This window comes from Zingiber officinale, chromosome 6A (genome assembly GCF_018446385.1).
Source record: "Zingiber officinale cultivar Zhangliang chromosome 6A, Zo_v1.1, whole genome shotgun sequence".
In the NCBI taxonomy this organism is placed as follows: Eukaryota; Viridiplantae; Streptophyta; class Magnoliopsida; order Zingiberales; family Zingiberaceae; genus Zingiber; species Zingiber officinale.
Window position 1 is genome coordinate 108,222,504 of NC_055997.1, and position 72,089 is coordinate 108,294,592.

A 72,089-nucleotide genomic window follows, 5' to 3' on the forward strand; every position below is an offset into this window, starting at 1 on the left:
AACAGAAGACGAGTCGGAAGATGAAGACGGGTCTAAACCCGAAACAAGCCACGAGTCCGTACTCGTTTCCGAAGGCCCAAATGAGGTATATTTTAATTTAAATAATTTTTTTTTTAGAATTATTTCCTGTTTAAATAGTAAATTAATTAAAATAGAAAATGAAAACAAATCACTTCTTGAGGAAAATCAAGACCTCAAGGAACAAATTAAAAATTCGAATCCAACTCAAGATCTAACACTTGAGGAGGAGAATTTATCATTAAAAAATGAAATAAACAATTTAAAGGAGATGTTAAAAAAATTCACAACAAGATCAAAAAATCTAGACTTAATCCTAAATAATCAAAAGGCATGCTATAATAAAACCAGACTAGGATATAAGTCGAATTCAAATAAAACCTTCAAATCATTAATAACCTAATACAAATCAACCAATCTAGCTTGGGTTCCGAAAGCGTGCTTAACCACGCAAATAGGACTTAATCAATATTATATACCTAAAGAAAAAAATACATTATATAGAATCGAATAAACCAAACCAAAATCCAAAATACAAACCTAAATTAAATTCAAAATCTAAACACCTTAATCAACAAAATAATCACCAAGTTAACTATAACTATAAAAGGAATCGACACAAACCTAAAACCAAAATTTAAATTAATGGCCAATAATTCAGGGGGAGGCTCCAGAATAACTGGCACCTCCAAAAGTTACTAACCCGGTAGGGTAATTAGGATTAGTTAAAAAGAGACTAAGTTTAACTTGAATCAATGATACTGGTGAAATTTTTGGATGATAGTACGTTAGGAAAACTTGGGCATCGCATGTCTAGAAAGATATGGTTTCGATCTGGTGCATTTGGCCAAGTGGAACTGACCGAAGCTACCCTTAAATAGATCCTAATCAGTTAGACCAAGATTTAGTACTAAGCTCCGTGGATAGGACTATTCGGAAAACCTCGAAAGGTTGGTTACTTCTAATGACGTCCATGTGACTCACCAAGCTTAGAAGTTTATCCGAAGAATGCATGTTTGTAGAGACCAAAACTAAACCTGAATCTAACACAAGTTAAACCAAAACTCCATAATTAAAAATCCAATTTCATCTCGCAAAATCATAGGATTCCCTAATTGATAATATAGATCGGGTGAGATGATTAAGGCATAAATTTTAATTTTAAACTTAAAAATTAATTTCAAAATTTTAATTTTTAACTTAAAAATTATTTTCAAAATTTTAATTTTAAACTTAAATTAATTTCAAAACTTTAATTTTAAAATTAAAAATTAATTTCAAAATTTTAATTTTTCTTAAACTTAAAAATTATTTTCAAAATTTTAATTTTAAACTTAATTTCAAAATTTTAATTTTAAACTTAAAAATTAATTTCAAAATTTTAATTTTAAACTTAAAATTAATTTCAAAATTTTAATTTTAAACTTAAAAATTAATTTCAAAATTTTAATTTTTTTTAACTTAAAAATTATTTTCAAAATTTTAATTTTAAAATTATTTTCAAAATTTTAATTTTAAACTTAAAAATTAATTTCAAAATTTTAATTTTAAACTTAAAAATTAATTTCAAAATTTTAATTTTAAACTTAAAATTAATTTCAAAACTTTAATTTTAAACTTAAAAATTAATTTCAAAATTTTAATTTTTCTTAAACTTAAAAATTATTTTCAAATTTTAATTTTAAACTTAATTTCAAAATTTTAATTTTAAACTTAAAAATTAATTTCAAAATTTTAATTTTAAACTTAAAAATTAATTTCAAAAATTTAATTTTTTTTAACTTAAAAATTAATTTCAAAATTTTATTTTTTTTTAACTTAAAAATTATTTTCAAAATTTTAATTTTAAAATTATTTTCAAAATTTTAATTTTAAACTTAAAAATTAATTTCAAAATTTTAATTTTAAACTTAAAAATTAATTTCAAAATTTTAATTTTTTTAACTTAAAAATTATTTTCAAAATTTTAATTTTAAACTTAATTTCAAAATTTTAATTTTAAACTTAAAATTAATTTCAAAATTTTAATTTTAAACTTAAAATTAATTTCAAAATTTTAATTTTAAACTTAAAAATTAATTTCAAAAATTTAATTTTTTTTAACTTAAAAATTATTTTCAAAATTTTAATTTTAAACTTAATTTCAAAATTTTAATTTTTTAAACTTAAAAATTATTTTCAAAATTTTAATTTTAAACTTAATTTCAAAATTTATTAGAATTTGTTAGAATTTGTCCTCTCATTTTTTCTTAGAATATTTTCTTATATATACAGTAGGAAACGAACAAATACTGGTGCTGGACCCTCTAATGCTAGCTTTGACCCTAGGTTTCCCACAGATGAACTAAGGATTAAGTTTGAGTCAACCATTTATAAGGCCATTAGAACTACCTGCATAGATAGATCGTTCTTTCTAGGGTCATGTCCCTCCGTTTTAGAGGTTATAGACCACTATAACTTAAGGAACCTTGTCGAATGTACCAGTCCAATAAACATAAGTCTGTGTGCCGAATTTTGCAATAACCTAGTGAAAGTAGACGATCTCACCTATACCACTAGGGCAGCGGGCACTGATATAACATTTTCCCCTACGACTATCCGAGAGTTTTTAGAGTTGTGTCCATCTACTTGTTCCTTTTTGTGCTATCCTTCCAGGGATCTACCATTCGGAGATCCCTACTCACATATTACTCTCGATACGATTTATTCATATTTTTTTTGGGGAGAGCGAGATCCCACTGTGACACAGTTTAGGCATCCCTGCTTAGTTTTAAAATGCTTTTTAAAACTAACTTATGTCTGAACATTAGTTTACAAAAAGTTTTATTTAACTAAGTGTTTGAAAAACTTGGAAGTTTAATCCCACCTAATTTTTAAACCTGATTTAAAAAATTGACTATTGCAAATTTAAACTTATTCAGCTTTGTAACATATGCTTGAAAATTAAACTTTCTAAATTTAGCTTTTATCAAATTAGCCTTAAAAATTTATTTTGGCAAATTTAATCTTACTTGTTTAATTTTTGCTTTGTTTTGAAAAATTGAAGTTGAAGATTTACTTTTTTTTGAAAAGTAAATGTTACTTAAAATTGAAAAGAAAATTTGAAAAACCTGATTTAAAAATTTTACACGCTTGAAAAGTTAAACTTGATTAACTTTAAATTTATACTTGTCTCCCCCAAGTCAACTTGATTTTTTTACTTGGATTTAAAAATTATACTTTTATCTTTGAATTTTGAACCAAACTCAGATAATTTTTCAAGATTAGCTGTGCTTATTTTTTTTACAGTAACTCTACACTATGACTGCTTACCCTTGTTTTTTTTATGAATGCCAAAGGGGGAGGGTTAGGTGGTTAAGTTAGATAAACCAAAATTGAAAACACTAAAACTAACTTTAAAACCGATGTACCTATTTTTTGCGTTCTTTCACTAACTTAATCAGGTTGTCATTCCATCAAAAAGGGAGAGATTGTTGGTGCGGGTAGCACTAACGGTCTAACCTAGGTTTTGATGAATGACAAATAGGTTAAGTTAATTTTGTTGTTGTCTGACACTTTGATCGAGTGTGCAGGGGAAGTCCAGACAGTCGACGGCTGACCGGATGTCCGCGAAGTCCAAGGGTCGACGGGCTGACCGGATAGTCGAGAAGTCCAAGCGGTCGACGGGCTGACCGACGCTGCGAGAAGTCCAGCTAGGTCGATGGGTGACTAGATAGTCAGAAGTCCAGACGGTCGACGAGTCGACCCGACCGGACGTCTGGCGTGTAAGTGAGGTAAGTCACCGAGGGGAGTGATCAGGGACGCTGCTCCGGAAGGAACATTAGGCCGATCCGGCTTAGATCCATTTCGGATATCTAAGTCGAGATCGTGCCTAGATTCCGATCTCGGAAGACGGAATCTAAGTCATATTTTTACTGTTAATTCTATTTCATAAATTGTGCTAACAATCTGTGTTGCAGAATACATATGTGCCTCGGACTAACTCTGTTTTGCAGGAAAGGAAGTTTCTGGAAACAGGAGGTCCGGGCGCCCGGAAGGGATCCGGGCGCCCGGAGGTGAATTTTATCCAGGCCGAGTCGTCGCCACGTGGAGTTCGCTGATTAGACCTGCCACGTAGCACCAGGGCGCCCGGAAGGGATCCAGGCGCCCGGAGCAGCATATAAAAGAAGCCCCAGGGATGGAGCTTCTTCAATAATCAATCTGAGAACTCTTCTACTGCTGGTCCTGCTGCTCTACGTTCCTGCGACGCCAACAAAGCTCCGACAAAGTGCTCCTTCGGTTTTTAGTTAATTTCTTTGTCGATATTACTTTGTTTCATTAGCATTTCCTGTATTCATTTTGTAATTATATTCGAATTGCTAGTGATTGCCCAACGAAAGTGGTCAAGGACCACGGGCCTTCGAATAGGAGTCGTCACAGGCTCCGAACGAAGTAAAAACAACTGTGTTCATTTACTTTTCCGCTGCGTAGTTTTACTCGACTTTTCGAATCGATATTCACCCTCCCCCTCTATCGAACGATCACGGTCCTACAATTATATTTGATATGCATTGTGAGTGTGCAGGATACAGATACAACAAGGAGAATCCAAGTGTGATCTTGGAAAAGGAGGAAAGTCCAAGGGTGAGTCTTGGTGGTGTAAGTCCAAGCATGTAGTCTTGGCAACGTAAGGCCAAGCGTGACTCAACAATGGATGAAGTCCAGGAGGCGTAGCCTCGTAGCAAAAGAAGACCTGACAACAATGGCAAGGTCAATAGAAGCTCCAGAAGATAAGGTGTGAAGAATGGGGAGGCATCCGAGGGGCACGAGGTTGTTGGAGGAGGCTAAAAGGCTACGTCTAGGTTGTGCGGGCAAGAACGAGTGCACGCGAGACCGTGCGCAGGGATAATATTCCAAGTTACTGCAAAGTTAATGTAGCGTTACTGTAAACATCAGTTGACTGATATCGAGTTGTTGGCCTGTAACGATCGAAATCCATGAAAGTCAGTCAACTGGTAAGTATGACAGTCGACTAGTGGCGGAAACATTGCTTGGATGTTTCCATCCGAGCTCTATTTAATGGAGCTCAAGATGCTTGTGCTAGGTGACAAAATTAGTGGTGGTTAACCTTAATTATAGTCTCCAAGTGCTCAAGTGATCTGGTGTGGTCTTGTGCGAGTTGTGGTGAGGTTTCTCCACCCACAAGGAGCTACACGAGCTAGCCGGAAGTTCTCCAAAAAATTATCCACTGACAGATTGGGATCGTCCACCTTGCGGACAACCGTGAAGTAGGAGTAAGTGATCTTCGAACCACGTTACATAAACGTATTAGAGATTTGATTATCTTGGTTATTGCCTCTAGCTTTAGCTTTCTATTTGTTTGTTTTGTTTTGTATTTTCGCTATGCACTAACAAGCGTAAGAAGCGACGATTTAGGTGACGAACTATTCACCCCCCTCTAGCGGCGTCAAGGTCCCAACACAATAGACTTTGATCTAGCCGTATACTTTGTGGATCTAGTGGTTGGGCTAGCCACCACAATATTTCTGTTGTTTCTAGCAATTGATGAATTATGCTGTCATTTTTTTACAACCCAAGTAGTCGTCCATACATCCCAAATCTCCATTGATACATGGGAGGGTCTTGTTCCATTCTTTCTCCATTTGTGTAACAAGTCTTTGTATAGTTTGACATAATAAATGTTACAAGTTTCTTTAAATTGTGCCTCGTGTCCTAACTCTCAAATATAATATTTTTGCAACAATATCAAGAAAATTACTAGAAATATATTATATTATACAATATCAATAATATTTAAATTACTAATACCAAAAATTTCCTATAATAAAAGTCTTTAGTATTTTAGTCTATATGCCTCCATGTAGTATCAAAGTGCATTGACACTCTAAATTTCTTACTGATATATGCAGTAATACTATGATTGTCGGGAGTAAAACTGTATAAAAAAACTTTCATATTAAAAAAATCACCGAATGAATTTGAATTACTTACGACATCAATACTTACCAATCCTCAAAAGAGTCTGGTCACACTACAGTATCCAATATCACTAAATTTGTAAAATAACATTATAACACATACGCATGCTAAATAATATTCAAATTAGAATAATAATGTTGATCATGTCCGAAAACTGAATCAACGGACGCTGGGCACGTGGCGCTCTCCGAGTCGCTAACGTGGATCTCCGACCGGTCTTACGGTCCTCTGGCGAACCTGCAAGGAAGTCGGGCCGGGAAGGGGTTCCCGACAACGATCCTCCGACGCTCAAGTCAGGCAAAGCTCAACAAGAAAGTGACTCCAAGAATCGTAGAACGCGTACCTCCGGCGAAGGATGAGGGCCTTTATATAGGGCTCTGGAGAAGCGGGTGCACCCATACCGCGGTGTACACGTGTCTTCAGCCCATACCCCCGTAAGGGCCTGTCAGTGAGCTTACCTGACCTCATACTGCTACAGTCCAAGCACGTCTTTGAAGGGACAGCGGAACCCCCTGTCGTAAGATTTGGAGTATGGCCTAAACGTAGAACATGCCCGCTGTCAGAAAAAGATGTCCCTTGTCCTTTACCCCTTGCTCCCGGCCGGGCGTCCGGCCGGCCAGCCTCTGCCTCACGTCCGGCCGGACACCTATAGTGGTCTACTTGGGAGATTCTCGGTAATGTGCTTTGTGGAGACTGTTAGCAGTATGCTACCTCATGTCTTCGGCCGAGCATGCCCTCTGCTCGGCCCTGCGATCCTGTACCATGAGCGCCGGGGCCCAACTTCCCGCTGGGGCGCCTTTTGCCATCAGTTAGACATCGGTCGGCCGGCCGGGCGTTCGACCCACCCGTCTCCGGTCGGCCACCTGGCCCTTTGACTTCCACGTGGCGTTGACTCCCCAGAACGGGGGTCCCCTGTTCTTACCGCCGGATCACTTGCCTCTTCTTCAAGTCTAGTCGAAGGAGGCGATTAGTCCGACTGACTGGATTGTGAGTCTAGCCAGGCGGTGCCTTCGTGCCATTATCCTCCGCTCGGCCTACCACAGGGATGGGCTTAAGGTTAGTTAACAGCCACATTCCTCGGGCCTCCTCGAAATCTGCGCCAATCTTTGACATTAAGGCTGAGCATGCACTCATTAAATGCTTCGAATGGCTGAATGCCACGTGGCGCACTGTCATCATCGTGCGGCGGCGGTGACATGGTGCTTTGATGGGATCGAAGCGGTTCGAAATGGACGGTGCGATGCCCGCTTTGATTTCCGTGACCTGGATCCAACGGTGGAAGCCGCCCGGCCTCCACCCTAGAAAATCATCGTTTTCTCCTCCACCGCCTCACTCCTTCTTTCGCGTGCTCCTGATTATCCCTTGCGTTCTAGAGCTCCGGCGATCGTGTTCTCCTGCTTCCGTCAATCCCCGGTGTTCTTCCTTCGATCCTCCTTTTTCTCGTAAGGTTCTCCCCTCTTCCTTCTTGTTTCCGGTGCTTTCTTTACATTTCTTTCCCCAGTTTCCGCTCCCAGGGTACTCCTTTCGCTTGCTGTCGTCTTTCTTCTGCCTTTTTGCCTTTTCGATTTCTTCCGCTCGGACCATGGCTAGTTCTTCTCATCCTGAAGACTAGTCGCTCGGCCCATGGTACACTACCATGCAGTCACGATTCGACCAGCGTGATTTTGATATTCTGACCGATAATTTTGAAATCCCCAATGATTTTGAACTTCTTTTGGCCGGTCCCTCCGCTCGGCCACACAGGCCGCCGCGCGGAGCTTTCTGTGTCTTCCGCGACCAGTTTACTGCCGATCTGCGGTTCCCTGTACATCCTTTCATTATAGATGTTTGTAACTTTTTTGGTGTTTCGCTCGGCAGTCTAGTACCCAACACCTTTTGCCTTCTCTGTGGTGTTGTTGTTTTGTTCAAGATCCACAACATCCCCCTCCGACCGGAGGTCTTTAATTATTTCTATTACTCCAAGCAGTCCGAGCCGGGCACCTTCATGTTCCAAGCTCGGCCCGGCCTAGTCTTCTTTAACAAACTGCCTTCTTCCAATAAACATTGGAAGGAGTATTTTTTCTATATTCGTATGCCCGATCAGGCCAATTTCCGGACCAAGTGGCAGGTCGACCTACCCCCCACTCCTGAGCTGAAGAAATTCAAGACCCGACCGGACTACCTCCATGCTGCAAACATGCTAGCCGGTCTACGGCTCGACATCAATAAGCTTCTTCACGAAGGAGTGATGTACATCTTCGGTCTGAGTCCCATACGGACTCCTCTTCCGACCGGTTTCGGTAAGAATTTTACTTGGGCGTTTGCTTTGATTGCTAACTGATTTTTCTCCTTTCCTTTGCAGCGGACATCGTCATGTAGTCGGTAATGGTCGGCATTCTGAAGAGAAAGGCGGCGGCGCTCGAAGCCGCGGCAGCAAAGGAGATGGAGGCGCTCGGCATCCAGCCGGTCGGCTCGCACGAAGAAGAGAGCGGGACACATGCCGGGGAGTCGGCCGCTGAGGCTTCTCTCCCAGAGCCAGCGGCTGGGGCAACCGTCAGCCAAGAGCCCTCCGCTCGAGGTGACGGCTCAGCTCCAAGAGAAGATCAGCCTCACCCGAAAAGGCGCCGAGTGGAGACTCCCGTCCGCTCAGCCACGTCTGCTGTTCAACCCTCCGCCCGAGCCACTACAAGTGCTCGCGGAAAGGCTCCGGAGATCGAAGCCATTTTGTCCAATCGGACTCCTTCGGAATGGGACGACCCGGAGGTCCCTATTGAAGCCATTCCAGTCAGCACCCTTCCGCCCTCTCAACCAGTCAGGTGTTCAACCATCCATTCTCAGTTTTCGACGCCGACCTCTGATCCTCTTCCGGATTCCGGTCGGACGACCCCAGGTCATGGCCGCACAATACGAGTCATCTGCTGCCAGAGGCCGACCAACCGACAGCGCCCGAGCATACCATCACTTTGAAGGGCCCACTAGCTGAGATGTGGGCCGACGCTCGGGCACGCGTCGCGCTTATCCCCCTTCGAAATTTGGCCAATAGCCATATGCAGCAGGCCACGGGGGTAAGTTTATTTTCTCCGAGTTTTGTATGCATTCCTTCCGATCGGCCAATAACAACTTCTTATTTCTTTTGTCAGAGGTGGGTGGAGGAGATTGCTGTCTCCAACCGCCTGACCTTGGTAGATGAAGAACTAAGGCAACTGAAGGCGGCCTTCGGTCCGTCCGGCTCTAAAGGCCCCTCCTATTCTGAGCTGCAAAAGGAGCTGAAGAAAGCTCAAGATTTGCTGGCGGCCGAGCAGAAAAAGACGGCCGATCAGGCCCATGCCTTGGCCGAGTCCGAGCGACAAGTCAAGTCGCTCGACACAAAAATAACCTTGGCCACCACTCGAAAAAACACGGCCATTTCCGACTTGGAGAAGAAGAACGTAGAGGCTCGGGGCCTGGAGCTGAAGATAAAGGAGCTGATGGAGCAGCTTGATAGAGAGAAGGCGGGCCGCTCGGCCGACGCGGATAAGCTTCAAAATCTGAAGGATTCCCTTACCGCCTCCCAGGTGGCCCTCAAAGAATATCAAGAGGCCGAGCCGAGTCGGGTCGCTGCCCTAAGACAGAGCTACATCCGCTCGCCTGAATTCTCGGAGAAAATCTGCGAGCAGATGTACACAACCTTTGACTTGGCTATGACCGCCACCACCACGTATCTGAAGTCTAAGGGTCTTCTTCCGGAGTTCACTACTATTCCGGCCGGCGATCAAGTGGCGCTCCTGGACAACATCCCCAAGGACCTTTATGATTACATTGAGTAGGCGTCTTTATATGTAGTTTGGCCGCTAGGCCAAAAAATGATCTTTTTTTGTACTTAGGCCGCTTGGCCTAAAGTTTTAATTTTAATGCAATATTTTTCTTTCGCGTACTTTTTCCTTTTGCTAGTTAATGTGTGTTGTCCGCTCGCCTATTATCACATCTCTGGTATTCGAAATGTGTTTTAAGTATTTGGCGTTGCCCTCCCGCTCGGCTAAATATGTAATATTTCGAATACGCAACATTCCGCCTTGATAGCAGAGATCGCTCGCTAGACACCGATGAAGTACCTTTGGGTACTGGGCCGAGCGGAACGTAGAGACGCTCGAACGATATTGACGGCGAGTTTCTTGGACAATTGCATCCTTTTTATTGGCTTCATCTGCTCGGCTGATTTATAGACGCCGACTCGTCTTTCGATATTTAACGTCGGAGCTCGACGGTCTTCCGCTCGGATGATTTATAGACGCCGGCTCGTCTCTCGATATTTAACGTCGGAGCTCGACGGCCTTAAGGCTAATTTGAACACCGCCGTTCGGCGAAGCTATTTGTCCTCCTTTTTATCATTTTTGCTGCCTGCATTACGAGTACATAGGCGACCAAAATATACACAAAAGCGAGTTACGTCAGTGCACCTTTCACCCAGCTCGATAAGGTTCGAGATGATTTATGCTCCACGCTCGATATTTAACGTCGGAGCTCGACGGCCTTAAGGCTAATTTGAACACCGCCGTTCGGCGAAGCTATTTGTCCTCCTTTTTATCATTTTTGCTGCCTGCATTACGAGTACATAGGCGACCAAAATATACACAAAAGCGAGTTACATCAGTGCACCTTTCACCCAGCTCGATAAGGTTGGAGATGATTCGCGCTCCACGGTCGATCCAGTTGTCGCACGTCTTCATCCTCCAAATAATAAGCGCCCGAGCGGAGCTTTTTAATGATTTTGAAGGGGCCTGCCTAAGGAGCCTCCAGTTTGCCGACGTCGCCGACCGGCTTTACTTTCTTCCAGACCAGGTCACCTACCTGGAATGATCTGGGGATTACGCGCCGATTGTAGTTTTGCTTCATCCGTTGCCGGTACGCCATCAGCCGGACGGACGCCTTGGCTCGGTCCTCGTCGAGCAAATCCAGCTCCATGTTCCTCCGCTCGGCGTTGCCATCATCATAATTCTGGATCCGGACGGACTTGACGCCGACTTCGACAGGAATCACCGCTTCGCCGCCGTACACCAGATGGAAAGGCGTGACACCCGTTCCTTCTTTTGGGGTCGTGCGGATGGCCCATAAGACGCCAGGCACTTCATCCACCCAACTTCCTCCCAAGTGGTCGAGCCGAGTGCGCAGAATATGAAGAATTTCCCGATTGGCTACTTCGGCTTGACCATTTCTTTGGGGGTACGCCACGGACGTGAAGTGTTGTTCGATGCCATAGCTTTTGCACCAATCTTCAAGCAACTTTCCTGTGAATTGTCGCCCGTTGTCGGAAACAAGTCGGCGGGGGATGCCGAACCGACAGATGATATGTTGCCAGATAAATTTCTTGACTATCTGCTCGGTGATCTTGGCTAGCGGCTCGGCCTCCACCCACTTGGAAAAATAATCAACCGCCACCAATAAAAATTTCCTCTGTCCGGTCGCCATAGGAAACGGACCCACAATATCCATTCCCCATTGGTCGAACGGACAAGACACAGTAGCTGCCTTCATTTCTTTTGCCGGTCGGTGAGAGAAATTATGATACCTTTGGCAAGAAAGGCATGTCACGACGGTCCGAGCGGCGTCTGCTTGTAAAGTTGGCCAGAAGTATCCGGCCAGCAGGATTTTCTTAGCCAGCGATCGTCCGCCCGGATGCCCACCGCAGGATCCTTGATGCACTTCTTGGAGGATGTACGCCGCGTCTTCCGAGCTCATGCATTTCAGCAGTGGGCGAGAGAAAGCCTTCTTGTATAGTTGGTCTCCAATGAGCATGAACCGATCGGCTCTCCTCCTTACTAGCTGGACTTCATCCCGATCGGACGGTGTAGCACCCGAGCGGAGGAACTCCATGATGGGTGTTCGCCAGTCGCTCAGAAACGAGAGGCCCTCTATCCGGTCGACGTGAGCCACCAGCGAAACTTGTTCAATTGGCTGCTGGATGGCGACCGACGTTATTGAGCTTGCGAGTTTGACTAACTCATCGGCCGCTTAGTTCTCCGCTCGGGGTATCTTCTGGATAATAACCTCTCTGAAGTCGGCCTTGAGTTTCTCGAAGGCTTGAGCGTAAAGCTTGAGCCGAGCGTTGTTGATTTCAAAGGAGCCTGAGAGTTGTTGAGCGGCCAATTGGGAGTCTGAATGTAGCGTCACCCGTCCGGCCCCTACATGTCGGGCAGCCTGTAATCCGGCTATAAGGGCTTCATACTCTGCTTCATTATTCGTAGCTCTATAATCAAGTCGGACGGATAGATGCATCTTTTCTTCTTGGGGAGAAAGCAACAATACACCAATACCGCTCCCGAGTCGAGTGGCGGATCCGTCCACAAATATCTTCCATATGGCTTCGGGTTCTGGCCTTTGTACTTTGGTGACAAAATCCACCAAGGACTGCGCCTTTATCGCCGAACGGGGCTGGTATTGAATATCAAATTCGCTCAACTCCGTTGTCCATTTTATGAGCCACCCGGACGCTTCTGGATTCAACAGCACTCTTCCCAGTGGGCTGTTCGTCCGGACGATGATAGTATGAGCTAAGAAATAGGGACGGAGGCGCCGAGCGGCGAGGACCAAAGCGAAGGCCAACTTTTTGAGCCCAATGTAGCGAGATTTAGCATCTTTTAAAATATGGCTCAGAAAATATACAGGCTCTTCTCCGCTCACCCTTACTAGTGCCGAGCCGACGGCTTGCTCGGTTGAAGATAAATAGATACAAAGTGGCTCACCCGCAGCTGGCTTGGCTAGTACCGGAAGAGAATTCAAATACGTCTTCAGATCTTCGAACGCCCGATCACATTCTTCGTCCCAGTGAAACTTGGTGGCTTTGCGCAAGATTTTGAAAAAAGGCAGGCTTCGATCGGTAGTCTTGGAGATGAATCTGGACAGGACACTTATTCGACCGGTCAAGCGTTGCAGTTCCCTCAGATTTCTTGGAGGCGACATATCTTGTAAGGCTTTCACTTTGCTGGGATTTGCTTCAATGCCTCGCTCGGTCACTATGTAACCCAAGAAACGCCCTCCCTTTGCTCCGAATAGGCACTTCTGAGGGTTTAACTTAACGCCATATTTCCGCAGCGTTCGGAAAGTTTCCTCCATATCTTTAAACAGGTCGGCCGCTCGGAGGGATTTGATAAGAATGTTATCCACATATACTTTGAGGTTTCGCCCGATCTGCTCCTTGAACACTTTGTTCATCAAGCGCTGATAAGTGGCTCCTGCATTCTTCAGTCCGAACAACATCACATTATAGCAATAGGTGCCGTCGGCTGTGACGAAACTAACTTTTTCTTGATCTTCCCGGGCGAGCGACACTTGATGATATCCTTGATAAGCGTCGAGCATGCATATCAACTCGCATCCGGCCGTAGAATCCACCAGCTGATCGATTCGGGGCAGAGGATAAAAATTTTTGGGCACGCCTTGTTAAGGTCCCAGAAATCGATGCACACTCTCCATTTATTGTCTGGCTTGGAGACTAGTACCACGTTCGCCAGCCAGCTAGGGAATTGGACCTCGCGTATGTGGTCGGCCTCCAAGAGTTTCTCGACTTCCGACCGGATGATTGCATTCTGTTCGGCGCTGAAGTCCCACTTTCTCTGCTTCACCGGCCGAGCGTCCGGTCGAACGTGGAGCTCATGCTGCGCTATACTCGATGAAATTCCGGGCAGCTCATGCGTCGACCAGACGAAGACGTCACGATTTCTCTGGAGGCATTTGATCACCTCCTCTTTCTGGTTGTCCTCCAAATCGGATGCAATGAATGTCGTGGCTTCCGATCGGGTCGGGTGAATCTGCACTTTCTCTTTTTCTTCATAAACCAAAAAGGGAGGCTTTTCAGTTATAGCGTTCACCTCGATTCGTGGCGTCTTCCGAGCGGAGTTGGCTTCTGCTCGGACCATCTCCATGTAGCATCGCCGAGCTGCTAGTTGATCTCCCCGCACTTCTCCCACCTTGTCCTCGACGGGGAACTTGATCTTCTGGTGGAAGGTGGAGACGGCCGCTCGGAATTCACTGAGAGCCGGTCGTCCCAATATGACATTGTACGCCGACGGAGAGTCCACTATGACGAAGTTTGCAGTACGCGTCCTTCTGAGCGGCTCCTCTCCTAGCGATATGGCCAGCCGGATCTGTTCGACCGGCTGAACTTCATTGCCCATAAACTCGTAAAGGGGGGTTGTCATGGGCAGCAGCTCGGCTCGGTCAATTTGTAATTGATCGAAGGCCTTTTTGAACATGATGTTGACCGAGCTTCCTGTGTCAATAAAAACGTGATGTATTGTGTAATTGGCTTTACCGCTTTGATGAGAAGAGCGTCGTCGTGGGGGACTTCAACTCCTTCCAAGTCCCTGGGCCCGAAACTGATTTCGGGTCCGCTCGCCCATTCTTGGCTGCAGCCGACTGCATGGATCTAGAGCTGCCGGACACTCGCCTTCCTTGCTCGGTTAGAGTCGCCTCCGGTCGGCCCGCCAGCAATAATGTTGATCTCGCCTCGGGAAGTATTACTTCTATTTTCTTCTTCCCGAGCGGACGGTTGGGGTCGTTCCCTAGACATCCGGAGATTCTCTCGCCTCGAAGAGCGATGTCGCTCGGGAGTCTGTTGTTGTCGCCTGTCAGCTATCATCCGATCGGCTTCACGAGGCCTTTGTCGCCTGTCGGCTGATGGTGATCGACGACCGCCTCTACTGGGAACGGGGTGGGCGATTAGAGGAAGACTCCGGCAATCCCTGGTGTTATGTGTGTCCGTCCGGTGGAAGGAGCAGAACATTGGGGTCCATTTCTTCTTTGGCTTGGGCCGCGCGGCGGCTACCTCTTGCACGTGGGACCTAGTATGGGGGGAGCGGATTGCTTCGGCCCTCGGTCCTCTGGGTGGCTGATGAGCGGCTTGCGGCCTCCGCTCGGCATGAGGAGCCCCCTCGGTTGGAGTTTCTTTTTTCCAGGCCGCTTGGGCTTCCTCTACGTTGATGTATTCGTTGGCCCGGTGCAGCATGTGGTCGTAGTCTCCGGGCGGCTTCCGAATGAGTGACCGGAAGAAATCCCCATCCACGAGGCCTTGTGTGAAGACATTCATCATGGTCTCCGAGGTGGCCGTTGGAATATCCATAGCCACCCTGTTGAACCGCTGGATGTAGGCTCGGAGCGATTCGCGGGCTTCCTGTTTGATGGCAAACAAACTAACACTGGTTTTTTGATAGCGTCGACTGCTTGCGAAGTGATGGAGGAAGGCCGTTCGGAAGTCTTTGAAGCTTGTGATAGATCCGTCTGGCAACCTCCGAAACCACCGTTGAGCCGATCCAGAGAGGGTGGTGAGGAAAACCAGACACTTCACCCCATCTGTGTATTGATGCAGGGTTGCAGTGTTATCAAACTTACCCAAATGATCATCCGGGTCGGTGGTTCCATTGTATTCATCGATCGTTGGAGGCACATAGTGCTTGGGCAGAGGGTCTCGTAGAATAGCCTCTGAAAATTAGCGGTTGATCCGCTCGGGCGATGCGTCCGCTCGGGGGGCTTTTCCTTTTCTGTTGTCTCGTCTTGGCATTTCATCCGAAGAAGATCCCCGATCTCGATTAGTTGCTGCAGCTTCAGGAGTGCGGAATAGGGCCCGATGGAATGCAACGGTGGCTGGGGGTGCTTCCACTCGGCCACCAGATGCTGATGTTGCTTGCTGCTCAGGCCGCTCGGATGGTGCCTTCTGTTTTTGTTCCACAAACTTGGCGGCCCTCAACTCGATCAGAGCGTCGAGTTCCTCCGTGGAAAGCGTCACCGTGTGCTGTCGTCCAGCTTCGTCCATTGCTTCCGTTCTGATGCAGGAGCATTCCCACAGACGGCGCCAAATTGATCCTGTCCGAAAGCTGAATCAACGGACGCTGGGCACGTGGCACTCTCCGAGTCGCTGATGTGGATCTCCGACCGGTCTTACGGTCCTCCGGCGAACCTGCAAGGAAGTCGGGCCGGGAAGGGGTTCCCGGCGACGACCCTCCGACGCTCAAGTCAGGCAAAGCTAACAAGAAAGTGGCTCCAAGAATCGTAGAACGCGTACCTCCGGTGAAGGATGAGGGCCTTTATATAGGGCTCTGGAGAAGCGGGTGCACCCATACCGCGGTGTACACGTGTCTTCAGCCCATACCCCCGTAAGGGCTTGTCAGTGAGCTTACCTGACCCCATACTGCTACAGTCCAAGCACGTCTTTGATGGGACAGCGGAACCCCCTGTCGTAAGATTTGGAGTATGGCCTAAACGTAGAACATGCCCGTTGTCAGAAAAAGATGTCCCTTGTCCTTTACCCCTTGCTCCCGGCCGGGTGTCCGGCCGGCCAGCCTCTGCCTCACGTCTGACCGGACACCTATAGTGGTCTACTTGGGAGATTCTCGGTAATGTGCTTTGTGGAGACTGTTAGCAGTATGATATCTCATGTCTTCGGCCGAGCGTGCCCTCTGCTCGGCCCTGCGACCCTGTACCATGAGCGCCGGGGCCCAGCTTCCTGCTGGGGCGCCTTTTGCCATCAGTTAGACACCGGTCGGCCAGCCGGGCGTTCGACCCACCCGTCTCCGGTTGACCACCTGGCCCTTTGACTTCCACATGACGTTGACTCCCCAGAACAAGGGTCCCCTGTTCTTATCGCCGGATCAAATGTATTAAATGATATAACTAAAGTAATTTACATGTAAAAAATAATCACTTCAGAATAAATGAATTATCAACAATAATTCTTAAACTCAACTAACATCATTATAATATATATTATTAGGTCAATTTGAATCATTAATAATAACAGTTTAAAAGTTTTTATGGCTAAACAATAGTACATCAAGTTTCTCATTACTGGATATTTTTCTATCATCTATTTCCTTGTCAATAACATTTACATCTACAAATAATTGAGATTTCGTGTATCAATTTAATGTATCTCTACTTTCTTATTTTGAAATGTATCATGATTTTTGCTCAAACACACAAGACTCTCAATGACAATACCAGCTATAGTAATTTAGAACAAATTTATTTTTATCTAGATGTACTTTCACGGTATTCTCATTGCGAAAAGTTATATTTATGCATTTGCAATGATTACATAGATAATGTAACTCGTCACCATTCATATACTCCAAATGACACACTTAATTAAACTCCACCAACTCTTCACCTTCATCAAAATATTTTTTTGATAAATCTACTTTTTAACATATTGTATATCCAAACTTTATTTATATACATTGTTATTTAATGAAAAATAAATTTACAACAATATTAAACATATAAAATCAAGCATGCAGATAGTTTAAATTTAATATTAAAAACTTAAGCTTAATACTATCAATAGCACTTAAATTAAGTATTAAGTTTGAACAACAAAATAAGTACAGTGACACTGAACGAGAAAGATCAGAACTCTCCTACCATCGCTAAACACGTGTAGATCAGAAAATATAGTATACCGGATGATCTTGTCGGTGTGATGGGTCGATGAAAACTGAGGACGTGACGCTCTCTGTTGTCTCCGGATAATCTCCGCAATGACGTGGACCTCCGGTGGACCTACAACAAAGCCGGTCCAGGAAGGGGTTCCCGGTGACGACCCTTCACGCTCAAGTCAGGCAACGACGAGATGAAGCAGAGGTAAAATAGTGAGACTGTGGCTACAGTAGATGAGACCAAAACATACCTCCGTCGAAATCCGGAGGTCTTTATATAGGACCCCGGAGAGGCGCATGCATACTTCCCGAGGCGTGCACGCTCCTCAAAGCATATCTCAGAATAGTTGTGTCAGAAAAACATGTCTGACGCTATACCGTAACTGTTCAAGCATATCTCTGTCATGACAGCAGAAACTTCCACGGTACGATCCTCGGTACAGTTCGGCCGTCGACCATGCTGATTGTCGGCGGCAGGTGTCTTGAGAATGATATCACTAGCTGCCCATTTTGTCCTATTCTAAGTCTTTTGTCTCTTACTGGGCCGGATGGGATGCCTGCTCAGACTCCAAGGCGCTCGGGTGCGCACGCGCATCAGTCCGGGCGAGAAGGCCGCTCGGTCAAATACTCGGACGGGCGTGCGATCTGGTTGACCTATGGTTCTGCCGAGCAGATAGGCCGCTCGGCACGACGGTTCCGCTATAAGGGAGCTTGTGAGCATCAGAAGCTCGACCCGAGGTCGAGCTATCTACACGCCGACCCGGGATTTACTCCGACCGGTCGGCCAGGTGGCTTCCCTCCGCTTAGCCGGGACCTTGACTCCCCGTGTCGTTGACCCCTTCCTATGTGGGCCCCCGATTCTTACCACCGGATCACGTGCCTTCCCTTCAAGTCTAGTCGAAGGGGGCTGCCAGTCCGACTGACTGGACCACTGACCTGGTGACACCACGGTCGCTCTGCCCCTGGCGTGAATATTTATCCGATCGAGCATTGTGCAATGAATGATGTCGCTCGGCATATCACCTGCCGACACTTGGCGGATATTGGTCTTACAGTCGTCTGTCTTGCCGACCCAGCGTCAGTCGACGCTGACGTCCTCTAGATTTCCTCGAGATTCACGTAAATCCTGGCCATTAAGGCTGAGCACGCGCTCGCGCCTGCGTAATGGATGTCATTAAATGCGCCTTACAAGGTGACGCCACGTGGCCAGGAAACCGTCATCGCCTGCTCGAGCTGTTAGGCTCGAGGTGACCCCTAGTGCTTTGAATTCAACGGTCGGATGCGCTCCTCGGATCTCGTGCCCTGGATCGGATGGTTCCGACCGTTCGAGCCCAACCTTTATAAGGCCGCCTCCTCTCCTTCCGCCGCTTCCACTTTATCGCACCCGTGTTTTCAAAGGCTCCTACTCTGTTCTCCGGTGAACCGGTTCTCCGCCTTCTGGCCATTTGCTCTCTTCTCTGACCATCTTCTTTTTCTATGAGAACTCTCTACCCGTTCCTTTTTCGTTCCCTTCACGCTTTTCTTCGCATTCCGTTGGTGTCTGTGCTTCGTGGGCACTGTTCTGTTCACCTCCTCCGTTGCCTTTTCTATTTTTCCTTTGCTTTGCATTTCGACGGTAATGCCCAGTTCCTCTGCCCCCTCTCCCGACCTTTGGTATCAAACCATGGAAAGTCAGTTTGATTCGGGGGATGCCTTTAGACTGATTAATACATATGACATCCCTGCTGACCATAAACTCATTTTGGCTGAGTCATCCGACCGACCACATGACCCGCCGGCCGGGACTGTCATCTTCTTTCGTGACCAATTTATGGGTGACCTTAGGTTTCCGATCCACCCATTCATCTTAGAAGTTTGTAATTATTTTCACATTTCGCTCAGCCAGCTCGTACCCAACTCTTTTAGGCTGTTGTGCGGGATAGTGGTGCTCTTTCGGACGCACGACATCCCACTCAAGCCTCAAATCTTTCACTATTTTTACTACCCCAAGCAGTTCGAGATCGGCACCTTCCTATTTCAATCGCGGATCGGCTTGGTATTCTTCGACAAAATGCCTACCTCCAACAAGCACTAGAAAGATCATTTCTTCTTTTTGAATTTTCCCGAGCCGCCCCCCTTTCGAACCCAATGGCAAACTTCGTTGCCGACTCCCCCCGACCATAAAAGGTACCAGACCGAACCTGCCTTTCTACACGTGGCTAATCTACTGGCCATGCTGAAGCTGGACATCCATAAGCTGTTGCCCAAGGGGATGATGTATCTATTCGGGTTAAGTCTGATCCAAACGCAACTTCCGAGCGGCCCTGGTAAGAAATAACCTTCTCTCCTTTTCTTTGAGTCTAACTAATTTTTTTTCCTTTCTCGCAGCCGAGACCATGATGAAAGTGGTGGTGTTCGGCAAGCTGAAACGCAAGGACGCCGAGATAGAGGCGGCTGCTGCGCAGGAAGCGGAGAAACTAGGCCTCACCCCAATCGGCTCTCACGAAGGTGAGAGTGAAGAGGTACAGATGGCGGGCGAGGCGTCTGTCGCTCGGACGGTCACCACCGATGCAGCTGAGGAGGCCGCTCCACCGAGTGCACAACCGGCCACTCGGCCCAAGGAAGCTAGATCTGATGACGATGAACTTCCGTTGGTCAGGCATAAAACGCCGCCGAACGGGAACTCCCACCTGCTCGACCACCTCTACCGTTCACGTGTCCGAACAGATGGACGATCCTCCAGCTTCTGCGTCTGTGGAAGCGCTGTCGTCCGACAGGACCCTATCTCAAGGAGACTAGCCTTCCGACCCCGTAGCGGCTCAGCCCCTTACCTCGCTTCCTCCAGGCCGCCGGATAATCAAGCGATCTCTTATTCGCTCTGAGCCGACCGACCAATCTTCTGCCCCATCTGCGTCCGCTCAGTCTACTCTGGGTCGGCACAGGACGATCAAGGCTTTGCTCCACCTACCGACAGAGGAATATTTGCAGAAGGCTGACCAGCCGTCGAGCCCCGAACACTTGATAACAATTCGGGGGGCCCTCGCAAAAGTCTGGGAGGACGCCCGAGCGCGCGTGGGCGTGATGCCACTTGGGCTGCTCGGCAACAACTATCTGCAACAAACTACTGGGGTAACTCTTACAGGCCTTTTCTTCTTATCCCCCGATCGGTATTGACTACTCTTTACGTTTTTAACCGAATCACAGCATTAGGTCGAAAGTATAGCGGTCTGCCACCGCTTAGCTTTCCTCGAGGAGGAATTCAAAAAGCTCAAGGTCTCTGGTGGGACTCCTCTTCAGGGTCGTTCTTACGCCGAGCTGAAGGCCGATCTGGAGAAGACCAACAAACTGCTGGAGGCCGAGCGACACAGATCATCGGGCTTGCAGACCATGGTGGATCGGCTTGAGATCCAAGTCAAAACATATGACAAGAAGATCACATTGGCCACCAACATGAAGAATCATGCCATCACCGATCTGGAGGCAAAGAATGCTGAAGCCTGGGCGCTGGAGGTGAAAGTGAACGAGTTGACCGACCTGCTGACCACTGAGAAGGACGGGCGCTCGATGGAGGTGGCCACCCTTCAGAGTGATCTGAAGACTCTTCAAGACGCCTTAGAGGCCTCCCGAGCTGCCTTCAAAGAATATCAAGATTCCGAACCGAGCCGAGTTACTATCATGCAGCAGAACTATATCCGCTCGGAGAAATTTGTGGAGAAAACCTGTGATCGGCTCGTCCAAGCATTTGAGTTGACCATTACTGCCACGACCGACTACCTGAAGACCAAGGGCCGACTTCCTGAGGACTTCAGTATTCCCGTCTGGGATCACGCTGATCTTCTAACCACGATTTCGGACGAGATTTTTAATTACCTAGAGTGAAGTCATGGCTTATGTACTGGCCGTTCGGCCTATCTTATCTTGTATGTTTGCCTTTTTCAGTTTAATGAACTTTCTTTAGTGTTCCACTGCTGTGTGTATTTGTGCGGGTTATCCGCTTCTTTGATCTTCACAGAATTCGTGGGAGCGTCTTTTGATTTCCATACTGTCGCTCGACAGTCGAGTACAAGACCACGTGAGTCTTGTTAAGCTTAAGCGGTGCCTTGGCCAAATCATTACAAAGGCTGATCGGCGGTATGCCGGCTTTTCAATAGCCGCCAGTTTAACTCTGGATTTAACGTCGCCGCTCGACGGTCTTCGGGCCGAGGGGTTTATAGTCGCCGGTCCGACTTTGGGATTTAACGTCGCCGCTCGACGGTCTTCGGGCCGGGGGGTTTATAGTCGCCGGTCTGACTCTGGGATTTAACGTCGCCGCTCGACGGTCTTCGAGCCGGGGGGTTTATAGTCGCCGATCCAACTCGGGGATTTAACGTCGCCGTTCGACGGTCTTCGGGCCGAGGGGTTTATAGTCCTCGGTCCAACTCAGGGATTTAACGTCGCCGCTCGTCCGACTTGGGGATTTAACGTCGCCGCTCGATTGTCTTCGGGTCGGGGGGTTTATAGTCGCCGGTCCGACTCGGGGATTTAACGTCGCCGCTCGACAATCTTCGGGCCGGGGGGTTTATAGTCGCCGATTCGACTCGGGGATTTAACGTTGCCGCTCGACTGACTCTTCTTCTCAGTATCTAGGCTTCCTCCCGATCCGGAGGTGTAGTTCCAGAGTGTAAAAATTCCGTTATGCGTGTTCTCCAATCGCTCGAGAACGTGAGGCCCTCCATTCTGTCGATGTGTGCCACCAAAGATACATGCTCGATCGGTTGCTAGATGACGACCGGTGATATTGAACTCGCGAGTTTAGCTAATTCGTCTGCCGCCTGGTTCTCCGCTTGGGTAATCTTCTATACGACAACTTCCTCGAAATTGGTTTTGAGCTTCTCGAAGGCGTCCGTATAGAGCTTGAGCCGTGCGTTGTTTATTTCGAAAGCTCCTGAAAGCTGCTGGGCGGTGAGCTGAGAGTCCGAGTAGAGGGCCACCCGACCGCCCCCTGATAACCATGATTTTGCTACATTATTTTAATTCATAATGCATGTTTTTATTGGACTATTCATAGCATAATCTCACATTTAGATTGCATTTCATAATTTGCATGTGATCTTGGACTTAATTGTAATTAGCCTATTTTTATGGTATTTTGGTGCTAATATTTGTTTATTATTTTGTAGGCATCAAAAGGGTCATGGACCCGATCAGATTGGACCATACTTGGGCTCAAATCAAGGGCTAATCAAGTCGATCAAGCCTCGGAGCATTATAGGCCGTTCATCCAAGATTGAGCAGATCTGAGCCATCCGTTGAAGATCCGGCTCATCCAATCTAATGAGGAGTACATCTGGACCATAGATGAAGATCAGTACCTTTTGATCCAGATTTGGGATGTTTTCCACCGTTGATCAAGCGCCGAGAATCCTCAGCCGTCCGATCAGAACTGGAGTGATTTAAAACCCGCGTGAGAAGCTACAGTGCCTGAGCTCGGTTCCTCGCGATTTCTCTACTGTAGCGTCGTCTTCTTCGCGCGACGGCCGCAGCTCCCCATCCTCTTCCAGATCTACTTCTCAGTGAGTCTCATTGGCGTTGGAGCTTCCATCCGTTGGCTTCCAAGTCCTGATCCTCTGTACGCGCCGGCGATTTCCTCTCCGGAGCTTAGATCTGTTCGTGAGTTTCCTCTGTTTCAGCCATCATCAGAGGAGTTCCTTGGTGACAGTGGCTCGCCCTCCATCAGAGAGCATCGATCCAGAGAATTTCGATTCCAGATCTGCAGAATTTCAAGCTTGGCAGTGTTAATCTTTAACAGCTTTTCCGGGAAGGATTTCTTTGGTGCTGGATGAGATTGTACTGAGTTAGTGGTCGAAAGCTCCTTCTTCATGTAGATTTCTTGTGTGACGGCAAGAAAAGACTCATTAGAAGAGTAGATTTAATTAGAAGATGGCTTAGAATTTAATTCTGCAATTTATTATTTCTGCATTTTTGTTTCTTCAGATTTTGTGTTCGGATTCCTTGTTTCTTTTCTATTTCATTCTGTTAGAATTTATTTCCTGCAATTTTGTTCCTATTTCTTTACTTGAAACCCCTGATTTCGTTGTACTTTTGCAATTCCAATCTTGTTTGAGCTACATAAGTAGTTGTAATTCTTATCTCTATTTCGAATTTTGATAATTTAGTTTCTTGTTCAGTAGATGCATGGTATCATTTCATTATTCTAGGTTAGACACCCACATGTTTACATTTAGTTCTCACAGTTAATTGACCTTATTTACGAGAGAATTTCATGTGAATCAATTCTAAAACACACACATTTATTAGTTGCCTTGGAAAAATACGACTTGGGACTCCTTACTACAATGCTTGCCTTTAGCTTAAATGGATCCCAATCTTTATTAATTTGGAGTGCCTCGTGACATGCAAAAAGGTTCACACCACCCCCCACATGTCAAGCAGCCTGCAGACCGGCTATGAGGGTCTCATATTCAGCTTCATTATTTGTTGCTCGGTAATCCAGCCGGACAGACAGATGCATCCGCTCTTCTTGAGGAGAAAGTAGTAAGATACCGATTCCACTTTCGAGTCGAGTGGACGATCCATCTACAAATATTTTTCATAAGGCTGCTGGCTCGGGGTTCCGCACTTCAGTTATGAAATCTATCAAGGACTGCGCCTTAATCGTCGTTCGAGGCTGGTACTGGATGTCGAATTCACTGAGCTCGGTTGTCCATTTGATAAGCCGTCCGGACGCCTCTGGGTTGAGGAGGACTCTCCCTAGAGGACTGTTCATCATAACGATTATCGTGTGTGCCAAGAAGTAAGGCCGGAGCCTCCGAGCAGCGATGACTAACGTGAAAACAAGCTTCTCGAGACCAGTGTAGCGGGATTCGGCACCCTTCAGAATGTGACTCAGAAAATACACCGGCTGTTCTTCGCCGTCCGACCGTACCAACGCCGAGCCAACAGCATGCTCGGTCGATGATAAATAGACGCGGAGCAGCTCGTCGATAATAGGCTTGGCTAATACAGGCAGAGAGTTCAGATAAACCTTCAAAGCTTTGAACGCCCGGTCACATTCTTCATCCCACTGGAATTTAGTAGCTCGGCGCAGAATCTTGAAGAAAGGCAAGGCTCAGTCGGTCGTCTGGGAGATGAATCGCGATAATACTGTTATCCGACCGGTGAGACGCTGAACTTTCTTAAGATTTCTGGGCGGCGACATATCCTGCAATGCCTTCACCTTGCTAGGGTTCGCCTCAATGCCATGCTCGGTGACGATGTATCCCAGGAAGCGTCCGCCTTTGGCTTCGAACAAACACTTCTGGGGGTTCAGCTTGACTCCGTACATTCTCAGCGTCCGGAAGGTTTCTTCTATATCTGCACACAGATCGACCGCTCGAAGTGATTTAATGAGTATGCCATCTACATATACCTCTAAGTTCTGCCCGGTCTGCTTCCGGAACACCTTGTTCATGAGCCGTTGGTACGTCGCTCCGACATTCTTTAGTTCGAATGGCATCACGCTATGGCAGTAGGTGCCATCCGCCGTAATGAACCCGACTTTCTCTTGGTCTTCCCAGGCGAGCGACACTTGGTGGTAACCCTGATAAGCATCCAACATGCATATCAGTTCGCACCCGACGGTTGAGTCCACCATTTGATCAATCCGGGGTAGCGGGTAAAAATCCTTCGGACACGCCTTGTTCAGATCACGAAAGTCGATACAGACTCTCCATTTGTTGCCGGGCTTGGAGACTAGCACCACATTTGCGAGCCAGCTTGGGAACTGTACCTCGCGTATATGGCCGGCCTCCAGGAGCTTCTCGACTTCCGCCCGTATGATGACGTTCAGCTCGACACTATAGTCCCGTTTTCTTTGCTTGACGGGGCGAGCGTCCGGCCGGACATGTAGCTCGTGTTGCGCGACGCTCGGCGAGATTCCCGGCAGCTCGTGCGTCGACCACGCGAAGACGTCATAGTTTTGTTGGAGACATCTAGTCATCTTCTCCTTCTGGCTTGCCTCCAGGTCGGAGGCTATGAACATCGTGGCCTCCGATCGAGTAGGGTGGATCTGTACCTCCTTCTTTTCTTCATAAACAAAAGTAGGCGGCTTTTCGGTTATAGCGTTTACCTCGTTACGGGGGGGCCTTCCGAGCGGACCTCGACTCGGCTCGCACCATCTCCACATACCAACGCTGTGCTGCCAACTGATCGCCTCTAAGTTCTCCCACTTGGTTTTTTACGGGGAACTTAATCTTCTGATGGAAAGTTGAGATGACAACCCAGAACTCATTGAGCGCCGGTCGGCCCAAAATAATGTTGTACGTCGAGGGAGCGTCCACAATGATGAAGTTAGCGGTTCGCGTCCTCCTGAGTGCGTGGCTCTTCCCCGAGCGAAATGGCCAACTTCGTCTGATCGACTGGTTGAACCTCGTTATCGGTGAATCCAAACAAGGGCGTGGTCATTGGTAGCAGCTCCGCCCTGTCGATCTGGAGCTGGTCGAACGCCTTCTTGAAGATGATGTTGATCGAACTCCCTGTGTCAATAAAGATGCGATAAATAGTGTAGTTTGCTATTACCGCTCGGACGATGAGGGCGTCATTGTGCGGCACTTCGACTCCCTCAAGGTCGCCAGGACCAAAGCTGATCACCGGCCCATTCGCCTTCTCTTGGCTGTATCCCACAGCATGAATTTCCAGTCGTCGGGCGTACGACTTGCGGACTCGGTTGGAGTCACCACTTGTTGGTCCACCAGCGATGATATTGATTTCCCCCCGAGCGGTATTACTTCTATTTTCTTCCTCCCGAGCAGATGGTCTGGCTCGCTCATGGGAGACTCGAGGGTTGGCCCTTGGCTGGTGATGGTGGTGCTGCTCGGGTGAACGCCTAACTATTCGCCGCTTGAGTGATCCTCTCGGCGGTTGCTGGTTGGTGTGTATTCTCCGTTCGGTTTGGGTTGGGGGTTCGCTTGGCGCTTCCTTCTTTCGGGTCGCTTGCGCTTCCTCCATGTTAATATACTCACTTGTTTTTTTCAGCATGTGGTCGTAGTCGCGGGGCGGCTTCCTGATGAGCGAGCGAAAGAAGTCCCCGTCGACTAAGCCTTGTGTAAAAGCATACATCATTATCTCAGACGAGACCGTGGGGATGTCTATAGCTGCTTGGTTGAAGCGTTGGATGTAGGCTCGGAGAGTTTCTCTTGGCCCTTGCTTCATGGAAAAGAGGCTGACGCTGGTCTTCTGATAGCGTCGGCTGCTGGCAAAGTGATGGAGGAATGTCGTTCGGAAGTCTCTGAAGCTCTGAATGGATCCGTCCGATAACCTCCGGAACCAGCGTCGTGCCGAACCGGACAATGTAGTAAGGAAGACTCTGCATTTGACTCCGTCGGTGTATTGATGAAGAGTAGCAGCATTATCGAACTTACCGAGATGATCGTTCGGATCGGTTGTACCGTTATACTCTCCGATCGATATGGGAGCGTAATGCTTTGGGAGAGGGTCTTGTTAGATCGCCTCGAAGAACTGGCGATTGACCCACTCGGGGGATGACCCCGCACACAACGCCTTCCCCTTCCTGGCATCTCGCACGGGCGCTTCGTCGGATGATCCCTGGTTGACTAGGGCCAGCTCCGACGGAGTCTGGAACAGTGCCCGATGGAACGAAAAAGGGGCGGCTGGCGTGTCTCTTGGTGTGCCGGTCTGCCCCTTGTTCTACGCCCATGTAGAGTATTGTTCCGGCCGGTCCTCCATTGTCGCTCGACCCTCAGAAACCAAGGCGGCCTACTGAGCTACCCGCTCGGCCTGGGCCTTCTGTTGCTGCTCGACCATCTTTGCAGCCTGCGCTTGGATGAGTGCGTCGAGCTCCTCGGGAGAGAGCGTTACCATGAGTTGGCGTCTAGCTTCTTCCATCTTCTCTGCTCGGATTCAGGTGCGTTCCCACAGACGGCGCCAATTTGATCCTGTCCGTGCGCTTAGTCGATGAAAGCTGGGGACGTGACGCTCTCTGCTACCTCCGGGTGATCTCCGCAATGACATGGACCTTCGGTGAATCTGCAACAAAGCCGGGCCGGGAAGGGGTTCCCGGCGACGACCCTCCGACGCTCAAGTCAGGCAATGACGAGATGAAGTAGAGGTAAAATAGTGAGACTATGGCTACAGTAGATGAGACCAAAACATACCTCCGTCGAAGTCCGGAGGTCTTTATATAGGACCCCGGAGAGGCGCGTGCACACTTCTCGAGACGTGCACGCTCCTCAAAGCATACCTCAGAATGGTTGTGTCAGAAAAGCGTGTCTGACGCCATACCTCAACTGTTCGAGCATATCTCTTCCATGACAGCGGAAACTTCCACCGTACGATCCTCGGTACAATTCGGCCGCCGACCATGCTGATTGTCAGCAGCAGGTGTCTCGAGAATGATATCACTAGCTGTCCTTTTTGTCCTCTTCTAAGTCTTTTGTCTCTTACTGAGCCGGACGGGATGCCCGCTCGGCCTCCAGGGTGCTCGGGTGCGCACGCGCATCGGTCCGGGCGAGAAGGTCGCTCGGTCAAATACTCGGACGGGCGTGCGATCTGGTTGACCTATGGTTCTGCCGAGCGGATAGGCCGCTCGGCACGACAGTTCCGCTATAAGGGAGCTTGTGAGCGTCGGAAGCTCGACCCGAGGTCGAGCTATCTACACATCGGCCCGGGATATACTCCGACCGATCGGCCAGGTGGCTTCCCTCCGCTCAGCCGGGACCTTGACTCCCCCGTGTCGTTGACCCCTCCCTATGTGGGCCCCCGATTCTTACCACTGGATCACCAGAAGATAACAAAATATAATAAAATTTTTGATAATTTTAAATACGAATCAAATATTTTTCAAGCTCATTCGAAAAGCTCATGAACTGGCTATTCGTTTGCACCCCTAATCAATGTGATATCAATATATATTTTCTAGTATTACACCCTTAAACCACTGTTTAGTACCGCATACAATATATAACATATATAGATTGATATTCCTTATAATTCAGTGATATATAATATAGTTTGATACAACTTAGCATTGATCATTATCACATCTAACGTAGATTGGACAACGATCATTGCATGATGTTTGATGATACCAAAATACACAACTCCTTAGGTAGGGAACTTTAGTGACTTCAGGTCTAAGGACTATTGATACCAATAGTCACATGAGAATGTTTATGACACTCATATAACGATCCATGAAACATTTCATGGCGGGTCAATTTAACACATATTCTCTAATATATACCTATGTGTCAACCTGATATCTCATATCCATGACTTGTGAGATTAAGTCATCTGTTGACCTACATGCTAGTCTTAACACATTAATATTGTCCTTGTATATTAATGTTTGACTAGGAATAATTTAGAGTAGCGTTCTTTACAATATATCACTATCAATTCAACCAATTTATATATTGTAGATTAGAACCTTCTACTCCAGGATATTATTATACTTATTCATTCGGCATTGAACTGAATTAAATATAATAACCATAACCTTTGGCTTCTAATGAAATAACGAAATATGATACAAAATGTCCTAAGTCAATCAACTCTTGATTGCCTCTTAGGGCTTACACTAACAATCTCCTTATGCCACTAGTGTCAATCACTGAAATATCTAATATCCATTGACCTAGTGTGACCATCATGCTTCCTCGGTGCCAAAGTCTTGGTCAAAGGATCCATAATGTTAGCATTTTTGGTTCTCTGCATATCCTAATATCTCATATATCGATGATCCCTCGAATGAGATGGATTCGTTGTAGTATCCAATACCCAAGACCATCATTTAAGTAAAATACATGCCCTAATTACGATCTAGAATCGACCTTGTCAATTTAGAAGTTTGCACCACCGTAACCCTTTATAGCAAGAGCTGTAACCCTTTATAGCAAGAGTTGTAACCCTTTACAGCAACAGTTGTAACCCTTTACAGCAAGCTCTTCATCGCCTCCAAAGATCAAGAAATAATCTTGAGTTCTTCTCAAGTACTTTAGAATATTCTTGACTACTGTCCAGTGACCTTTACTTGGATCTGACTGGTATCTGGTTGTCATGCTTAAAGCATATGAGACATCTGAGTGAGTACAAAACATGACGTACATGATAGACCCTATACTAGATGCATAAGGAATCTGATCCATGCGGTCCCTTTCTTCCTTAGAAGAAGGGCATTGAGTCTTCGAAAGATTCACACCATGTGACATCGACATGAATCCCTTCTTGGAATTCTGCATGATAAAATGTTTAAGCACCTTGTCAATATATGTACTCTGGCTTAGTCCAAGCCATCTCCTGGATTTATCTCTATAGATCTTGATGCCTAAAATATAGGCTGCTTCACCTAAGTCCTTCATTGAGAAATAATTTCCAAGCCAAGTCTTCACTGACTGAAGAGTAGGAATATCGTTTTCAATGAGAAGTATGTCATCTACATACAATATGAGAAAGATGACTGTGCTCCCACTAACCCACTTGTAGACATAAGGTTCATCTTCATTCTTGATGAAATCAAACGCTTTGATTGCATCATTGAATTAGGGATTCCAGCTTCTAGAAGCTTGCTTTAATCCATAAATGGATTGTTGCAACTTACACACCTTTCCAGCATGCTCTAGATAGACAAAACCCTCAGGTTGTGTCATATACACATCCTTGAGTAGATTTCTATTGTGAAATATAGTTTTGACATCTATCTGTCAGATCTCATAATTATAGTAAGATACAATTGTAAGTATGATCCGAATAGACTTGAGTATCGTAATTGGTGAAAAGGTTTCATCATAGTTTATACTATGAATTTGCTTGAATTCTTTAGCTACCAATCTACCTTTATAGGTATGCATTTGTTCATTCATGTCAATCTTCACCTTGAAGATCCACTTACACCCAATGGGTTTGATCCTTTCAGGTGGATCAACCAAAGTCCATACTTGGTTAGTGTACATGGATTTTATTTCGGATCTCACGACCTCTAGCCATTTCTCAGAATCTGGGCCTTGTACAGCTTCCTGATAAGATGTGAGCTCGTTGAAACCAACTAGCACTACATCACCATTGTCAGACAAGAGAAAAGAATATCTCTCAGATTGATGATGGATCCTATCAGATATGCGTAGAGCTTGTGTTACTTGAACAGGTTATTGTTCCACAACTTCTTGTGGTGTAACAGAATCCTGATCCACAACATCTTGTAGTACTTGTTCAATTTCCATCAAGGTGTCAGTGCTAGTTTGTGTATCTTGAATTTCTTCAAGATCGACTTCACTTCCACTAGTTTTTATAGAAATAAATTCCCTTTCTAGAAATACACCAGTTCTGGCAACAAATACCTTGCCTCGTGTGAAATTATAGAAGTAATATCCCTTTATTTTCTTGGGATATCAAATAAAGTAGCATTTGTCTGATTTGGGTCCTAGTTTATCTGAGACTTGTCGTCACACGTAAGCCTCACATTCCCAAATCTTCATGAAAGACATCTTGGGACTCTTCCCAGTCCATATCGTATATGGTATCTTTATGACAACCTTAGATGGAACACGGTTAAGTGTGAAAGTGGTCATCTATAGAGCATGTCCCTAGAAGAAAGCAGGAAAATTTGTTTGACTCATCATCGATCGTACCATATCTAATAAAGTACGATTTCACCTTTCTGATACACCATTCCATTGTGATGTTCAAGGTGGAGTGAGTTGAGATATGATCCCACACTCAATGAGATGGTCATGAAACTCTTGGCTAAGGTATTTCCCACCTCGATCTGATCAAAGCATCTCAATACTCTTACTAAGTTGGTTCTGTACTTCATTCTTAAATTCTTTGAACTTTTCAAAGAATTCTGACTTGTGTCTCATCAAATACACATAGTCGTACCTACTAAGATCATTAGTAAAAGTAATGAAGTAATGTTAGCCTCCTCTAGCTGCTATTCTGAAAGGGCTACATACATCAGTATGTATGAGTCATAACAGATTATTAGCCCTTTCGCTGTGTCCACTAAATAGAGTCTTAGTCATCTTGCCTTGAAGACAAGATTCGCATACCTCATATGATTCAAAATCAAATGAGTCCAAAAGTCCATCCTTATGGAGTTGAGATATGCGACTCTCATTTATGTGATCCAAGCAACAAGATCAGAGATATGTTTGGTTTAAATCATTAGATTTAAACTGTTTGATATTTATGTTATAAATTGAGTTTCTAAGTCTAGAACATAGAGGTCATTCATAAGCGGTGCACTACAATAGAATATATCATTGAAATAAACGAAACAATATTTGCCCTTTATTACAAATGTAAAACCTTTCTTGTCTAAAGAAGAAACAAAGATAATGTTCTTGGTCAAGGTAGACACATAACAACACTCTTCAAGTTCTAAAACAGGCCTAGTGGGCAAAGATAAGGAATATGTTTCTACAGCGACAGCCGCAACTCTTGCACCATTACCTACTCGTAGGTTCACTTCGCCCTTTGTTAATGATCTACTATTTCTCAACCCCTTCACATTAGTACAAATGTGAGATGCACACTAGGTATCTAATACCCGTGAAAAAGAAATAGAGAAATTGACTTCTATAACATATATACCTGAGACAGAAGTCTCACTTCTCTTCCTTTTCAGTTCCTCTAGGTACACCTTGCAGTTCCTCTTCCAGTGTCCGGTCTTACCGCAGTGGAAGCAGGTTCCTTCCTTAGCATCTCCACCTTTGGGTTTCAGTGCATGAGTCTTGCCCATTCCTTAGGTTTGGGTCTTACCCTTACCTTTAGGCTTCCACTTGCCTTTGCCCTTAGACACCATCAAAATTGTACTAGGCTTTGTCTTCTGAAGGTTGAGTTCAGCAGTTCTCAACATACTCAATATCTCAGGCAGCGGTTTGTCAATTTCATTCATGTTGTAGCTCATGAAAAATTGACTATAGCTATTGGGCAATGATTGCAAGATAAGATTAGTGGCCAATTCTTAGCCTAGTGGAAATCACAATCACTGTAGGTTTTCTACATACCTAGTCATTTTGAGTACATATGGCCCTACGAGACTTCCTTCTTGTATTATGCATTGAAATAACGCTTTAGAGATCTCAAATCTCTCATGCCTTGCTTGTCTTTGATATAGTTGTCTAAGGTGCTTAACCATATCATAAGCATTCATGTTCTCATGTTGCTTCTGAAGCTCAGAGTTCATAGTGGCGAGCATAAGGCATGACACATCTAATGCATCATCTTGATGCTTCTTATAAGCATCCTTAGCAGCTCTAGTGCCAGTAGTGGGGTGCTTCAGGAATGGGTTGCTCTATGACGTACAATTTTCTTTCTTTCTTGAGAACTATTCTCATGTTTCTATACTAGTCTAGGAAATTAGCTCCATTGAGCTTGTCCTTATCAAGGGCAGATTGTAGAGATAGTGCCTTCTACGTACTAGACGACATGGTGATCTACAACAATAAAATACAGAAATAGGTATCATATTAAGATCATTTAATTAGACCTTTAATTAAATGATTCTTCCATTGAATTCTAAAGCTTGGTAGGAGCAAGTCACTACTAGCTCTAAACTCAAAAGCAAAGACATTCAAGTGGGACAAGATCCACATTATACCTTATTTTGAGTTAGTTTTGGCTAATCGCCTAAAACTTGTATACATTAGGTAGACAACGTGTACCAATTGGACAATATCCATATTATACCTTATCTTGATTTAGCTTTGACTAATTGCCCAAGACTTAGTATAACTTAGGTAGACAACATTTACCAATTACATCCTATGTAACTCTTGTATCTTTAGGTGAACAAGACTATTTGTTCGTTTGCCTATCTTATGAAATCTACATTATAACTCATCTTGAGTTAGTTTTGGCTAATCGCCCAAGACTAGTATAATTTGAATTTCATCATATGGGATATGCCTCTAAGTTCTTAACTTAGTTAAGTCACACCCAAAGTCCAATTGTCGGACATCACAATTGTCCTGTCGCACTCTACCAAGATAAAACGAGTCACTTTGTTTTGACAAACCTGACTACAAATGATCGAGGTAGTAGTGAGCACCAAACTTTGGTAGACATATGAAAAGGACCTAATTACGATAGCTACACATGCATCACATACATTCATGGCATATCATGGCATACATCAACATATATGCTAATTTAAACGTGATATGGTTATGACTCCATCACTACGATCTTCTCAAGTCAATGAGAAGATCGAAAGGTCAACCTAGGTCCAAGCATCTTCTCCAAGTACTTCCTTGGTCGTCGTGTGTTGTTGTCCTTCTCCCTTTTTTCACCGTCGTCTAGTAGACTAATTTTTCTCTAATTTGTACATTACAAAATCTAAAGAAACTCGAGTTACATTCGAGTGTAGTATAAATTACAACAAGAATAAAAGGATGAAGGCACGACACACAGGGCGTATTATGAATTATAACATACACACATCCAATCACATTGAGGTTAAAGGTCATAACCATGCACCATGCCATATAACATTCACAATATTTTATGACATAAAATTTACTATGATTTTAACAACTAATTATGAGTCACAACACCACGGCGGTCCCGCTACCATACCCGAGACCCTACTACCCACATAACCTTTGGCCAAAATCTTGTTGTTCACAACAGTTTTGGCTAAAACATAGTTTGGCCGAAACCTTGTTTGGCCCAAACCTTGTTGTTCACAACATCTTTGGCCGAAACTTAGTTTGGCTGAAACTCTCTTTGGCCAAACCTTATTTGGCCGAGACCCATAATCATGTAGATCATAGTAGACATCTCATGTAAGTTCTATATCACATATAAAATTCTAACAACTTAGTATATGCCTTCGCAAATGGCTCTGATATCACTGTAGGGATCTAGCATGCTAAACACACTTAAGTGCGGCGGAAAATTAACTAGATCCTCTCCATAAGATCCATGCGAAGGAGAAAAATAATCATATACTAAGTTTTATATGAGAGGTATACCTTTGTTGCATGCTCTTCGCAATACCGACAGCAACTTTTTCTTTGGATGCAGATCTCAGCGCGATCAAGCGTCCGTGCCTTTACGGTATTCATACGAACACATCCTTCGTTCGTCACACGAACGAAGCCTTCGGAGAAGAACCACCTTCATGGTGCTAGCATTCATAGAGGTTCGACCAAGAGTAAATTCGTCCAAGGAGAAAGAAGGAGGAAGAAGAGAGAAGATCAAGAGTCACCCTTTCATCTCTTTTTCATCTAAATCTCATCTTATAAAAAATTCATTCCAAAAAACTTATATATATTCATCCCAAGAATACCAAGAGTCTTTTGTCTCTTTGTATTCCTCTTAATGGATTTGATTATTATATTGGATTAACCATTAATCTAATAACCCAATAAGTCTAACACATTGAGTCTAACCCATTAATCCAATGTGTCTAATTCAGATTGGACTCAATTCAATGAGTGGGTTCATTTGAGTCTAACTCAATGAGTAACCCTAAAAGTTTAATCATCTCATAATTGACTCTTAGGTCTAATTACTAACAATTATAAAATTCTAAAAGGTATTTCTTTAGATTAATCCTTCAACTCAAAAGTTTCTTAATTTATTATCACTAAATAAGTCATTAAGTAAATTATTTAGTTTGATTCCTACTATTTCAATTCGTCATGTTCTACAGAATCAGATAAAGATGTAATTGTTTGAAGCATAAGAGGCAAGTCAGAATTGAGAAGGCCAGCCTTCAAAAGGAGAACTTGAAGAGCATGTTGTGGTGGTACTCCTCGCCGGCCGGCACCACCTGCGACGGGAAGTTGGGGTGGTTGACGGCGTCAGGGAACCCCTGCGTCTCCAGGCACAGCGCTGCGTGCTTCTCGTACACTGCCCCGCCCTTCCCCCTCACCCCCGCCAAGAAGTTCCCCGTGTAGAACTGAACCCCCGGCTGATCGGCCCACACCTCCATCCTCCGGCCCGTCTCCCCCTCGCCCACCACCGCCACCCTCCTCCAGCCCTTGTCATCCGTCCCATCTACCACGTAGTTGATGTCGTATCCTCCGGGAACACGGTCGATCCGGGAACCCACCGTCTCCGGCTCCAAGAAGTCGTACGGCGTGCCACGCACAGGCGTTAGGCGGCCGGTGGGAATGAGATAGGCATCCACGGGGGTGATCCGGGAGGCGAAGATTTGGACGGTGTGGGAGAGGATGGTGCCGCGGTTGTGGCCGCGTAGGTTCCAGTACGAGTGCTGCGCCAAGTTCACCGGAGTGGCCTCCGTTAGAGACTTGCCATGCATCGTCACGCTGAGGTGGTAGTCGCCGGAGATGCTGTACGTCACATAAACGTCGAGGTCGCCCGGAAACCCTGCAATATTGTTATTGCTACTATTAATAATACTACTTATAATTATTTTCTAAAAACACAAAAAAAAAAACTTATAATATATATATATATATATATATATATATATATATATATATATATATATATATATTGCTAAACCAGTCTTATAAGATTTTTTTTTTCTTTCTAAATCATAATATTAATAAACAATTTTCTAGCAAACATAACTTTCTGAAATGTTAAATTTAGTAGTAGATTTACCTTGTTCTATGTTAAAACTATGGTAGTATAATGTGATGGAGGGGAAGTCTCCCCCTACTATCTCCTTCACTGTCCATATAACATGACTGAATCCTCTGTGTCCACCTGAACATTAAATAAATAAAATTTATCTTTTCCACAGACAATATTAACTATAAAAACAATAAAAATATTTTTTTTTAAAAAAGTTGTATACCATGAAGTGTGTTATTTCCACTGTTTCTAAATAATCTGTACACTGTTCCATTAAGAACAAACCGGCCACCAGCAATCCTGTTTGCAACTCTTCCAACTAAAGCTCCAAAATAAGCTGAATTATTCTGAAGAACAAAAAACAGAAGAAAAGAAGAAGAGATTTTAACCATTTGAATTCAAAAGAAGTGCATTTATGAATTCCTTCCTTCATTCATCAAGGAATTCTTAATTGTTTCCAATGATCAAGGAACCATGTAATTCGGCTGTAAAATACATTAAAAAATATGTTCGAAATAGCAGGTTCACATGGCACTCACATGGAAGATTCAGATCACAGATTTCTATACAATATTATAATGTTATATCATTGACTAGATATGCTTCAGCTAAGCATGATAATGATTTTCAACTTACAGCTTGAATCAATCCTATGTTTTTTTTTTCTAAAGGAAATCAATCAATTTTCCTGTAGGTTTTAAAAAAACAAAGATAATCTTTTGTTTTCTATGCAGAACAAAAAAAACTATGATCAAGAACAGATTCAACTGAAGCAAGGATGAAATCTTTGTTCTTACTATATATGGACCAAGTCCATCGAAGCCAAGAACAACATCAGCCAGATTTCCTGCAAAAAGGGGGAAAAAGGGGGAACTAATAATGAATCTGAAAAAACTTAGACTGACTCATAAAGATCAAATGGAAAAACGAATCAGATTGCCTGTACCTTTGGAATCAGGGAGGATGACGGAGGTGATGGTGGCGCCCCAGTTGGTGACCTTCACCGAAAAGTTCCCCTTCTTGAGCTCATAGATGCCGACCCTCTTCCTTGGGGTTGCATTGCAGGTAGAGCTCAGGAGAGCCATGAGGAGGAGGAAGAAGACAAGGGAAAGCTTGGCCATGGGTGGAACAGTGGAACGAAGACGGAGATGACGATGGATTAGAGATGGAAGAGGAGGTTCGGAGTGAGTGAGAGGAAATGAGCCTCATAATTTAGTGGTAGAAAGGGTGAGTGTGGAATTTTGAACTTTTGTGGAATTAAAACAAAAAGCCAAAAGTCCGGAGACAAAACAATTGATGTTTAAAAGCTCAATGTAGAAATCTGTAAGAAAAAGTTTGGAATTACGTGAAATTAAATTTTATATATTTGTCTAATTCCTCAAATATTAATTTCATATATTATATTACGAATAATAATTTTTAAAATATAAATTAAAGATTTTAATTTATAAAGTGAGTATTTTTTTAATTATAAACAATAACTTTAAATAGATTGAATATTTTTTATAAAATGATTGATTTGTGTTTAAAAGTATTGTTTTGAGTATAGTATTTTTTAAATTGATATTTGAGAGTATGAATATAATTAAAGAGAATTAGATAAATAATATAATTTCATGTCATTCAAAATTTTTAAGTTCATCAATCAACTTCGGCTAAAATTGATTAATGAATTTAAAGAATTCGAAATGATATGAATCAGATTTTATATGTTCATCTAGTTTTACTATTCTATAATTTCCTTCAAATATTAATTTAACATACTATATTGAGATTTGAGAGCATTGATTTTTTAAAAAATAAATTAATCAATTTTTTAAAAAAATAATCAATTATTATTTTGATAAATAATATTCTGATGGATAAAATGGGTAGATACACCTTATTTGATCATTTTAAAACTGGAATACTTAGATTTAAATATTTAAAATTTTAGATACATGGTTCTCAATAATTTATCAAAAAAAACTTTATAGATATTCTAAATTAGTGTAAGTTTACCTCTTAATCACCGTCAATATTATAAGATATGGTTATGTAGCTTTTGGCCTCTTAGTTTGGATGGGTAAGTTGAAGGATAATCGATGATTAAGTGGATTAGAGAGTACATTTACACAATTATTGATGTTGCGGTTTGTAAAATAGACAACTTACAGGGGGCTAGATGTGATGTTTTTAACCTTGCCAAGAGAAAATGACTATTTAAACCCTCTATTTTGGCATTATTCGGAAATTTTTGTCTTTTTTGATGTGTTTATTTTTATAACCGTTTATGCATGGCTAGTCCAATTGTAGTTTATTCTTTTTGATCCTTCTGTCTTTGCACACAGCATCGGGTGCAAATAAGAATGTTTGAAATTCGTTGTTTTTATTTTATACAAAAAAAAAAAAAAAATAGATCCGACACGATTCCGGACCCAACTCGATCCGATAAACGCAAACCCGTTAACGAGTCTCTACTGCGTGCGGCTACAAGATTAGATCTGAATTGCCGCTGCGGTGGCGCAGATCGGGGAGTGGCAGCGAGATCGCCGGCGATGCAGTTCTTCAGCGGCTCCTCGGTGGTTGACGTCAGCCTGTCCCCGACGGCGCCTCCCGGGACGGCCACTGGCCACGCCGGGAACAACGCCAACGTGCTCTACATCTTCAACCGCAACGGCGTCTGCCTTCTCTACCGCGAGTGGCACCGCCTCCTCCGCACCCTCGATGCCAGCCAGGACCAGAAGCTCATGTTCGGACTCCTCTTCTCCCTCCGATCCTTCACTGCCAAGATGGATCCGGTCAGGTGCGCGTTTGACTCGACCCTTTTCATCCCTTGAGCTCGATAGGAGCATTGAATCCCTTTGGTTCGGCAGCGCGGATAAGGGCAATCTCGGGGTGCCACTTCTTCCGGGCCAAGGTTGTTCCTTTTACAGTTTTCGGACCAATACGTATAAACTGAGCTTCATGGAAAGCCCGTCCGGGATAAAGGTTAGTTAGATGTTTCTTTCTCATTTTCCCTTCTCTATAATCTTTAAATCTTTTGGACCTTATGCATGCCTTTGTGCCCTTACTGTACCTAGACATTATAAAGTATATCATGGTAAACTTACATAATTTTAATTTGGTTTTCAGTAGGCAGATTATTTGATTAACTGAACATATCTCTACTTAGGTAGAGTTCGAGCTATTATGGGTAAGAATCTTGTAATGTTTGTAATAACATTTAGTAGAAACGACTATTATTTAGGATTGAATTATTAGGAAGTATGTCGGGTATTAAAAAAGAATATACGATTTCTTGCAAGGGAAGATTTTCAAATGTAGAATTGTTGAGTAGCTTAAGGCACTCTTGATACAGAGTTTTTTTATCATCATGTGATGTGCTTTAGGCTAATCTGTATTTCTTTGGTGTCAGAAATGAAATTTAACAATACCAACTAGATGGGTTCATAAAGGCTTATTGTTTGTCAACAATACCAACTAGATGTCACCTGGGTAACTTTATGAAAATAATTAATGTCATAAACAGTCTTAGCCTTTATATTTCAAGCAAGATTTTCTTACCCCTGAAATGCAGAGCTGGTTTCTGTAAGCTGGCAGTTTATTCTTCCCTAGATGATATGCTCACTTGTTTTTACAAGGATAAGGTGCAACGAGTATAAGTCAGTCTAAACACTACATTTTGGAATTGTGTTTTATCCTTCAGATTTTGATTTCACAATCTCAGCTCTTAGGTTAATATTAAAAGAAGTTTAAAGAATGTTTTGTTAGTACACCTTTAAACTACGATAGACATTATGGTTGCTCTTCCAAATTCTAGCTCTACTTTTTAGTTTAATCCTTAGGGTTTGCTTTTGGTTAATAGTCAACCCCACTCAATGGGATACAAGCTTGGTTGTTGTTGTTTTTTGTTTATATTTTATTGAACATTATGCAATATTTTGCATGTGAGTGATAGCAAGACACTATTAGACAACCCCACATACAAGTGAAGGCGACACAAATAATCCAATCACTCATTAGTAGTCAATGTCAGTCGTGTGAGTGATGAGTAGGAATACTATAGACCAAGAGGGGCACACCTTCGTGCGGCAGGTAGGGAGTTCCAAGGAGCTAAACGGATGATATTTTCATCCTTAACCAATCTGCTGCCTAGAACTACTGCAGTGCATCACTAAAATTTTGCATGCGAGTGACAGCAACACTGAATCAGACAGCCAACGGCCTCATACAGGCAAGGACTAGAGAAATGATCCAGCTACACGTAATTTTCTGTTTGGTTAAGCCTAACAAGATATAAGTTTACTTGTATATTAAGTTCTAACAGCATGCTGCATTGTACATTCTAAATTCTTTTAATTCACATTTATAATGATGTTTGAGAATAAGAAAAGAAACAAAAAGATGACTTTTTTCCTCTGACATTAGAACTTGTTAATTTGCAAACAAACTTGTGATTATGTAGCACCCTGATTTGGCTTCACCTGAAGATTTATGGTTAATGAAAGTGATATATAGTCTTAGTTTTGTGAACCAATCATAACTTTGTCTTAAGCATTTTGATCCAAAGCATGGTCCTATCAAGTTAATATATTAATTGTTTCATTTGGGTTGACGATTATAATTGGTACAGGTGTTAACCTAATGTTAGGCATAGTGAGGGATTTGGAAAGAGTTGTCTGTGTGATAGTGGACCCAACACTGGGCTTGATCAGGGGTGATCCTAGGCTATCTGTTGGACTTTCATCATTATGAAAATGTCCAGCCTTAAGTTGAAGGCGGTTTTGGCCTTCTAGTTTAGTCTCACATATGTGAGAGTTGTGGGCTAATGAAAGGGATTCATGCTGGACCAATTGTTGGTAGCAACAAATTAATATATTGATTCTCTCATTTAGATTTTTTGTTGCAGTATAAGTTGCTAGTTCATTTGTTTGTGCCCTTTTGTATTGCCTAGAAAGGTATTATATATGCATTAGTCAATTTGGACGTTTCAAGATCTAATTGTTCTAATCTGGTACTGAGAAGGCATGCTTTTTAAGATCTTCGGCTAAGAGGGCACATTGATAGTTATTGGAATGTCAAGTTTGACCAAATTTAAGCTTTGCTGGATCCAAATAGTGTCTACTAGTGATTTATTATTGTGTTTAGACTCATGCATTTTACTAATGTGGCAAAAGGTGACTCGCTCACCCCAAGCACCCCTCATCGCCGGCCCTATAGCGAGATGAAGAGAGTAAATCACGGTGACAAAATGGCCTCTCTAGGTGGGAGGGATTTTATTCCCTAAGGAATTGCTCCCCCGGGGATTCACTCTCATGTGGCTATCTACAACCCAAGTACCAACTCGGTTATGCCCCGTGGGGGCACATGCATTTTGCTAATGCCCTTATGCATGGAAGTGTTTAAATATGTTGCAGAAATCATTGGCATAGCCATCATTCAATTTATCTATATTTTGTGTTACCATACCGTATACCAACATGTAGGTTTCTTCTTTTAAACTTGAAAGTAGCACACATAAATCAGTCACAAGAGTGTAACTGGAACTTACAGGTCTGTGTATCCAGGAAACCTTATAATTCTTAAATATTTGATAGTTTGCCTTCGAAAGGAAATTGGTCTAGATCCAGTCTCTGTGATCAGCTTTGTTTATCCACAGGATATAGGTCCCTGAACAAAGAAAGTGTATAGATCAAATTATGAAATGTTGGCATCTCATGGGAACTTTTTTTGCCACTCATTTTTAGTATTTTTGAATTTAAAATCAGAAGACAGTATACATCTTTAACTGGTCTCCTACTTTAAAACTTTACAGGGAATGCCAATTTTGATATGTTTTCTGAAAGCATCCAGGATATAAAATACCCATTTTGACTTGAGAACTTTTATTAGATCATAAATGTATATTTAACTCTTTGAAATAACTCCGCCCATGATGACCAGTCATGGCCGGTCCCAAGCCCGGATAAAGGAGGAGGGTTGCGTTAGGTTGCCAGCCAGCGTCAAACTATGGCAAAATTTCATGAATGAATCCATTAAACTATTGTGCTAATGCTAGGTTGTTCCCCGGAAGGAACGCGTTGCAGGGTCCGACTGTAACGTCTCGGCAAGGACCGCTACATCTCCAGAACTCGGGTGTAGTGATAAATATGCAAGAGTTCGCGTTACAGGGTCCGACTGTAACGTCTCAGCAAGGACCGCTACATCTCCATGAGAACTTGGGTGTAGTGTTAAATAGGCAAGAGTTCTCACACCATAGGTTAGATAAGAACAAATATGATAGGAAAACTAATAATCTAAGATTTGGAACATGGAATATAGGAACTCTCACTGGTAAATCAATGGAGGTAGTAGATATGATGATTAGGAGAAAAATTAATATTTTATGTGTACAAGAGACAAAATGGACAGGTGAGAAGGCAAAGATGATAGAGAACTCGGGTTTTAAGTTATGGTACACGGGAAAGAGTAAAACAAGAAATGGAGTGAGTATTATTGTAGATAGTTTGTTAAAGGATGAAGTTGTAGGAGTAGTTAGAAAAGGGGATAGAATTATAACCCTTAAGATAATAGTGGCGAAAGAAACTATGAACATAATTAGCGTATATGTACCACAAGTAGGATTAGATGAAGCTACTAAATTAAGGTTTTGGGAGGACTTAGATGAAATATTACAAAATATTCCACCAAATGAAAGGATTTTAATAGGAGGTGATCTAAATTGACATGTCGGAGTAAAAAATGAGGAATATGAGAGAGTACATGGGAGTTATGGGTTTGGAATATGAGAGATTTTGCGATAGCATATGACCTTATATTAGCTAATACGTTTTTTAAGAAAAGAGAAGAACATTTAGTCACATTCAAAAGCGGGAATAATAGATCGCAAATTGACTTTCTTATGGTTAGGAAAAAGGATAGAAAGATTTGTAAAGATTGCAAAGTCATCCCTGGAGAAAGCTTAACTACCCAACATAGGGTAGTAGTGTTGGATATACGCCTCAAACATAGTATCAATAGAAAGAAAATATATACAATTCCTAGAATTAAGTGGTGGAAGTTAAAGGATGGGAAACAAAATATATTTAAGGAGAAGGTAGAAGTACAAGCATTAGGTGAAATATACGATGACTCTAATACAACATGGGATAAGATGGTATCAAAATTGAAAATAGTAGCTAAGAGTGTACTCGGTGAGTCAAAGAGACATGCACCACTAAGTAAAGAATCTTGGTGGTGGAATGAGAAAGTACAAGAGAAAGTGAAGGAAAAACGAATAGCTTATAAGGAATTATATATTTGTAAGAATGAGGAAAATTTAAAAAAATATACAATAGCCAAGAAAGAAGCTAAGAAAGTAGTGAGTGAAGCAAAAAATGAAACTTTTGAACGGTTATATCAAAAATTGGATACAAAAGAAAGGAAAAGAGACATTTATAGAATAGCTAAAATGGATACAAAAGAAAGAGACATTTATACAAGAGATCTTAGCCAAATAAAATGTATTAAAGATGAATGTAATAGGGTATTAGTAAATGATGGAGAAATAAAAGAGCGGTGGAAGAGGTATTTTCATCAACTTTTTAATGAAGATTTAGGTGACCAACTTAACTTAGGTAATTTAATTAGGTCAAATGAGCATAAAAATTTTAATTTTTATCGTAGAATTCAAACTTCAGAAGTAAAACAAACTTTAAATGAGATGCACAATGGAAAAGCCGTTGGACCAGATGATATTCCGATAGAGGCATGGAAGTGCTTAGGGAAACAAGGTATTGAATGGCTTACAAAATTATTTAACATGATATTGAAAACAAAAAGAATGTCTGATCAATGGAGGATAAGTACTCTAATTCCCTTATATAAGAATAAGGGAGACGTACAAAATTGTGCAAACTATAGGGGTATTAAACTAATGAGTCATACTATGAAACTTTGAGAAAAAATAATAGAAAAAAGATTAAGGAAGGAGACACAGAGAAAATCAATTTGGGTTCATGCCTGGAAGGTCGACAATAAAAGCTATACATCTTCTTAGACAATTAATTGAAAAATATCGAGAGAAAAACAAGATCTACACATGGTATTTTAGAAAAGGCGTATGATAGAGTCCCAAGAGAAATTATAGAAAAGAGAGGTGTTAGCGTAACATATATTGAACTAATTAAGGATATGTATTGTTGGAATAAAGAGCTTCATATGGCAAACATTTCAATAAAGATAGGGTTACATCAAGGATCAGCTCTAAGTCCCTATCTTTTACATTAATTATGGATTAACTCACTGCACACATTCAAGACACAGTACCGTGGTGCATGTTGTTTGCAGATGATATTATTTTGGTAGATGAGACACGTAAAGGAGTAAATGCTAAGCTAAAATCTTGGAGGGAAACACTAGAAGGGAAAAGTTTTAAGCTTAGTAGATTAAAGACAGAATATATGGAATTTAAGTTTAGCAATATTAGAAGTAATGAAATAATTGTTAAGATAGGAGAGGACGAGTTGCTCGGAACCAAAAGATTTAAATATTTAGGATCATTTTTATAAAATGATGGAGGGATTGAGAGAGATGTCTTACATAGAATACAAGCGGGATGGGTGAAATGGAGGGAGCGTCGAGTGTTTTATGTGACCGTAAAGTACCTCTTAAACTTAAAGGTAAGTTCTATAAAACAGTTAGACCTGCTATGTTATATGGAGCTGAATGTTGGGCTATGACTCAGAATATGAGAGTTGCAGAGATGAGGATGTTAAGGTGGATGTGTGGACATACGAGGATGGACAAAATAAGAAATGAGAGCATTAGAGAGAAAGTAGGAGTTGCATCTATTGAGGAAAAACTCAGAGAGACACGTTTAAGATGGTACGGACATGTACTTAGACGACCAATAAATGCTCCAGTTAGGCGATGTGAAACTATGATAAACATGCATATAAAACGAGGAAGAGGAAGACCAAAAAAGACTTGGTTAGCAACAATAAAACAAGATAAAATTTATTTAAATATAGATGATGATATAATAGGAGATAGAGCTCAATGGCGTAAAAGGATTCATACAGCCGACCCCACTTAGTGGGAAAAGGCTTGGTTGTTGTTGTTGTTGTTGTTGTTGAAATAACTTCAAAATAGTATTGAAATTTAAATTACTATTGTGGCTGTTATCTTGATGCAGCTTATTCTAATTACACACCCAAAGACTGGTGATCATAGAGAATCTCTGAAGCATATTTACAACCTTTACGTGGAGTATGTTGTAAAGAATCCTCTATACGTCACTGGGACTCCAATCAAGTACGCCTCAGCTCACGTTTGCAATGTCTACTTTTTATATCTGTTGTATGTTCATGTATACCAACATCAGTGTACTTTATGAAGTCCATAGTTGTCATCATGCAATTAATGGCTCAATTATTAACATCATAATTAAGATTTCAGTTTTCTATTTGACTATGCAAAATTCACAAACTTTTAATTGCTCTGATTTTTTTTTTGGGGGGGATTTCTTGTAAGAGATGTTAACTACTAGGCAAGAACATGCTCACAAATTTTGCCAGATAGTGTTTCCATGTTACATCTACAAAAATGAATATACCACACATACAAGTTCTCACGTCTTCCTGCCTTTTCAGCTTTGTTAGTCTTTGTTACTACAAATTCAAATAAGTGATATTGAAATTTTGGAAGGATGATTCCCATCTGTATAATTCTCAATTAGAACTTTTTATTATTCATGACATTTGTGGGATAAAAGAATGCATAGAGTAGCATATTCTGGTTATTGGTTTTGATTTCCCATAAGAGATGTTAACTCCTAGGCAAGAACATACTAAAATTTTGCTGGATAGTGTTTCCACATGTTATATCTACAAAAATGAATAGACAACACATACAAGTTCTTACATCCTCCTGCCAGTGCAGCTTTTTTAGTCTTTATACTTGAGCTCAAGATTACAACAAATTCAAATAAGTTGACATTGAAATTTTGGAAGGATGATTCCCATCTGTGTAATTCTCAATTATAACTTTTTATTATTCATGACATTTGTGGGATAAAAGAATGCCTAGATTTGCATGTGCGGGTTATTATTGGTTTCTTTTGTACAATGTCTATGCTTTGGTTACTGTAAGGTCAGTAATTTCAATAACTTTTTTTATTTTCAAATTGTTGACAAAACTGACTCTTTCCATAACTATGGCTATGAGATATATGAGATAGGAAATTAGGTGCTAACAAATATATTTACCAACTAAGCTAGCTCTGATACCTTCTATATCCCCATGTTTTGTTGATTATTGTTATGAGTCTACACCTTTGGCGGCTTCAGTCAAGATTTCATGATCTCATGTAGTCAACACTAGCTCCGCTTTTTAAAATTTTACAAACACAAACAGACATCGATGAGCCTTTCTGCAATTAGCTAGCACATGAACTTTTTCACATCTGTTTGAAGAAGCAGCAAACATTCTTATCATAGGAGTTTAATGCACGAGTTGACTGACACAACGACCCTCTAGTAGTCCTATACAGGACTATATTGTCACATGCCTTCTGCCTATTGTGGAGGTCCTTTGGAGAACATGCACATTCTCAGTAGTCTTATCCAAGACTGTCGACTCGTGCAATGATCTCACACCAATTGCCTACTGTTTTACTAGCATGCTACTGGAAATCTTTGGCATCTTGAATGATGCCCAATCTAAGTTCGCATTCTTCTATTTATAGGCCATCAGCTAGACATAATTGCAAACATACAAACACTGGCCCAGCAACATTTTTTGTTGTTTTCAGGTCAAACTGCATTGACCTCCTCAAAAATGCCAACTTTCTCATGTTCTACCAATCTCACCAAAACAGCAATATCAATCCACTCCCTTTCTACTTGCTTAACAACAGTACAACACAGATGAATCAATCCATAGGAATTGTTGCTATAGGCAACGATCAATGCTATCAGACCTACAATTAATTGTTTGTTTAAACTATTCCAAATCGTGTTTCATACATATATCAACCTGTTGATTTCCCTCTGTAAAATACTAAATACTAGAGTTTCTCAAGGCTAATTGCTTGTCTCTACTTGTAGGTCTGAACTCTTCACTACCAACCTCGACCAGTATGTGAAAACATTGATCTAGCTTGCTGAGGCAATTTGAAGCATAGATTGGATTCAGATTTGTGGAAATGACACAGTCAAGCTTTTTCACGTTAATTAATATTGCATAATACAAATTTCTACTTGTTCTTCTTGTAAGTGGCATGGGATTAGATGATTTAGACATCAGACTCAGATTATGTGATCATCTTTTTTGCTTCTAAATTACTAGTTTTTGCATTTGCAGAGTTGGTGGAATACAATATCTCAAACGTAGATGTAACTGTGACATTTTGCCTTGTTCCAAGCATATTTTAGGTTTTGATAATTCATTTTTTCAAAAGTGAAATGAATCACTTTCATTTCATCTGGTAGGTCATCAAGCCCTAATTAATACATCTTTTAGCGTAGACTTGTAATTGAAGTGGTTGCATCCGATTTAATTTTGTTGAACACACTGCATAGCTGTATTTCTTATACACACAGTACAAGTGCACCGAGTACAAGCTCTCTATTATACCAACAAAGTAATGGAAGGGTGCTATAAACTAGTACTTGTTCAACAAACAAAGGAGTTCAATCATAGCTAGGGATGAATGAATTCGACGAGAACAAGTCGGGGTATGGCAAATATGGATCTTCCTCTAGAGAAGGCAAGTGCTGCGGCACATGAGAGGAGTGCAGATATGCCCCAGAAGTAATGGTTGTGGTCTCTGATTTCAACTCCTGATCATAAGCTGCAATATTGTCATTATGGTACCACTAAAGAGTGCTGCGGATGAAGTGTAGCATCAGGTAGAACTCATCTTTGTGACAAGCTCATTGATTTTAACCTCAGCAAGGTTTATTGCATGTTCTTCTATTTGAGCTGCAGACTTCTTAACAGCTGCTACCACATCCTGTAAATCAGAGGTTGTCTCGTTTTTTGTTCCATGGTAGGGAAGGGAAGGTTGGTAGCTCACTCCTATGTGCAGAAATTGAAGCAAAAGTTGTGCCACCATGCTTTTCAGCAACAATTAAGATAAAATATTTAAATATTTTTGTAAAACAAATAACACTTCATTATAAAAATACATCATTATGAACCTAAATTATTCTGAGCATTTTTATTTAATAAATATTTTAAATATTACTTATTTAAATTAATAAGTAATATAAATTTATAATATTTAAAATTTACATAATAAATTCAATTAAATTAAGTAATATTAATTTATAATATTTATAAAAAAAATAAATATAAATTTCATATTATAATATATTATATTAAAGAAAGTAGTTTTATAAATTTAAAACTAGAAAACAAAGAAAATAAAAAGAAAATCAGCACTTGCATCATTGAGGGCTGCTTTTCGCACCCCTGCGCTCGGCCCCACCATCTATTTTAATCTTCCTCCATTTATATTCTTTTCACTATTATTTACAATCACTTTATGAGTTTTCACTAATCCATACACACCTTCTATTTTAGTTTTTGTTTTTTGAATCCGTTTTTTAAATTTTTATCAATTTTATTTTTTAATAATTTTTTATTATATATTTATAATCTCTTGTCTATTTTTAGTTATAAATTTTAGGAATTATCAACACTCAAAGCTCGAAGGATGGATAATTTAAGGGAAGGAGAGGTTCAGACATGTGTCAAATGTTGGAATGGATAATTTAAAAGGAGAGAGGTGTTTTAACATGTGTCAAAATTTGGAGGATAGATAATTTACAGAAAGTAAAAAGTTTTGACATATATCAAGAGTTGGAAGTGGGATAATTTAAAAGGATGAAAATTTTTTAATATGTATCAAGGATTGGAAGTAGAGTAATTTAAAGGATGAAAGATTTTGACATGTATCAAGGAAATTGAAGATGCGTTATTTAAAGGGAGAGGGTGTTTTGAAAAAATTAAAAAATTTATAAATAAATAATAAATAAAATTGATTAAAAAATAAAATTAAATAACATTTTTAAAAAATAATAATTAAAATTAATTAAAAATAAAATTAAATAAAATAAAAAAATATATAAGTATTGATAAAAATAATAAACTAAATTAATTAAAAAATTAAATTAAATAAAAAAAATAAAAAACAAAATTAATTAAAAAATAAAATAAATAAAAATTAAATTAAATTAAAAAATATATAAATATTGATAAAAAATAATAAATAAAATTATTAAAAAAAATAAAATTAATTAAAATTGAAAAAAAAAGATAGAACTATCATTTGATAGGAAGAGAGAGGGGAGAGGGGTGCGATGTCACATCAGGAGGGGGAAAAGTAATTTACTGCATCATTTTAGTGCCAGTTTGAGGATAGGGTAGGATTACCGTGAAAGTTCTTTCCAACAAGATAACGATGTATTCTTAGGACGCGTTTGTTTCAGGATTATCCTTAATAACCTTGGTTATTCATCTAACATTATCAACGAAAACCTTATTTGATTTAGGTAATCGAAGATTCCCGAATAATGTTTCATGTCCGACACGTCAGCAAAAGGGACATGCAATCCGAAATCAGAAAACCTCGAAAAATTGAATTTTTTCTTGATTCCGGAATTAACGAAATTTTTTTATCCAAAATACCCTTGAATAAGAGAAAAATATAAATAAAAAAATAAATAAAATAAATTTTTTTATAAAAATAAATAAAATAAATTTTTTTTATAAAAATAAAAAAATATAAAAAATATTTTTAAAAAATTAAAATTAATAAAAAAATGTGAAAAAATTAAAAAACATAAAAAAATAAAAAAAAAAGTAAAAAATTAAAATAATAAAAAACATAAAAATATATAAAAATATTTAAAAACATAAAATAAAAATAAAAATAAAATTAAAAAAATTAAAAAAATAAAAATAGAAAAAATAAAAAAACATAAAAAATTAAAAAATTAAAAAAATTAAAAAAGTAAAAAAATAAAAATAAAAATAAAAAAACACATAAAAAACGTGAAAAATAAAAAATAAAAATGTAAAATTTAAAATAAATAATAATAATAATAATAATATATACAGTTGGTTTTGTAACTAACAGTACTATAATAAAATATTAAACTAAATTATTTATTAAAACCTTCAAACAAATAATTTTTTACTGCATTACCTAAATTGAACCAAACAACATTTAGTAATATTTTATTCTCTATAACTTTAGTTATGCGATTACCAAGTAATCAAATAACCAAAATTATATATGATAACTTGAACCAAACGCACCCTTAGTCTTTAATTTTATAATTATGTAAAATATAATTTTATAAGATATTATTCTTAAATAAAATTATATATATATATATATAAAAGAATTATTATATTCAACGCAACAAAATTTCACAACAATTATACAACAATTATGGCGTCCACATGGCCATCTCACTACCTCGATTTGATCCGCATTAGATTATTCACTACAATTAATAATTTGGCAAGATAACATAATTTAATGATTTCTATATAAGTTAGTAATTATATATTAACTAAATATATTTTGCATTATAAATAAATTCTTTATTATTAGCTACGAAATATAATAAATGAGATAGCTCATAATTTGTGTAAATTAAATATTATGGGAAATAATATAATATAGGATTAAATTAAATTAAATTATATGTTTATTTATAATTTTGGTGTAAATTAACTAATTAAGCTTGTTTCCATCTCACCAGATTGAAGCATCCAAATGCAACTCCCTGCAGGACATAAAATGTAGGTTTTTTATTTTCGAATGAAATTTCAAAGAAAAGAAATTTACCTGATGATAACAGGACACCGCACGAAACGAGGCGTAAATCAACGGCGGCTCATTCCAAACGAGACCCATAGCCGGAACATAACGGAGAATAGATGACGGGGGTTTTGCTCCCATCACTGCAGACAAAAACCACAAGCGCATCAGATCCTATTGCTTTTGTATCAACGAATTAGTTCGCAACATTGATTGAAAAGTTAACGGACTGTAATTCAAGATGAATTTTGTTGATTTCTTTTCTCCAAAGTGTTTCTTATCAGTTTAATTCCGGTGTTCGTTCCAGCGTAGCATCGACGCTAGCTAGATGAGAGTATGTACAAAACCGACGGCTCAGATCAAATCGCCGCCTCAACTCCATCTGCCTGATCTAACCTGCCTTTATTGGTACAAAAAAATGCCCAAAATGGGAAGGAAAAAAAAAACTCCAGTGTGGCCTCCGATCGGAATCTGAAGATCGCCCTCGAATCTGGCGGTGGCGGCGAGGAGAAGAGAGTGGAAGAATAGTGCTTGTTGTTTTTCGACGAACCTGGTTCTAGATCGGCGAATCAGATAGCGGAGATTTAGGGATCTTCAGCCTTGGACATCCGGGAGAGGCGGCTAGGGCGGGGTTGGAAAGCAACCCGCCGACGCTGCTGGTGGGAGGACGGGCGGATGAGAGCGGAGAGGGCGCGCTTCACCAACTCTCCCTCCACCGCTCCGATCCGGACCAGTGAGTTGGCCATCGCGGACCTCCTCGCGTTGAGCCTGTTCGACGGCGAAGCAGCGGCGACGGTGGAGCCGCCGGCTTCGCGGAGGTTGAGGCCCTTGTGGAGGTGGCATCGGAAGGATCCGGGGTGGGTGGAGGGTGAACAGAGGCAGGTACGCCGTCGAGCAGGGGAAGATCGTTTGTCAGCCCCCGTGGCAATGGAGCGAGCGGTAGAGGCAGACCGGCTATTGGAGGAGAAGAGCACGGAGGGGGCGAGGGTAGATCCGGCACCGGCGAGGTGGACGCGGGTGGAGGAGGCGGATCGCTGGTGATGGTGGAAGAAGGTAGCAGGCGAGCAAGCGGAGAGGCTGGTGGAGGACGAGGCGAAGCCGGAGCGGCCCTCCGCCGGGGCAATCGACCGCCGGAAAGGACATGCGGATCCCGAGGACCTTCTAGAAGACGCCATACCCTAATCGGTATCTATTTTGGCAAACATCGATCAACTCGGGTGTGGTATTTATAGCGAAGCCAGCAAGGGGCACAAGTGTAATAAACCACAAGATACGGGAGCGGTTTGGTTCAGGCAGGCGGAAGTCGGTTGGCTCAACTCGATGGGCGGGAAGCCACGGATTCACTAATTCCATGGGCAACGCAGTGGACTCACTGCGTGAAAGCAAGGTCCTACTTCTTGCTATTATTACGATCGATGCCACCCACTAAAGTACCCGATTGGGAGACGGCAGCCGACTCGATGGCTCGACGTGATTAGCAATGAAGGATCAAGGGCATTTTAGGGAAATCGGACGCGTCTCTTTGGAAGCAGAGAAGCCGGCGTGTTATCCAACGCCTAGAAGAAAAGCCAAGTTGCCGTTTTTTAATGGTAAATATGTCTTATTCTGATATATATAATTAATATATAAAATGATATTATTAAAATATTTATAATAATAATTTATAAAATATATTCTGATTTATCAGATTTTAATCAATTTAGTATTATCTGTTTTTTATCATTTCTTTTCCGTTGCTTTTCTTTAATGAAATTCCGCTCCTTGTTGAAAAGCTATAAGGGTGCGTTTAGTTCAAGTTATCATGTATAATCTTAGTTATGTGATTACCAAGTAATCATATAACCAAAGTTATCAGGAATAAAACATAACCTATTAAGTGTTTGGTTCAACTTAGGTTATACAACCACTTAATTTTACATTTACTAATTTACCCATTGAACTTTTGAATTAATTTAATTGAATAAAACTCTTTTTCTCTCTTCGTTCTCCCGTGACTTCTCTTCTCCCCCTCTTCGTTGCCGCCACTGAACAGAGCAAGGAAAAGGGGCTTCTCCTTTTCTTCTTGTCGCCGCCGACCAGCAAACGATCCTCTCGCCGCTGTCATGTGGATTTTGAGTGTTCAACTCTTTCCTGGCATGGCCTTCCTCCAGAACCCTGCTGTCTATAACAATTGTGATATTTTTCGCATTGGCGCCACAGATCTCGCAACATCTGCATTCACAGAACAATTATTTCTAGCAGTAAATAAAGGAGTAACTTCAATGTTTGATGTCTTTAATCAATAGAAATAAGCACAACTCCAGAATTTTCTACCACTTCAATCAATAGAAAGCTTCAACTAGCAGTAAGGGAAACGATTCATAGCTTAAGAAAAGGGATCGTCTTGCTTGAACAAACTAGATCTAGAATCGACTTTGTCGGTGTGACCAGATTCCAAACACCACAAACGAGATGAGGGAAGAAGAACTCAAGGAGATGAACACGGATCAAGCAAAATCCAAAAGTCAAAATGCACCTGTTGCCCTTTACCACAAACCAGGCCTCGGCACAGTGGCGGTGCGCGAAGCCGAGCTCGCCCTTGCAATGACACCAGCAGGATCAGCTCGGAACCCCCCTCCCCAGAACGAGAACTCAAGTGGCAGATCCGGCACATCCTATCCTCCTCCCGCTCGCCGCCATCCCCGTTTGCCTCGCAGCCGCCGCATCGCCCCACGCCTGTGGCCACACAAGCGCCCTTCTCCGCCGCCTCCCCCGCCGTCTCTGCCGCCTCGGGTGCCGCTGCCGTCGGACTACTCGATTTTGCTCCATTTCGCTGCTCGTTCCCCGTCATTCGTGGGGAAATCGAGGTTGCTTCTATCTTTGAAGAATTCGGAATCGCCGGAGCCGCACGACAAGCGAGCGGAGATCAAGAACCGATTTCAAGGAGAGGGGGGAGAGGATTGTGGAGGGTAATTTTGGAAGAAAAAAATGATAACCCCGGAATCGTCCAAAACCTTATATTTCGGAGGTAATGTAATTCCGGGTTGCATGCCGATTTTGCTGATGTGGCGGGAATCGCTTATTACCAGGAATCATTGATTACCTAAACCAAACAAAGTTTTTGTTGATGACCTACCAAGGTTATCAACGATAACCCCCAACCAAACACCCCCTACGAGCTGTGGAGGCGGGTATCTGTGAGCCACTATTAAAATTGGTTGCGTTGTCGTCGTAGCAGTTGGAGGTAGACACGTTGTGTGGATCGAAACACGTAGCATTAGTTGTCGATTAGTTGGGCGACAACTGCACAGCTACATGGTCGGCATCGGCAAACATATTGGTTCGGATTTAATAAATGTCCCATATCATAAGTGTTGTTTCCCTATCGCATTAATGTGACAACTGACAAGGGTACAAATCGATACGTCGTGGATTGTTTTAGTGTAATGTGATGGACAAGATTTGACTTGATCAGATAATTATCTATCGAAGCACGTCGAGCATCCAATCAGCCATGAATGCAAGCGATGTGCCTTCCACGTCTACGGTAGCATCGCCGTATGGATAGCAAGCATCCAGGTCACAGCATAATCCATCGAAGAACTCTAATCCTTTACGAAATGATAATCTTTAAAATAGCTTTAAAACACAGAGAGATTGAATTAAAGATGAAAATAATCACTTCCTTCAGATATGTAATCAATTCTTTATTTAGGCCTTGTTTACTCTGTTTACTCGGAAGGAAGGACAGATGGAAAAAAAGGAATGAATTGCATGAGAATAGAAATTTATTTATTCTCCTGTTTACATATTAAAAAAATGGAATCACTGATTATTTTATCTCTGTTTTTCAACTGCTCGAAATCGGATGGCAGTGAGAGGCAAAAGGCGAACAATCTCAAGATCTTCCTCACCTTCTCATGGACTTCTTGCCGGAGCACTCTGCCTATATGATCACGCAAGCTTCCCCATCCCCAGAGTCAACTCAGTCATTGCCACCTCCTCTTCTCCTCCTCCCTCCCCCTCACTCCATGATGTGGTGATGATGAAGGACAGATTGCCACCTCCTCTTCTCCTTTCCCCTCCCCCTCAATCCATGATGCAGTGATGATGAAGGGTCCACCCCGTGGCCACGGTGGATATTAAAGGAGATCAAAGTCAAGACGGAGATGACATCGACCGATCAGGCGAGGCATGCCCCGACCGGGGAGGCAGCTCCGATCTGCCGTCGCCTTCGATACGGGGAGCAATCAAACAACCGATGTTCAAGGGAGAATGTACAGAAGCAGAAGCCAAGAGGCTATCTCGCTCGGCTAGACAACATAGATCGATGTGCAGAATTCAACTTCGGCCGAGCGGTTATCCCGCTCGGCTTGGGAACAGGCTTCGGTCGAGCGACTACCCCGCTTGGCCTGACATCAGGCTTCGGCAATAGCAAAGTGAACCTTCGGTCGAGCAGACACGCACTAAGGAACAACAAGGTTTTGGCCGACCAGACGGGGCACTAGGGCGGCGGAGTTCAGGCCAAGCGGTCAACTCGCTCGGCCTAGCAGTATACTCCTGACAATATCCAGTGATATTCTTTTAGAAGTTGGTGCCGCTGACACCGGACCTGGGCTGTTAAAAGTGTTGGGATCTCTTCGTACGGCTAGAGAGGGGGGTGTGAATAGCCGACTCCAATTGCTCGCGTTTCTTTCTACAAACTAGGGTTAGCACATCGGAAACTAAATGCAGAAAGAAAATAGGAGAAGAAATCAAACCTCTACGCAAGGATGTAACGAGGTTCGGAGATGAAACTCCTACTCCTCGGCGTGTCCGTAAGGTGGACGAAGCCTATCAATCCGTCGGTGGATGAGTCCCCGGAAAACCGGCTAAATCAAACTCCTTGTGGGTGGAGAAACCTCGCCACAATCACTTGCAACAGCAAGCTAAGAGTACAAGAGAATAGCAAGAACAAAATACAACATGAATGTAAACACAGTAGCTTGCCTTCTCGTCGACTGGGGTCCCGGATGAAGTAGCAACTTCACGGACAGATGCAACAAGCAACTCAGCAGCAGCTGATCCAGTCGTGGAATGAAGCTCACGCGAAGCTTCGACAAGGAGGAGCTCAAAAAGCTCAAGCACAACAGCACTTAACAACAGGAAGGAAGAAGAAGAAGTAGTCGTGCAGCAGCAGCCCTCGACAGAGTACAAAAAGACATGTATGCGTCTCGCTATAGCTCGATCGGTCGTGGACCGATCGGGAAGAAGCCTGTTCGGTCTCATGGGGTACAACACCTAATTCGGTGCTCACTCGACACATTCCTAGAACAGAGTGGAGGAAAATTGAGCTCGATTGACCTTGAGGTCCGAACGATCTGACCGCGGATCAGGGAAATTGTTATTTACCGATGAAAAGAGCTTGTCGGTCCACGGTTGCTATGCCAACTCCAATCGACCGATCGGTCAGAGCATACAACGTGTCACTGGATCGGTCTGCAGACCGATCCAGAGCTTGGTTTTTGCCCAAACCAAGTCCCAAAACTTCCAAACCAATATCCGGTCAACATTGACCTATTGGTACATCATGCTTAGCATCCGGTCACTCCCTTGACCTGCTAAGACTCCCCACCAAGTGTCCGGTCAATCCCTTTGACCCACTTGGACTTTCCTCTTCGTGCCAAGTATCCGATCACTCCCTTGATCTACTTGGACTTCCCAACACCAGATGTCCGATCACCCTTGATCCATCTGGATTTTCCCTTGCCCGGCTTCACTCACCAGGACTTTCCACCTGGCTTCACTCACCAGGATTTCCACACTGCCTAACATCCCAGTTAGGACTTTCTCACTGCCTGGCTTCACTCACCAGGACTTTCCAACTGCCTAACATCCCAGTTAGGACTTTCCCACTGCCTGGCTTCACTCACCAGGACTTTTCCACACTGCCTAACATCCCAGTTAGGACTTTCCCACTGCATGGTTTCACTCACCACTTTTCCCTGCCAACTCCCGCTTAGGTCTTTCCTCGTGCCAAGCTCCCTGCTTGGACTTCTCCGTGCCAAGTCTCCATACTTGGACTTTTTCCCGAATCAAGTCCCATCCACCTTGACCTCGTTGCCAAGCTCCCTGCTTGGACTTTCCCCGTGCCAAGTCTCCATACTTGGACTTTTCGCGTGCCAAGCTCCTGCTTGGACTTTTCCCGAATCAGGTCAACCAGGTCAACCTTGACCTAAGGTTGCACCTACAATCTCCCAAACACCTATTCTTGTCAAACATCAAGAATAGAACTCTCTCACGAGTGTCAAACATCAACATGCAACTCAACTAGGTCAACCTTGACCTAAGGTTGCACCGACAATCTTCCCAAGTCAAACATCAAAATACAACTCGAGTCAAGTCACCTCGAGTCGGGTCAACCAGGTCAACCTTGACCTAAGGTTGCACCAACAATCTCCCCCTTTTTGATGTTTGACAAAACCCATAATCAAGTTAGGTTAACCCGATAACCTAACTTAGGTTTTCTAACCATCTTCCAATGTCCAATGTTCTTTCCTTGAACATTCTCTGGACATTCTCCCCTTAGGTTAACCCGATAACCTAACTTGGGTTCTCCAATAATTCTCCCCCTTTTTGACACACATCAAAAAGAATTCTAATGTTCTTCCTCAAACATTCCTTGACATTCTTTCCCTAGCTTGGGTTCTCCAATCATTCCCCAATGAACACTCTCCCCTTTTTGACACACATCAAAAAGAGAGAATCAAGGTCAAGAGTTTCCTCCTAATGAAAGTCCCATACCTTTCATTGAAACTCATAATTTCCCCCTTGATACTAAACTCAACAATCAACTTAGTGACAATCCTATGTCACTAATCCTCAAAAGTCTTTAAGGAGAAAAAAAAACTCCCTCTCAAAGTCAACTCCCCCTTGATAATTAGTTAAAAACTCCCCCTAAAGGTCAGTTCCCCCTTGACCATTGCACCAACAATGTCTTGGAGAGTTTCAAACCTTTAGAAACCCGAAACTCAACTCCCACAGCTGAAATTTCAGACCACAGTCGAAATTCAGCAAATTCAGCACGCCTGATCGGTCACCGGACCGATCAGAACCCCTCTGGATCGGTCCCCAGACCGATCCAGCCTTGGACAGCCTCGAGTTCTGATTTCCTTCTCCCGAAATTCAGAAACTCACAACAAATTCCAGAAAATTTGAAAAATTGTGAAATTTTGAGGATACATTCCTCATAGCATATACTATCATGGAAAAATAGTTTTCTATGAAAATAACTTCCATTTTTCAATCTTGATACAAAGTTCAAAAACTTTGAAATAGTTCAAGTTTAACTCAACTTTGTATCACAATGTTCAATGATGAATGCAATCACTAAGATGGCTTCATCAAGGTTTTCCAAATCAATTTCAAAATGATTTTAAACCTTTTAATTTAGGACCATAATCTTAGGGCTAAATGTACATGACTTGTACACAAGCTTTTCCTATGATCCTCCATTTCTTGAATTAGGCTCATCTAGGTACAAGAACTATGCACCTTGATCCTAATTCATGATCCTAATATCTCACACACATCTAAAGTGTATCAAAGCACATCCATGGCAATTTTGAAGTGAGATATGAGTTTAGGTATTTTAGACTAAGGTCTCATGCATTTTCTAAACACAAATTTGATCTCAATATCAAAATGTGTTTTTCATCCTTAAATCAATTCAATTGATTATTAATGCAAGAGATGATGACATGGCATAGAATGGTATCATAAATGAAAACATGTGCCAATGTCATGATGTCATGGCATAAAGTTTGAAACTTAAATAAACATGACATAAAACTAGCCTAAGCATTATCATGACATTTCAAATGATAATAAAACTAAACATGATGTCATGACATGGCATATGACAACCAATCATGGCAAGTTAGCACAAATAAAATACCTAAATTCCCTATCTAAGTATCCTTAGCCTTAGCTAACTTAAAATCTAACCCTAGATTGCCCATATATCCCTAAGAGAAAAACAAAATCTCAATTATGGTATTTCTCTAGGTTTTCTTAAATTGTGCCAAATAAGATTAAAATCGATATTTTTCAAATATGGCACAATTTACTCTTCAAGGAGTAAATAATAATTCTTTTTCATTTTCAAAGGTTATCAAAACCTTGAAAATGCTCCTTGAGTGTCAATTTCCTCAAAGTTGGGTTAACTACCCTTCTAATTGGAGTTGACACTCTCTAACCCATCTATGGGATAAATAAGATGCTCCTAGGAACCCAATATCTATGTGAGCTCATTGGGTTCACTAAATATTCACTAGGGATGACTTCCCTAGCAACCCTCCTAATGACCCTCCTAGGCTTTGAAGCCTTGGTCATTTGGGACTCATCAAGATCAACTCTAGGGGTGACTCCCCTTGTGACCTTGGTGGTCTTCCTAGCCCTAGGTTTTGTTCCATAATCGAATGGAACATCATGATAGGTGGGCTTGACCACTTGGGACTTAGGTTTGTGACCCATACCTTTCTTGTCCTTGGACATTGGTTTTTGACCCTTAAACCCTAGGGATGACTTCTCCATGTTCTTAAGAGTCTTTTCCAAGGTATCAAGTCTTGACTTCAAGACTTGATTCTCCTTTTCTAATACCTCAATTTTTGATTTATCACTCTTCCTTGAGGTATTCTTAGGCATATGTCTAGTTGATTTAGGATTCCTACCTAGGTTATCCTTAGCCTTAGATGGGTTGATCCTAGGGTTAGCCTTTTTAGAATTATCCTTATCTAGACTCACATGTTTAGCTCCTAAGCACATGTATTGATTCCTAAGGTTATCATGCTTGTTATTATCGACAAGTGCAATAAAATTCCTAGCATGCATTTTATTAGAATTGCAAAAATGAACCTTAGAGGTTACCTTAGGGTTTGCCTTAGCTCCCCCTATCGATGTGCCCGGTCTCTTACCCTTGTGAGGTTGCCTCCCCCTCGGACAATGACTCCTATAGTGTCCCCTTTGCTTGCATTGGAAGCACACGATGTGCTCCTTGCCCTTGCGTTTTGGGACTCCGGCTTCCTTGACCTTTGGCGCCGGTGGAGTCTTTCTTACCCTCTTCGGACACTTACTCTTGTAATGTCCATGTTCCCTACACTCAAAGCACATAATGTGTAATTTAATTGAACTTAAATTGCTTGAGTTACCTAGGGTTGAGGGTGGATGCGAGCTCTCTTCTTCATCCCTTTCGGAGGTAGAAGCTTCTTCTTCTTGCTCCGAACTTGAAGAAGAACTCTCCTCCTCTTTGTCCTTAGATGTTGAGTAACCCTCAACTTCTAATTCCTCTCCTCCATGATGTGAGCTACTTGATGACTCACTTGTCTCCTCTTCATGATTTGAAGTGGAGCTCTCCTCATGGTACTTGGCCAAATTATCCCACAACTCCTTGGCATTGTTGTATTTACCTATCTTACACAAAACATTAGTAGGTAATGAAAATTCAATTATTCTCGTTACCTCTTCGTTGATTTCGGATTTGTAAATTTGTTCTCTGGTCCACTCCTTCTTCTCAAGAGGTTTTCCTTCCTTATCCACCGGAGGAGTAAAACCTTCTTGTACACAAAACCAATTCATTATGTTAGTCATAAGAAAGTACTTCATCCTTACCTTCCAATACGCGAAGTCACCGCATTCGTAGAAGGGTGGAATGGTGACATCTTCTCCGAGTAGATCCATCCTCTAGCTCGTGCTCCCCGGGTGTTAATCCGATGAAGAGCAAACCTTTGCTCTGATACCACTTGTTGGGATCTCTTCGTACGGCTAGAGAGGGGGGTGTGAATAGCCGACCCCAATTGCTCGCGTTTCTTTCTACAAACTAGGGTTAGCGCAGCGGAAACTAAATGCAGAAAGAAAATAGGAGAAGAAATCAAACCTCTACGCAAGGATGTAACGAGGTTCGGAGATGAAACTCCTACTCCTCGGCGTGTCCGTAAGGTGGACGAAGCCTATCAATCCGTCGGTGGATGAGTCCCCGGAAAACCGGCTAAATCAAACTCCTTGTGGGTGGAGAAACCTCGCCACAATCACTTGCAATAGCAAGCTAAGAGTACAAGAGAATAGCAAGAACAAAATACAACAGGAATGTAAACACAGTAGCTTGCCTTCTCGTCGACTGGGGTCCCGGATGAAGTAGCAACTTCACGGACAGATGCAACAAGCAACTCAGCAGCAGCTGATCCAGTCGTGGAATGAAGCTCACGCGAAGCTTCGACAAGGAGGAGCTCAACAAAGCTCAAGCACAACAGCACTTCACAACAGGAAGGAAGAAGAAGAAGACCTCTAGCAGCAGCAGCCCTCGACCCCTTTATACCTGTGAAGAAGACAGTGAAGAAACTAGCCGTTGCGTCGCGCTAGAGCTCGATCGGTCGTGGACCGATCGGGAAGAAGCCTGTTCGGTCCCCGATCGGTCCATGGACCGATCAGGGAAATCTGATCGGTCGTGGGGACCGATCAGGGCCTGTGCTGATCGGTCCCCGGATCGAAAGCTTTCAGAGTTGCCCAACTCTGTGTGGAATCTGATCGGTCCCGGACCGATCCCACCTCAGCGTCTCGGTCCCGGACCGATCGAGCTCCATGCTGATCGGTCCCGGGACCGATCCGCCTTCTGTTTGTTATCTGATCGGTCACCAGACCGATCAGATACACAAACGTATCACTGGATCGGTCTGCAGACTGATCCAGAGCTTGGTTTTTGCCCAAACCAAGTCCCAAAACTTCCAAACCAATATCCGGTCAACCTTGACCTATTGGTACATCATGCTTAGCATCCGGTCACTCCCTTGACCTGCTAAGACTCCCCACCAAGTGTCCGGTCAATCCCTTTGACCCACTTGGACTTTCCTCTTCGTGCCAAGTATCCGATCACTCCCTTGATCTACTTGGACTTCCCAACACCAGATGTCCGATCACCCTTGATCCAACTGGATTTTCCCTTGCCCGGCTTCACTCACCAGGACTTTCCACCTGGCTTCACTCACCAGGATTTCCACACTGCCTAACATCCCAGTTAGGACTTTCTCACTGCCTGGCTTCACTCACCAGGACTTTCCAACTGCCTAACATCCTAGTTAGGACTTTCCCACTGCCTGGCTTCACTCACCAGGACTTTTCCACACTGCCTAACATCCCAGTTAGGACTTTCCCACTGCCTGGTTTCACTCACCAGGACTTTCTACCTGCCTAACATCCCAGTTAGGTCTTTCCCTCGTGCCAAGCTCCCTGCTTGGACTTCTCCGTGCCAAGTCTCCATACTTGGACTTTTCCAGTGCCAAGTCTTCATACTTGGACTTTTCCCGTGCCAAGTCTCCACACTTGGACTTCTCGCGTGCCAAGCTCCCTGCTTGGACTTTTCCAGTGCCAAGTCTCCATACTTGGACTTTTCGCGTGCCAAGCTCCCTGCTTGGACTTTTCCCGAATCAGGTCAACCAGGTCAACCTTGACCTAAGGTTGCACCTACAATCTCCCAAACACCTATTCTTGTCAAACATCAAGAATAGAATTCTCTCACGAGTGTCAAACATCAACATGCAACTCAACTAGGTCAATCTTGACCTAAGGTTGCACCGACAATCTTCCCAAGTCAAACATCAAAATACAACTCGAGTCAAGTCACCTCGAGTCGGGTCAACCAGGTCAACCTTGACCTAAGGTTGCACCAACAAAAAGATCATACGACGAAAGCTTCCAATGCCACTTCAAAGATATGCTCGGCCCGTTAAGGTACTGTGTCAGGGACACGTTGCTGACAAGTCTTTTCAGAAAAAGCTTTGAGAAACGTGCTTACCTTGGGAAGCATGCACGTGCGCTGCCGGAGCTCTATATAAATGGGGGTCCAAGCATCAGCGGAGATATGCAATATTCACTAGTGTTGCTACAGTTCTTGTTGCTTTGCTTCATTCCTCATCGCCGATGACTGACTTGAGCGTCGGAGGGTCAACGCCGGAGACCCCTTCCCTAGCTTGACACTAACGTAGTCTGTGTTGCAGGTGTTGGTTGCTACTCGGAAAACCTAGAGGTTCCACTGTACAAAAATTTTGTACAAAGGTCTGAACCTTTTCCTAGCTACCATGTGTTCTTTTAAATTAAATTTTTGGATCGCCTGCGGAACATAACATGTTTGATCCAAAACTTAATTTATTCGTTCTTTTAGGTTTTGACTTGGGTCTCCTGCGGAACTTAACACGTTCGACCCAAATCACCTTAAGTTATTAATTCCATTAAATATTAATTTCCATTAAATATTAATTTCCATAATTGGTTCCCAGTACTGACGTGGCGAGGCACACGGCCTTCTTGGATATGGGAGCAACCACCACCGACTAGACAAAACCTTTTATAGAAATCTAATATTTAATTTCCTAAAATAACTTTAGGTTAACCGAAAAGAACAATCAAATCACAAGGGAAAAATAAAACAAAAGAACACAAGTTCGAAAAACATATTCGAAATTCTAGAATCGTAAGCCTCTTGTATTTGGTATTATTTCCATAAATAACTAGTATGATGCGGAAAAGGAAAAACTACTAGTTATACCTTCTAGAAAGACCTCTTGATCTTCTACCGTATTCCTCTTCTAACCTCGGACGTTGTGTGGGCAACGATCTTCCGAGATGAGAAACCACCAACCACCTTCTTCTCCTCCTAGCTAGGTTCGGCCACAAAAAGTTTTACCAAGGATGAAGAACAAAACACCAACCAAGATCCAAGAGATGCTAGCTTTCTCTCCTTCTTCTTCTTCTTCTCCAAGTAGTATCTGGCCGCCACAAGAGTTCCAAGCCTTTGAGAGTTTCGCCCACCACAAAGAGGGAGAGAGGAAGAGGATGGCCGGCCACTCTAAGGAATAAAAGAGGGAGAGAAATAATAGAGGTTGTGTCTCATGAAGGCACCTTCACCCCTTCTTTTATATTCCTTGGCCTAGGCAAATTAGGAAATTTAATTACAATAAAATTTCCTTAATTCCCTTGACATGATTTAATTGAGAAAAATAAAATAAAATTTCCCCAATTAATCTCTAATGGCCGGCCACATCAAAAGAGATAAATTAGACAAGTTTTAATCAACAATTAAAACTTCCTAATTTGTTTCCGAAAATTTTTAAAATTAAAATTTCTCTTTAAAAATCTCTTCATGGTTGATAAAAAGAAATTTCTATAATTTTAATTTTATCAACATGTGGATAATTTTAAAGAGAAAATAAAATATCTCACCAATCTACAAATAAGGAAAGAGATCTAATCTCTTTCTTTAATCTTTTGTAAATCTTTTATAAGAGAGATATTTAAATTCTTTTTAATAAATTATTTCTTCCACATAATAAAAATTAAAATTAAAATTCTTTTTTAATTTAATTTGGCCAGCCCCCACTAGCTTGGGTTCAAACTAGGGCCGGCCACTCCAATTTATACATAGGCCGGCCCTAGCTTGGTTCCCAAGCTAGCTTGGCCGGCCCCCTTTGGGTGGGTATAGAAAGTGGGTATAGATGGGTATAGTACTCTATAAATAAGAGGCTACGATAGGGACCGAGAGGAGGAATTGGTTTTGGTTTCCCGATAAAATTAAGCATCCCGTGTTCGCCCCGAACACACAACTTAATTTTATCAATAATAATTCATTCCACTAGAGAACTATTATTGAACTACCGCACCAATCCCAAATTACATTTTTGGGCTCCTTCTTATTATGAGTGTGTTAGTCTCCCTATGTTTAAGATATCGAATGTCCACTAATTAAGTGAGTTACTGACAACTCATTTAATTAATATCTTAGTCCAAGAGTTGTACCACTCAACCTTATCATCATGTCGGACTAAGTCCACCTGCAGGGTTTAACATGACAATCCTTATGAGCTCCTCTTGGGGACATTATCAACCTAGTATCTCTAGGACACAGTTTCCTTCTATAATCAACAACACACACTATAAGTGATACCATTTCCTAACTTATCGGGCTTATTGATTCATCAAACTAAATCTCACCCATTGATAAATTAAAGAAATAAATATCAAATATATGTGCTTGTTATTATATTAGGATTAAGAGCACACACTTCCATAATAACCGAGGTCTTTGTTTCTTTATAAAATCAGTATAAAAGAAACGACCTCAAATGGTCCTACTCAATACACTCTAAGTGTACTAGTGTAATTATACAGTCAAGATAAACTGATACCTAATTACACTACGACCTTCTAATGATTTGTTCCTTTCTATTTTGGTCGTGAGCTACTGTTTATAATTTATAAGGTACTGATAACATCATCTTCTGCATGTGACACCACATACTATGTTATCTACAGTATAAATTAATTGAACAACTACAACTAAATGTAGACAATTTGACCAAATGTGATTCTTTATTCATAATGAATGTTTACAAAGCTTAGGCTTTCAATATACACTCCAACAGCAGGTCCGCGCGGAGTCCACAGGAGGTCAGCGTGAGCGCCACATCTCTAGCTTTCCGTCTCTTCGACTTTCGGACAAGATCACTCCACTTCCACAACCCCAACCTCAACACCGAACACTCTTCGTTAACCTCCACACGCATAAAGAACAACATCGTCATTGCTACCAGCACCCACAGTAGTGGCGAAGGATCCAACGGACTAGATAGTGGCCTCCGAGCCCGCAGCTACCACGCCGAGGCTAATAACAAGATCAAGTCGTCGGTTAGTATCATGTGCAAGAGCTCCAATGCACTATGCTCGCTAACTTTGGAGATTGTCATAAATGCCAACGTGATGGAAGGCGTCACCTCCTTTGCCCACCGTAGACAGCGCAACGTCTCCATGCTTAGTGGCAACGATGTCGTTGCCAACATCACACTCCACCAGTTCGTGGCACCATTTGGCATGATAGTCATCGTGCTCCATGACCGCTTTGACATCCTCTTCCTCTACAACTTCTTGCTTCTGACAGTCTCCCCTCCGAGGGAGACGCCATGAACCCTTGACATCTATTATAACCGTGAACTTACGACGAATCGTGGCCTCTCCAGGGCTATCATAAGTTCACGATGTCGTGACAATGAGCTCGGACTCGAGTGGCAGGTTGCGAGCCATCAAAAGATTTCTTTCCCTCCCATCCTCGATCATTTCTTTCTTTTATCTATTTTTGTTCTACTTTCTCTTCCCTTCTCCTGAGGATAGTTTTCCACCATTGATTACTTTCTATTTTTCATGTGTGCTTTGGAGTAGAAAGAGCATTAGGGTATAAATAGAAGGAAGAAAACCTTGAATTACAAAAATATACTTGATGATCCTGCCTGAGAACGGAGATGTCTAACTCGCCAGTAATGCACTACTATTACTAATGATTAGGAAAGTGAGGTGGCTCCCGTTCTACGAAGAAGAATAAATTCCAGAAAACAAGTTAGAATGACAGCAAGGAAGTCCTCAGCAAAATCACTCTGACGCTTAAGTCAGTTCTTTATGAAAAGAGAGCAGCTACTGGAAATTAGGGATTTGAAAGTATGTCTATGTGTACCTTTGCTCATGAGAGTCAACTGCCTTTTATAGGACTGAATCTCTCTAGCACGTTCTCCTCATGCCCCCGTTTCTCACTGTTGTGTCCACATTCCCTGAAATAAATGTCCATTACGACTCATTTACATTTATGTCAGAGTTAATAGTTGTATTTTTTGCCTTTCCCGCAATAACGGCTGCATTATTCATTATCCTCCCGGAAAAGCATAACGCTTCGTTGCTCCAGTCCTTGATAGTTTGAGGGAGCCTGGAATTGTGAGTCGAGAGTCAGCAGTCGGGAGTAGTTGGGAGTCGGGAGTAGTTGGGAGTCGGGCATCGAGCGTAGCCAAGAGTTGGACACTGAGCGTAGTTAGGAGTCGGTAGTCAAGAGTCAAACATTTGTTGTCCCCGCATGCCATTTTGGTTTGATCATTGATCTTCTTAGCCACGTGGCACCTAGGAAATACTCCTACATCACTAATCTCTCCTTTAAATCTAATTGAAGGAGGTGTGAATCCGACTGATTGGACTGCGACACTATGTGACTAGGTCTTAGTTTGGTCCGTTATACACGTGGACAAGAAAATTTTAGCTCGACTTTAATGAGATTCTCGCTTTAATTATTAACATGCATATTAAATGTTGGGCAAGCCTTGTCAGCCTTAACTTCCAATCTCATAGAATATCTTTATCTCCGAGATTCTATCAAATTAATGTGATGTGACCTTTGGTAAAGAAGAACCACCGCCTATCTTCAACATAATGATTATTTTATTATTGTAATGCAAGTTCAATCAAACGACTAATAGCATTTCCTTACTCTCTTCCTGATCCTGAGGTTATGATTAAACGCTAACTGGTATAAATATGGTGGAGGAGCCCATATCATTTTATGCAACTCTATTCTTGTATCCATTGACCTTCGCCTTTGCTTTCACTTTAGGTTCCTTGCATTTTCATATTAGAGTAAGTTCCTAGCTTTTTTTCGTCATTGGAAATTTTACCAATCTACTCTTAGTTCTTCATTATCATTTTTGTGATAGCGGCAAGGTCTTCCTCCTCATCTGTTCCTTGGTACTGACCTATAGAGTCTAGTTTCAGTAACGCTTCCTTAATTGCCTAAGAACCACCTACGAGATTCTAGATAACCATGCATTGATACTTCCTAATGGTAATGATTGCCCTAACTGTTCACCACCAGAATGTGTTACCTTCTTCCACATTCACCTAATAAGCGGATTACGCTTCCTTATTCATCCTTTTTTATCTGAAATATCACAGTAAAACCCAACTCCTTCCACATCTTGACCAGAATAGTTATTTTATTCTATTTATATCGTATACCTCTGAGCACTCATTTTTTCACTATTTCTTTTATTCCAAGAAAATGGAAGACGGGATATTTTTCTTCTCCTCCCAAGTCGACTATGGTCTGCTCAAGAACCTTTCCACTTATTATAAAGAGTGAAAATTTTAATTTTTCTTCATCCAGCCTCTTGTTCTTGTGTCTTGGCTGAGTCGTTGGCAAAGGGATTTACCTGCTCCTACGGTAAGAGACAATCACTCGTATGGAAATGTTGGAAGGTGATTGAATCATCTCTGAATCGAGCCTAACAGAGTCGTTAGAAAAACTTGACACTTGACTCTATCTATATATTGATGTAATAAGACATCATTTTCAAATTTACAGAGGTGGGCTTCAGGATCTGTTGCACCATTATATTCTTCAATCTATGGGGCTCGAAATATCTTGGTAATTCAGCTTTGAAAACTCCTAATGAAAGGGGGGGTGTTGTGGTATAGTATCAGGATTCTTATTAGCTACACACATCTTTTCTTTCGGGGGGCTTGGAGTGGGAATTTTCCCTGAAAACCCCATAGATTCCTCCCTTATAGCAGAAATACTAATAGGGACCGGGGCACACCTCTTTGGGGGGTTCTCCTGGCCGATTTGACATCGGTTGTAATGTCGGTGCCGCCTCTGCGAGTTGGGACGACTGCACATTCAGACGGATAATCCCTGGGAATGCTGAAGGTCGAGGTTCCACCTGTAACACCGCATGTATGGTAGCCACCACAAGCTTGTTGAATTCTTCCGTTGTCATGGTGATAACATTTTGTTAGGATGTATACTAAAAGCCTACCTTTTGTATAGACATTTATAAGAATCACATTGGTCAAATGTCTACATTTATGCTAAGTGTAGTTGCCCAATTAATTTATATTGTAGATAACATGGTGTGAGGTGCCGAACAGAAGATCATGTTATCAGTTCCTTATAAATTATAAATAGTAGCTCACAACCAAGAAGGAATGGGATAAACCATTGGAATGGTTGTAGTGTAATTTGGTATTAGTTTATCTTAACTATAAAATTACACTAGTACACTATGTGTGTATTGAGCAGGACCATTTGAGGTTTTTCTTTTTATACTGACTACATAAAAGAACAAAACCTCTGTTATTATGGAAGTGCGTACTCTTAATCATGATATAATAACAAGCATGTATACTTAATATTTATTTCTTTAATTTATCAAAGGGTGAGATTTAGTTCGTTAAATCAATAGGTCCGATAAGTTAGGAAATGATATTATTTATATGGTATGTTGTTGATTATAGAATGAAACTGTGTCCTAGTAATCTAGGTTGATGATGTCCCCTTGAGGAGCTCATAAGGACTATCATGTAAACCCTGCAAGTGGACTTAGTCCAACATGACAATAAGGTTGAGTGGTACTACTCTTGGAACTAGATATTAATTAAATGAGTTGTCAGTAACTTATTTAATTATGGGCATTTGATATCTTAAACACAGGGAGATTAATGCACTCATAATAAGAAGGAGCCCATAATATAATTTGGGATTGATGCAGTAGTTCAATAATAACCCTTTAGTGGTATGAGTTATTATTGATGAACTTGAGTTGAGTGTTCAGGGCGAACACAGGAAGCTCAAGCTCATCGGGAGACCAAAATCAATTTCTCCTCTCGGTCCCTGTTGTAGCCTCTATAAAGCCTTGTATCTACAAAATCCACTTCTTACCCAAGTAATGGGCCGGACACATCCTTGCTTGGAGCAAGGGGGTCGACCAAGTATTATTTTGGAGCTCATGTAGTGGCCGACCAAGCCATGCTTGGTGACCAAGCATGGGGTCGGCCATAGGTAAAGGAAAAAGAAGTTTTGTTTTAAAATAAAATTTTGTTAAAATCTTTTCTTATTTTTAGTTATCTACAATAGATAAAAGAGAGATTTTATTTTTGTTCAAATCTTTTCTTTTTTGTAGTTATCAACAATGGTTAAAAAAAATATTTTAATTTTGTTTAAAACTTTCCTTTTTAGCATCCACAAGGAAATTAAAAGGAAGATTTTATTCTTGTTAAAATCTATCCTTTTATAGTCATCCACATGATTTTAAAAGATAATTTTAAAATTTTAAAATCTTTCTTTTTATAGCTATCTACAAAAGATTAAAGAGAGATTTTAATATTTCCTTATTTGTAGTTATCTATAATGTTTTAAAAGAGAGATTTTAATTTTTCATAAAACTTTTCTTTTTTTGTAACCATGATTTAAAAGGAGAAGTTTTAATTAATCTTTCCTTTTTGTAGTTGTCTACGTGTTTTAAAAGAGAGAGATTAATTTTAAAACTTTCTTTTATTGCCATGTATAATAGGAAATTTAAAAGAAAGAGATTTTAATTGTTATTAAAATTTTATTTTTTAAAGGAAGGCTACAAATAAGGAAGTTTTAATTATGTTTAAAATTTTTCTTTTTTGCCATGACCAAGGATTATAAAAGAGAGGTAAAGGGTGCCTTCATACTATGGAACCTAGGCTTTCTCCTCTTCTATTCCTTTGGTGGCCGGCCCCTCTTCCCTTCCCTTCTCCCCTTGTTTTCCTTCCTTGAGGGTCGGTGGCTTGCTTGGAGGAAAGGAAACATAAGGGTTAGCGGCATCAAGCATTGGAGATCTCTTGGTGGCCGGACTACTTGGAGAAGAAGAAGAAGAGGAGGAGGAGGAGTTTCCTATTTTGGCATCCTTTGGTGGCTCGAGAATCTTGGAGGAGAAGAAGTGGTTCAAGTGGATTCCATCTTGGTAGATAATCGCCCACACGACGTCCAAGAGGAGGAGAGGAATACAACAAAATATCAAGAGGTCTTTAAGCTACAAAGAAAGGTATAATTAGTTATTTGTTTCCGCATCATAACTAGTTCATGTTCTTTGTATAGATCTTGAAAAATCAAACACAAGAGGCTATCAATTTTATATTATCATTTTGTTATCGATTTTGTGTTTCGATTTCATGTTTTGATATTGTGCTTCTATTGAGGTCTCTGTAGTTAAACCTAGTTTATTGTAAGAAGTTAAATATCCGATTTCTTACTAGTGTCTCACCATGTTTAACCTGGAAGTCGATTTTTGAAATAGATATTTAATTAACTTCTGTAATATGGTTTAACTTAGGAAGATCACATCGGTTAAACTTGGAGTAAAAATATTAAATATCGTTTCCAATCCAAGTTCAACTTCTGAAAAGCAACTTGAATTAATAATGTTAAGCATCGTTTGCAATTTAAGTTTAACTTCAATAGAGCACATGGGTAGCTAGATTAAGTTCTGTGCTTGTACAAATTTTTGTACAGGGGAACTAGAACGGTATTCCTAGTAGCAACAAACAATTGGTATCAGAGCTAGGTTTTAGCTGTTAGAGTGTATACTAAAAGCCTAATTTTTTGTAAACATTTATTTTAAAATAAAGAATCACATTGGTCAAATGTCTACATTTATATGCTAAGTGTAGTTGTTCAATTAATTTATATTGTAAAAAAACATGGTGCGTGGTGTCACACACAGAAGATCATGTTATTAGTTTCTTATAAATTATAAACAGTAGCTCACGACTAAGACGGATAGGAACAAACCATTGGAATAGTCGTAGTTTAATTTGGTATTAGTTTATCTTGACTATAAAATTACACTAGTACACTCTGAGTGTATTGAGCGAGACCATTTAAGGTAAGTTATTTTTATACTGACTGCATAAAAGAACAAGACCTTTGTTATTATGGAAGTGTGTGCTCTTAATCATGATATAATAACAAGCGCATATACTCAATATTCATTTCTTTAATTTATCAAAGGGCGCGATTTAGTTCGATAAATCAATAGACCCGATAAGTTGGGAAATGATATTATTTATATAGTGTGTTGTTGATTATAGAATGAAACTGTGTCCTAATAATATAGGTTGATGATGTCCCCAAGAGGAGCTCATAAGGATTGTTATGTAAATCCTGCAGGTGGACTTAGTCTGACATGATGATAAGGTTGAGTGGTACTACTCTTGGAACTAGATATTAATTAAATGAGTCACTGACAACTCATTTAATTAGTGGACATTATATATCTTAAACACAGGGAGACTAACACACTCATGATAAGAAGGAGCTCATATAGTAATATAGGATTAGTGTGGTAGTTCAATAATAACTCTTTAGTGGAATGAGATATTATTTATGAACTCGAGTTGGATATTCGAGACGAACACGGGAAGTTCAAGTTCATCGGGAGACAAAAACAAATTCCTCCTCTCGGTCCCTGTCGTAGCCTCTTATTTATAAAGTCTTATACCCATCCATACCCACCTTCTTACCCACCTTAAGGTGGTCGGCCAAGCCTAGCTTGGAGCCCAAGCTAGGGTCGGCCAAACCAAGGTGAGTTGGTGGCCGGCCCTAGCTTAAACCCAGACTTAGGTGGGAAGCCAAAATAAATTAAAAGGATTTTATTTTTAAAATCTTTTCTTATGTGTAAGCCATGATTTTAAAAGAGAGTTTAAAATTTAAATCTTTCCTTTTATAGTTTTCTACAAAAGATTAAGAAAAAGGTTTGATATCTTTC

The 72,089-nt window shown here is 41.8% G+C and overlaps 3 protein-coding genes and 1 pseudogene across 3 annotated transcripts; 1 reads left to right on the top strand and 3 right to left on the bottom strand.

Moving 5' to 3' along the window:
• Positions 1–34,916: 34,916 nt before the first annotated feature.
• LOC121994291 (galactose mutarotase-like) lies at positions 34,917–37,103 on the bottom strand. Its single transcript, XM_042548380.1, has 5 exons — positions 36,853–37,103; positions 36,704–36,753; positions 36,130–36,253; positions 35,934–36,038; positions 34,917–35,693 (listed from the first exon to the last, which is right to left on the bottom strand). Exons 1-5 carry the CDS (start codon positions 37,025–37,027, stop codon positions 35,077–35,079), a joined length of 1,071 nt encoding a protein of 356 aa, XP_042404314.1. The 5' UTR covers positions 37,028–37,103; the 3' UTR covers positions 34,917–35,076.
• Positions 37,104–38,359: 1,256 nt separating this feature from the next.
• Positions 38,360–47,232, top strand: LOC121997341 (trafficking protein particle complex subunit 1-like). Its single transcript, XM_042551693.1, has 4 exons — positions 38,360–38,691; positions 38,762–38,876; positions 45,064–45,182; positions 46,976–47,232. Exons 1-4 carry the CDS (start codon positions 38,444–38,446, stop codon positions 47,025–47,027), a joined length of 534 nt encoding a protein of 177 aa, XP_042407627.1. The 5' UTR covers positions 38,360–38,443; the 3' UTR covers positions 47,028–47,232.
• Positions 47,233–50,941: 3,709 nt separating this feature from the next.
• On the bottom strand, positions 50,942–51,908 carry LOC121997340. The gene has a single exon (XM_042551692.1). It carries the CDS (start codon positions 51,879–51,881, stop codon positions 51,291–51,293), a length of 591 nt encoding a protein of 196 aa, XP_042407626.1. The 5' UTR covers positions 51,882–51,908; the 3' UTR covers positions 50,942–51,290.
• Positions 51,909–52,585: 677 nt separating this feature from the next.
• On the bottom strand, positions 52,586–53,650 carry LOC121994292 (annotated as a pseudogene).
• Positions 53,651–72,089: the final 18,439 nt, after the last annotated feature.

What these genes read in the sequence shown, in the direction of transcription:
- LOC121997340 (XM_042551692.1), bottom strand. Translation starts at nt 51,881, where the DNA reads ATGGCGTCTTCTAGAAGGTCCTCGGGATCCGCATGTCCTTTCCGGCGG.
- LOC121994291 (XM_042548380.1), bottom strand. Translation starts at nt 37,027, where the DNA reads ATGGCCAAGCTTTCCCTTGTCTTCTTCCTCCTCCTCATGGCTCTCCTG. An exon ending in TGGAAATAACACACTTCATG is followed by an intron (nt 36,039 to 36,129) that starts GTATACAACTTT and finishes TTTAATGTTCAG; the next exon opens with GTGGACACAGAGGATTCAGT. An exon ending in TAGTTTTAACATAGAACAAG is followed by an intron (nt 35,694 to 35,933) that starts GTAAATCTACTA and finishes ACAATATTGCAG; the next exon opens with GGTTTCCGGGCGACCTCGAC.
- LOC121997341 (XM_042551693.1), top strand. Translation starts at nt 38,444, where the DNA reads ATGCAGTTCTTCAGCGGCTCCTCGGTGGTTGACGTCAGCCTGTCCCCG. An exon ending in AAAGCCCGTCCGGGATAAAG is followed by an intron (nt 38,877 to 45,063) that starts GTTAGTTAGATG and finishes ATCTTGATGCAG; the next exon opens with CTTATTCTAATTACACACCC. An exon ending in GTCACTGGGACTCCAATCAA is followed by an intron (nt 45,183 to 46,975) that starts GTACGCCTCAGC and finishes CTCTACTTGTAG; the next exon opens with GTCTGAACTCTTCACTACCA.